The sequence below is a fragment of the Lepidothrix coronata genome, unplaced genomic scaffold (genome assembly GCF_001604755.1).
Source record: "Lepidothrix coronata isolate B3197 unplaced genomic scaffold, Lepidothrix_coronata-1.0 Scaffold63, whole genome shotgun sequence".
Taxonomy (NCBI): Eukaryota; Metazoa; Chordata; class Aves; order Passeriformes; family Pipridae; genus Lepidothrix; species Lepidothrix coronata.
The window spans coordinates 919,740-991,828 of record NW_016690243.1 but is presented as its reverse complement, the minus strand read 5'-3'; the positions used below and the strand labels follow the sequence as shown (position 1 = coordinate 991,828).

At 39.7% G+C, this 72,089-nt stretch overlaps 1 protein-coding gene across 2 annotated transcripts; it reads left to right on the top strand.

The window, feature by feature from the left end:
- The first annotated feature begins 17,614 nt into the window (after positions 1 to 17,614).
- On the top strand, positions 17,615 to 47,496 carry TES (testin LIM domain protein). 2 transcript variants are annotated; one of them, XM_017817919.1, is made up of 7 exons: positions 17,615 to 17,722; positions 29,660 to 29,745; positions 38,939 to 39,191; positions 40,339 to 40,674; positions 43,930 to 44,145; positions 44,654 to 44,812; positions 46,045 to 47,496. In XM_017817919.1, the coding sequence occupies exons 1-7, from the start codon at positions 17,696 to 17,698 to the stop codon at positions 46,234 to 46,236; spliced, it is 1,269 nt and encodes a 422-aa protein (XP_017673408.1). In that variant the 5' UTR covers positions 17,615 to 17,695; the 3' UTR covers positions 46,237 to 47,496. The 2 variants fall into 2 exon arrangements, with proteins under 2 accessions (XP_017673408.1, XP_017673409.1); XM_017817920.1 differs by lacking the exon at positions 17,615 to 17,722 and adding an exon at positions 18,274 to 18,315.
- The last annotated feature ends 24,593 nt before the right edge of the window (positions 47,497 to 72,089 follow it).

The following is a 72,089-nucleotide window of genomic DNA, read 5'->3' as shown; positions in this document are numbered from 1 at the left end:
TTTTACTTTCTGAGATACCTGCTGAGTTGAACCAATTACACTGTTTTCAAGTCACATATTAGACAAGACTGCTGTGATCCATCCTCACCAGTGTGGGTACAGAAATGGTGTATGAGTGCAGTTAAGAAGGAAGGGAACTGCTTTGTGAAAGTCAGTGGTAATTTAGATGTATCTCCAACTACAATCTGAGGATGCTGTTTTGACAGCTTCAGACTCTCTAAGGCAAAGGTGTCACACTTCCCTGTGGTCCCTCTGGTCACTTGCTTCCTCCCACCCCTTGATGTCAACCCTGGCAGAGTGAACTCATTGTAACAGGTAAACCAGCAGAATATTATCCTTGCCTAGGTTTCCTGCTGGCTTAGACAGTAATATTGCCATCACTAACTGATTAAAGCATTGAGAAAAACTGTTGGGGGGTGGGGTTAAACAGGATGATTTGGAGAAAAAAGAGGCAAAGAAACCAAAGTCATCCATGCAAGATGAAACCCACTGGCAAAAGTCCTTTGCATTATGCCACAGCTCGGTAAATCAAAATACTACTGACTGAGCATCCAGATTGTCTTTGGGTCCTATAAGTAATTTGGTTTAGCTATTTGGTTGGGTTTCTACAACCCAAAGGGGCTTTCAAGGTTACTCTCTTCTGAGGGTCTACAAATAGTCTTGCTTTTGATGAAAAACTTTAAGAGAAAATTGTATGCCTAATAACAGCTGAGATAGCCAAAGTGAGCAACATTTCTTGGAACCTTATTTAATGGTTAAACCCACTGGAGAGGCCCTCCTGCCACCTGTGCTTGGCTCCAACAGATGTCCAGAGACCCTTCCAAGCTCAGCTGTTCTGTGATTCTGTGAAAATGAGTTAAACTATTCTGGCCGCAAGGCTGTAAATACTCACCAAGCTAGAGGGGATCTGGCCAGAAGCAGTGTGATTAACTATGTATCAAAGATAAAAAGAAATTGCTGTCTCTAAAGGATGAATCACAACACCGTAAGACTGGTGTGTAAGTAAGCCAGATGAATTTTGCCACTGACCATAAAGGGAGCTCAGAGTGACTAGCTGTGACTCATGCATTTAACGCCTACACATCTAAAATTAAATGATGAAAAGCTCTTGCTTAATAATGAGAGAAAACTGTATCTGCCTTCAGAGGAAGTACAGGAAGTTGTAGACTACCCTACTATCTCCCTTTATACCTGAGAAATAATGATGACTGGACAGATTTCTACTGAGAATGATCTGTGGTAAAGCAGTATCTGTTACCAGCAGCAGCACTGCTGTTACACCACTCACACCTCCCATTGTAGCTCTTTTCTCACCAGTACTTGTATTTTGTTCTTTTATTTACCTATTCTATGTTTGATGCTTGTTCTGTTTATTATTTTTCTTCAGATTGCTGCTGCTTGTCAATTCCAGAAACATCCACAGTCTGTCTGACCAAGGCTTTTTTAGATTGGTTCAGAATTAAAAACTGCCTGCCTCTTTAGTCATTAGCTTCCTACTGATCAGAGAGCAACCTGCTGTTCATCCAAAGTGAGGCACATTGACTGCTGAATAGAAATGCAGTAAAGAGATTGGTAGTTAGTAGAGCAGGTAGTTTAGAGAGGCTTAAAAAAGCCTGCTCCAGGTTGTGTGGAACTGTGCAGTAATGTTGGTGATGTGCCATGGTACACAGTCTCTGCCACCAGCTGGAGGAAGCACATAGAAGACCTCAACCCTCATGGCAGTCTAGAGGGCAGGTGGACGCGTCGTGGCCAGGTGACAGGCTGAAGGGCATCTGGGATGGGTTTAATGGTGGCCTCACCTGTGGGAGGTGTACTCTGTTCAGGCTGACAGGTGAAGGGGTCATGAGGTGAGCTGACTGACTGCACACCATCATGGAGGAAGAAAACATCACTGGCTCTTCCCAAACACCTTATAGAGTTAAGAGCCTGAGCCACACAAAGAGTCAGCATGGCATGAGGCTATGCCTGAACCCATGGTGGATGGAGACTCCCACAGAGGGGAAAACTGGGAGTTTATGCCTTCTGGCACCAATAGAATGGGTCCTCTTCTGCCCTCAGATCTGAGCTTACAGTGCCCTGAGAGTCAACAAAGGGGCACAAGGTCCACTGAGGAGACTCTAGAGCTTAAAATATGCATTAGCACCAAGATGAAGTGGTAGGTGATAATAGTTGGAGACCCCCCTGTGTAGAGGATGGAGTTGCTGTCATAGGAGGTTTCCTGTTTGCTGTGATGATTCAGGACATTGTGGAGAAATTGCTGGGGTTCATAGTGCCCTCAGACTGATATTTCTCATTGCTTATCCAGAGAGGCACCAAGGGAGACCTGGAGCAAATCTAGGGGGTCTAGTTTGCTGAACGGGCAGAGGTGAAAGACATGGGAATCCAAGGCAAATTTTCCACAATCCTACAGGTGAAAGGGAAAGGCCTAGGAGGATTAAACATACTCTGATTTACCAGGTGGTTGCATGGGTGGTGTCATGACCTTTGGTTTTTATGACCATGTTGCAAATTCCTTTTTCTCTCATGGGGGAACAAGTCAGAGGAAAATGCAGGTCACAGTCAATATTTATTAGAGCATTTATTAATTAAGCTATTGTTATTAATAGAAGATAACTATTCACACAGTACATTTCCCTCACACAGTTCACTTAAACACAAATACACAGCTACTAGTAAAAGCCAACCTCGGCTGCTCACTCAGAAGCAGAGGGTTATATTGATGCATCAGTGGCTTGTACGTAGGTGTTGAGAATGGTCCCTCCAACAGTCCTTTGTTTTACCAGCTGTATGTGCAGTCCTGTAGCACTCATCTGCATACAGTAGCCTCTACTGCTTCTTGATGTCATCTGAGCTACACAACCCATTGTTGATTCTAGTACAAGCTAGTGGCCAAATACAGATTCAAAAAACTCGTGTCCCAGGTTTTTCAGTCATTGTGGATTCAAAAGGATCGCTAGACTGTGGAGATCCTAAAATATCTTCTTCACATGCTACTTCTAGTATGTACTTTTCCTCTCTTCAGATTGCTGTTTCCTGGCTATTATTTCTCCATCCACACTCACAAATACCTATAGAGCCCATCCACACAAATTCATACAGAAAGGGTTTTTATGACAAGCATGGGTTCCTGTATCAGGAATGGGGACTGCTGGCAAAGATCAGGCCCATTTCGAGATGGCGAACTTGGTGGCACCTCAGTAAAGTGGTGTAGGAGTTTGCAGCTAAGTGAGGAAACAGAGGTCAGTAATTGTTAGCCCAAGAGGCAAGGTGGTGGGAACAAGCAAGCCCTTGTGAAGGATTAAAGAGGGCAAGAGTTCCCACCTATACGCAACTGCACACAGCTTGGGGGAATAAGAAGGGCTGCGCATGCAGACACAGAATTATGGCATCACTGGAACAGTTGCTAACTGCTGGGACAACTCAAATGACAGGACATCACTGATGGATGGACACAAGATCTGTAGAAAAAACAGAAGAAAAGAGGAGAGGGCATTGCTGAATATGTGAAGGAGTAGTTTGAGTGTGTGGAGGTCTTTGGAATAAGCAAAGAGACTAGGTGAGGACTTATGAGTCAGGGTCAGAGAAGAGACCACTGAGGGTAGCACTGTAGTTAGGAAGTGAATGAACCTTTTTTAAGCAACTCAAATCAGACTCCGGTTCTTATGGGAGACTTTGTCTTTTCTGAAGGGGGCAACGCAGCGGGATCACAATCTAGGAGGCATCTGGAGGTTGTCAGGGACAACCTCTGACCACATATTTTAGGGGTACCAACCATGAACTTGAACAAGAAAAACTGCTTGGCAATGTGATAATCAATGGCAGCCTTGGTTGTAGGGACTGGGAAACAGTGGAGTTCAAAATCCCAAAGGAGGAGGAGAAAGGTGAATATACAGACCTCATCATCAGGAGATCAAATTTTGCCTTCTTCAAGGAACTGATACATGGGGTCCTGGGAGAGAAATCTCTGAAAGCAAAAAGGAGTTCAAGAGACCTGGCAGGTCATTAAGGGAAACCGCCAACTGCAAAACCGGTCTATCTTAATACTCAGGAAAATGATCAGATGTTTCAGGAGACCACTTTTCCTAAACAGGAAACACAGCTATGCTCCAGTGTAAAAAAGGTATTATACAGATTATACAGGAGGTAGAAGCAAGGGCAGGCTACTAAGGAGAATACAGAAACATTGCCTGGACATGAAAGGATGGTGAGCTATTCAATGCCACCTTTGCCTCAGTCTGCACCTGGCCAGGTGCTTCATGCTGGCCTCTGTGCTTAGAGCGAGGATTTAAGAAGAGAACCATCAACAGTGGAAAGGAATAGAGTCGAGTATCTTTAAGAAATATTTATTCATACAGATCCATGGGATCAGGTGATATGAATTTGATTGCCTGCCATCATCACTTTGTAAGGCTGCTTCACACTATTTTTGAAAGACTGTAGAAACCAGAAGAGGTCCTGACGACTGAAGAAAGGCTAATGTTGCATTCATCTTAAGATCTTGTTGATTGGAGGAACGGCAATCTGGTCAGACACAATTTGGTCCCTGGGAATATCACAGAACATGTCCTTTTGAAAGCTATTTCTGGTCACAATAAGGTAAAGAAGGTGATTGGGAATAGGCAGCATGGTTATAGCAAGAGTATACCATAGTTAACAAATCCAGTGCCAAATGCCTTTTACAATGAAAGAACATCTGTCAATGTGGAAAGGACAGTGGATGTCATCTGCCTTGTCTTTAGCAAGGCCTTGAGAAGATCTCCCACAGCATTCTTGTATCTATGAGATACAGTCTAGGTGTTTGACAGCTGTTTGACTACCCGATGTTTCTACTCCTCGGCTGGGATAGTCAGTTTTCTCCACGGTAGCTGGTATGGGGCTGTGTTTTGGATTTGCGCTGAAAACAGTGTTGGTAACACAGGGATGTTTTAGTTACTGCTGAGCAGTGCTTACACAAAGTCTTTTCTGCTCCTGACACATTTCCCCTTTCAGTGAGGAGGCTGGGGGTACACAAAAAGCTTGGAGGGAAGGCAGCCAGGACAGATGACCCCTACTGACCACAAAGATATTCCAGATCATATGATGTGCTCAGCAATAAAATTGGTGGGGCCTGGCTGAGCATCAGTCAATTGGTGGTGAGTAACTGTTTTCTTTTACATCATCAAGAAATAATTCTTGGATTTTATTTTCCTTTCTCTTTGTTTGGTTTCTTTCCTTACATTTTTTAAATTTGTTTTTAGGTATTATGTTGTCTTTATGTCACCCATAGGTTTTCTTCACTTTTACCTTCTGATTCTCTCCCCATAGCACTGATGGGGAGTGAGTCAGTGACTGCTTGGGGATAAGTTGCCACTTGGGGTTAAACCACAACAACTGGTTAAAAAAAAGTCTGTTTCTTCAAACTAACTCCATACTGGGTTGTGAAGATAAAAAAAAAATAGACTGCAGCCACTAAGTCAAGGGAAGTGATTCATCACCTCAACTTGGCACTCATTAAACTACTCTCAGTGTGGACCCCCACTGTGTAGGGCCCCACATTCAGTTTGGGACCTCTTAGCACATTAAAGACATTGACCAACTGGAGAGACTTCAGCAAAGAGCCACAAAGATTACAACTGTCTAGAGCATTTGCCTTGTGAAAAGAGGCTGAGGGACCTAAGCTTGCTCACCTTCTTCTGAAAAGGTAGCTTCAGGGCAACTTAGGGACCACCAAGAGGACAGAGCCAGGCTCTTTACTAAGTTGTGGTGGGAAAATGACAACCAGTGCCCATAAACTGAAAGATGGGATATCCTCACTCATACAAGGAAAACATTATAATTAAGCACTGGAGTGGGTTGCACAGAGGGGTTGCATGAACTCCATCCTTGGAGGTTTCCAAGACCCAAGAGGACAAAGCCTTGAGCAATACAGTCTGATTGTTGACCCTGATCTGATCAGGAGGCTGGAGTAGATGAGCATGAGCACCCTTTCAATCTGAATGATTCTGTGAAATATTCTTTTTCCCCTCCATCATTTGTATGCTGTGACAAATCATGGGTAACATGTGAATGAGAGTGAACATAACTGCGAATGGAGAGGGTCCCACTCCAATCCATGCAGCAGCAGTTCCAGAAATCTTATCTGGCTTTTCAAACTCAATTCTTACTTTCATTTACAGGTGGGAGCCTTAAAAATACTTACAAAAAATAAGCATTTTTAGAAAAGTGTCACTTTCCCTTCGCTGACACTCAAAGTATGCCAAGATTACAACCTGTGTAATTCTAAGATCTCACTGTAGTGGGATGATCTGCTTCTCACAAGGTTCACCTTCCTTTCAAAAGAGAAAAGAAAATCATTAATTTTCCCACAAAAAAAAAATAGTGATGGCAATCATGGTAAAATTTCATCCTTAGTTATACTAGAGTTTCAAAACAGAAGATATATTCCAGCTATACTATGCTTATATGGGGTTTATGGTTTAAATTGTAATTATCTCTGAAACCTAATTTAAAATCACTGGCATTTTATAATGATCGTCCAAAGACATGAAAGTCTGCAAAGCAACTGAAGCATTCTTAGGCTTTACAACAAGACTTCTTTTAATGTAATTATAGCAATTAAGATCCTACTATTAATAATTTTCTTTTCAGATTAACAAGCCACTTATGTAGTACAATATAAAGAGGCTTCTAATTACAGTGACAACATTGTGATTTTTGAAAACTGTTTAATAATGTGTGATAAACGACTGCCAACTTGCATTAAGATGTTTTAGGAATCCTGCATAGATCTGATGTTTGATAATCCTATTTTGAAGACATGATTTGAATTGCAAATTGAATTTAAAGGAAAATACAGCATTCTTCTGCCAAAAGGAATCTTTATTTGCAGTGCTGGGCAGACCTTTAAAAGCATAGCAGCAGTTGATTTAAAAAGTCTGTAATTTGTTGCTATTTGATTTATCTGGCCATGTGACACAAACCACACTGGTGACAGAAAAACTTCTCTTAATAATCTTAGTGTATCAAAATCTTAAGTGAACTATCTGGTTTAAACAAAGCATCCTCTCAATAGATAAGCTAATCCAGAAGAAATAAATAAATATAAGTTATTTGACTTAATTAACATCAGAAAATAACAAAATGTTGGAAATGAATCTCTATTTAATTGCTCCAGAGCAATGTATCTATTTTCGGTATTTATGAAATTACCTTGCTGCATATGAAACTCCTGGATTCTTGATTTTTTTTATTAATTTTTTTTCAAATGTCACATGGGTTTAAGGAAGAGTTATTCTTCAAATTTTAGACATGAATACTGAGATACAGAAAGGTCAGATTTTTCAAAAGAGTAAGGTTTAAAGAATGTTAGCTGACTCTTCTGAAATTTTTATCCCCAACGCATTATTCAGAGTCATGTAACCTTTTCAGGTTACTGAGCCTAGAGTGAATGGTTGCTGAACTACATGGTATAGACAGGCTTCAAACTGAGCTACCAAACTGAGAAGTTTTTGAGAACACAATTTTTCAGAAGCTTATATTACTATAAAATTATAATTAAATTCACATGAAAAGAAAAACTCGACTTACTTTCTGCAAAAATTCAAGTATTCATTGCACAGATTAGGAATATTAGAAAAAAAAAGAAAAAAGAAAAAGAAAAGAAAAAAAAAAAAGACCAGCCATTTTCAGAGGACATTTACAAAACAGAGGAAATTTACAATAAACAAGGGTATATTTTCTTCCCAGACCTTATCCACTAGTGAATAATAAAATTGCCAGGAATTATAAAAATTGCCCAGTTTATATATTCGAAGTGTGACTACACCCACAATTATCCCATATTAAATGGAATGGGTAATTATACATAAGCAGGAGTTACTCCTTCAGAGCAGGGTTTCTGCACAAAAAGGGATATATCAGAAAGAGAACGTTTCTTGTCAAAGCTGTTCTGTTCTATATTAAATATTGTAAGTACATACTTACAGTTGAAGACCCTAACCACAAGACTATCCAACAGGAGACCCCTATATCCACTTAGGTTGAAACACCTGAATTATCTGGCATTACCAATAAACCAACTTCTTTCTCTCCTCTACCATTCCACCTCCATCCAAAAAAAAAAAAAAAAAAACTCCTCTACCATTCCACCTCCATCAAAAAAAAAAAAAAAAAAGTAGTAACAATAAACAACTTTTAAAAGGAGAATTATGCTGCGTAGGATGTGAAGCAGCAAAGTTTTAATCTCAAATGGTTATAACAAGGTGAAAATAGACCCTGTACCAGGAATAGCCTTGGGTATTGTACTGTATTTTTGTCACATTTTTGTAGAGGAAAAACAAGCAAAGAAGTCAATGAAAAAAGCATTGAGAGGTAGGCGTGAACATGGGCACACTGAATGCTGGCTTTCTTTTCTTGTGTACCTTCTTGTATATACTCCCTTAGTAACTGACAAATACAAAATGCTATGAAGCTATATTAAAATATTTTTTTTGAGAATGGAAGGCAAAACATGGATGGGAAAAGTAAACTAAGACTTCAGTCACTCCATATAAGGGAGTGAGAAGAAGACAGAAACCAAATAACAGAGCAGCAAAGGGTAAGAAAAGGTACACGTAGAAAAGAAAAAGGAAAATGTATGAAAACATCTAATCTGATGAACTCTGTTGTTTATACTGTTTCTTTTTATTAATGTCTTATGAAACCTTTAGTCTTTACCAGTAAAGGAGTACAGTTGATGTATATATAAAACAGCTGTAAGAAATTGTGCCTTGGCCATATTGATCACCATAACTGGTCTACTCTGGCCTCAAATCGGGAGGCCTGGAGACACACCATCTATAACGCAGCTGTCTCCTTTGAGAACACACGCAGGATCACTCTCAAGGAGAAAAGGCAACGCAGAAAGAACCGTGTATTGCAGAATACACCATCTAAGGAGTCTTTCTGCTGTGCCTTTTGCAATCGGATATGTCTGTCTCGTATTGGCCTCATAAGTCACCAGCGTGCCTGTAACAAATGTGGATAGAGCCTTCCCAAATCTTCGTTCGCGAAGCCCAGCCATGATACATGAAGAAATTGTGTTGTAATATTTCATATCTAATACACACAGAAGACGTATATCATTCAGACAATGAAGAAGTAAAAAAAACACAAAATGAGATACAACTTCAACAGTTTCTGTTTTCTTCAGCACTCATGTATCATATTCTATCCAACAGCTTTTGAGACAGCAATATACCCATTGTTCATTAGATGTAGATACTTGACCAGTGAACAACAGGGTTTTCAGTATTTAGCTTACATACTGTAAAAATTTTACTGCTTTCTATTGAACAAGCAGAATCTAGACAGTACTGTATTTCAAGACATGCAAACATGCTGATAATTGTTGGGATTCATAGACTTCTTTCTTGGTCTGTACAACAAACAGCTTCCCAGTTATACAGTATAGAAGACATGAATTCTAGTGTCTCCTGAACAACCAGCCCTCCATGTTTGTCTCTGCCTATCCACCTTCAAGACCCAATCCCTAATCCCTTCTGGCATAATTTTGTTGTAAAGCTGTCTCACAGCTCTATTTAATAATCCTTCCAATTCTGCTTCTACAATGACTTCTCCTGTTATCTGGCTCCCTCACTTTGAAGTGCCATGAAAACTTCTCTGCTCCCAGCTACACCATCGTGCCCTTCTCCTTCTGCTCTCTCTGGTATTTGATTTCTTTCACAATAAGTTCAGCTCACTAAGCTGACAGAAAACTAAATAATCAAAAGATTAATACATTTTTTCTGGTTACAGAGTTGAACTGTCTACTCAAGGAATTGGAGAAGGACCAGAGATGGCACAAGGAAAGTCATAAGACTGGATAAAGAGCAGAAAGGAAGGAAGGAGCAAAAATCGGAACTGCTGCTTTAACCAAAAATGGCTGATAGTTAGGATCAGATGTCTTCTCTAAATGCTCCTCAGTCACATAACTACTGAATGATTTTTTTAGTCACATGGAAACTGACTATTTCTCCCCAAAACACACTTGTTAATGGTATGCAAGCCATCAAACCACTTGAAGTCAATGGCACTATCGTGGCTGTGTAAAGCTAAACACATAGACAAAGTACTTGTAGGACAAAGCCTAAGAAAGATCAAATGCAGTAAGCACATATAAGCATCTGCCTGTGGCTGAACTCATGCCTTTGTAGGCTCTTTGCCCCAGAAAACAAAAATCAAGTTTTCTGAAAGCCTTTGGAAAATCTTTTTTTTATTTGTTGAAAATGCAGTTTGCTTTACTTCTCGAGACAATGTCGCCTTTTTTGCAGTGAATACCACTCCTGCAGATCAGATCTGTTGAGCCACGCTTTTCATCTGTTTCAGAGCTAGCAAACCTCTACAACAAAGGCCTCTAAGTCAAACAGCAAAATGCAACAGCCAAAGTGAATTGCATGCCACAGATATAAATTACACCTTTTCATTTTAAATGAAAGCACAAATGTAGGGAAATTCTCTCTGTGGTTGATTTATTAATCTCAACTAGCATTCCCATCTGCTGGATTAGGGCCTAAACTTGTATTTCAATAGAGGCAGCAAGTTCTAGACTCATAGCAAGGCCATATTACTATATATGACATTATTATATGAAGAAAGATTAGAGTGCAGTAGAAAATCTTACAGGACTTAAAAAAACAGAAGTGGCAAGCCCAAGCAGGAAGTTTACTTATTGTAGTTTAGATAATTGTCCTAATTTTAATTTTTCTTCCTTAATACCATACATACCATCAGAAACTATAAAACATTCCCACTGAGACTAATCCTTTGACAAGATGTAAGTTACTGGGTAAGATCTCAAGTGGGTACCTTTTCAGCTGGGCTAAGAGTGGATTTGATCAGTGACAAAAAAAGGTGTTTGACCTATCAAAGTGACAAATTGGAGACCTATAACCCTAATGACAACCAAAATTCATTTAAGAGAAAAATTTGCGCTTGCAGAGTCAAGCCAGAATATTTTTTGATGGCTCTAAAAGGAGTTTGTTATGCAGAAAGGCTGATGATCAGTGCCTGTTTCCTAAGACTTAACAGGCTTGCTTTTCTCAGAAATGGGTGGCAAGTATCGCAAGATACTGTAATTACGAACAGACGTATAAAGAATTCAATTACCTATTAATGTTCCTTGGCATTTGTAGTCATAAAAGCATGATCTCATATACTGTAACTACTTTCTTTCAGCAGTGTTAGACATCATCTCTGCAAGCCTCAGCTGAAGTTATTAAATATACATTATAGCAAAAGAGTTGCTATGATTCTGTCCAGATGGTACTTAAGTTATCCCTCTCTAGACATATACAATCTTTATGTAAATTATTACTAATGGAAAATCTGAGAACCACAGAACCTTTGCTGGAGCTTTCTTGCATGGGAAAGAAGCCAAACAAGTGTTCACAACATTATATGGTCAGCAGAGCTCTATAGGAAATTAGTTCCCATCCCTTAATTTTTTGAGAGTATAAATAAAAAATTCTGTTGCTTTGCATTGGAACAAAACCAAGAATGTTCCAAGTGAGAAACCTGACAGAAACAGGCTTTGCCCTTTACTGAACTAAGTACTCCCACAGTGAAAGAATTCACCAAGGTTACATTCTTCTAGTCTGAGCCAGGCAGAGCAGGGTCTATGATTTTGTGATCAGATATTGGTCTTCTGCAACTCATGTAAATACCTTAATCCTAAGTGAGATGGAAATTATTTTCCTGTGTTCCCTACTGTGATAAGAAATTCCATTCCTAGTGTTTGAATTCCTGCAGAAAGTTTTGATTTCAAAGAACTGGTCTGTTCTCATGACAAAATACAAAACTGTTTGTCATAAAATTTCTAAATAATTCTAGTTTAAAAATTTTGCCTCTGGACATTGAGAGACCTCTGACGTAATTCACAACAATAAAAAATGGTTAAACTCATTGACTTAGATACCATGCTAATAGATAAACATCAAATTTTTGATCTCTCTCCAGATGGAAAATACAAGTATGTAGATAGCTGTTCCAAATCAAAGTAAAATATTCAAATCCAACTGAAATTATAATAAGGAAGAATGGCGGCAACAGAATTCCCTAAAATAAACCTGTATTTGCATTTTGCTATTTTTTCATATCTTTAGATAACATATATCTTTAGATGTCAAAAATCAAATCACAGAATATACAAAACCGTTGAGGTTGGCAACGACTTTTGGAGGTCATTGTCCAACCCCCTGCTCAAGCAGGGCCACCTACAGCACATTGCACAGGACCATGTCCAGCCAGCTTAAGAATATCTTTGGAGACTCCACAATCTCCCTGGACAACCTGTGCCAGTGCTCAGTCTCCCTAACAGAAAAAAAAAGTGTTTTCTGATCTTCAGATGGAGCCTTCTGTGTCTCATTTTGTGCTCATTGCCTCTGATCCTGCCTTTGGGCACCACTGAAAAGGGCTTAGCTCTGCCCTCGTTTCACTCTCCCTTCAAATATTTACAAACATTGAAGACTCCTCTGAATCTTCTCTAGGTTAAACACTCACAGCTCTCTCAGCCTTTCCTCATGTAAGAGATGCTCTAGTAATAATTCAGGAACCTTTTTCAGGGTGGCATGGTTGCAACCACTGATTTTGTGACTGGGACTGAAAAGCAGAGATGAAATAAAGAATTAGCTCCATTCTCTAGTACATAATTTCTGAGTTATATCCAATAAATTACTTAAAAGCCTAAAAGTTCATGGAGCAGTCCCATAATTCAGAAGAGACTCCAAGCCATGAAGCACACTGAGCAAAAAAGAAATTATAGTCAGCAAACAGCCGTCTCCCAACTTAATGGAATCTCTTATACTTGATAGAAAATATCTCTGCCTGTTGGGAAACACAACCTCCTCCTATCTCAGTTTTTTCAAAGAACAAAGAACAGCTTATTTTTTACTTTTAGAAGAAGTCTTCTTTTTATTGCTTTCTTCCCCTAATACTCTCCACAAGGTGGAAGATACAGGTTCAGGTTCCTCTTCTGATCGGAGGAAGCTTTGATTGTCCCAGCAAGTGCCATAATCATGAAGCTACAGTCCATTTTTCCACCATTTTGCTTTCCCACTATTTCAAGAACCAAAAAGTCACAGGGACAGTCAGGGCGAACAAGGAAGAGTATGACTGCAGCCTGTGCTAAACATTCTTTGGATAATAAGTCTCAGCTGTAAAACTGTAAGTTTATCCAAAATCTGGCCAATGTCGGTCTTGGGACTGCATAGCCACTTAGAAGACCTACACTGTCACTACTTCGGTGGAGCCTTTTTTCTCTTCTGTACAGTGGCACTACTTCAAAAGCATAGTTAACACATCTCATTTAACTATGTAGCCAAAGTCTAGTAGCTAGGCCACAGTCCTAACAGATGGAAGCTGTAGTTTGATTCCCCATCAGGCTGAGGAAAGTTTGCATCCTTGTAACCCGACTTGGGGGAAAGTTCACTATATACTTGGGCTTTATAGAAAAGCAGGGCAGCCTCTTCTCGCTATATTCTTTTTAAAAAGCAATAGCTGTTACCAAACTTCACAAGGTTCTTAAATCAGCCTTTATTTCATGCATGGTCTGAAACTTGCTAATACATTAGGCCTCTTTGAAGAGTGAAATACAATGAAGTTTAGTCTCTAGATCTTGAATAGGCCAAGCATGAAACAACTATCAAATTACTCTGTCGAAATTCACAGAATCTCAAATCTGAGACAGTAAAAATGGAGAACTAAGTATACACTTACCTGGGAAGCAGATAGTCAGCAATGCCCCAAAACTTACAACTTTTGATTTCTGCACCCAAGTTCCCTTCTGTTTTTTTATTGGACCTGCCACAAGGCATTCCACGTAACTTTCCCTTGTTTTATTCAAATAGATATAAAAAGGCAAATGTTATTGCTTTCTCAAACTGAAATGTTTTTTGAACACTCATATTTATATTACATTTCAGATTATACTTACAAAAAAAATCTTAAAAGCACTTCTGACATATGAAGCACTAAGTAAACAGCACAACTAGAAGAATTTAACTGGAAGCTAGTCTGAAATATTTGCTTCAAAAGTTTAAACAGAAGAACTGTTTGTTAAATAACAGCTTTTCTAGAAACAAATTTTCAGCACTGGTAAGTCATTATGACACTATCCTTTCTCTCATTCAAGGATGGACTTATAAATCATCTATATAACCTACATAACTAATGCTTGGAGAAATATAGTTACTCTAAATACATTTATCATAGTGGTATCTGAGTGCAAAGGAAATTGTAATACCAGGAAAATGATCCGACAAATCATCCACTCCCTATGTTCCCAGAAGTGTGCATTGTAGAAGTATTAGCCTTTTCCCATCTTCTGCCTGTTGTGTTCATTAACATTGTTGTGGAAAGTTAATGCTGGGATGCATCTTGCTCTTTCTTTAGAAAATACTAATATTTAAATCAGGTATTCAACAGTTATGAGAAATCCCAGCTCTGTGCCCTGGCACATGTCAATACTGTGTTCCTGGAAACTTCTGAACCTTAAGGAGAAGAGCCATACAGGATCACATTCACAGGACAGGAACTTATTTCTGCCAGACTAATTAAAGCCATAGAAAACACAAAAACTAGAATCTTAAAATGCACTCTTTATTGATCCAGGTCTCAGAGGAAGTGTGTTCCAACAGCAATCTGCTGGTTTGCAAAACAGAAGTCTTATATTACTGCCTGCATTTTCCATCATATATATGAATTTGTAGGCCTCATACAAAGTCATAGATAGGAAGCTTGTTAAAATTTACTGTATTTCAGTACCAAACGACACAACTGAAAAATGCACAAATCACAACCAGAGCATCTCCAACAAAGGAGGTTTAGGAAAAACAGCAGCAAAATTATTATTAACTAAGCAGTGTCATAGTTTACTAGAGAAAAAAAAAAGAAAAATGTCACAATCATTATTATGCTCTTATACTTAGGGAAATAAGAATAAGCAAAATACACTTAAATCATATAAGATTTTCTTTCACTTTTTAGCTTCCTAAAATGAAAATATGCACCTACATCCATTCTCATATGAAAAACATATAATGAGGACTATGATCGTTTCAATTCTCTGCTTACCACCGTCAAAGGTGCATAGCTAGTCTTTGTAATTGCTGGTGTTTTTCACTATTACATCATCTGACAGCACATTCACTGAAAAGGAATAATGTCCTGCTTAGTCCTTTGATCTTAGCCTGAGAAAGTTATGAGCATTGTTGATATTCAAACTATATGGTCCCAGGTACACCAACATTTCAGGCACCCTAACTTCCCCCGTCTTTTACCCCCAAAACCAGCAGGAAGTGACCACTAAACCAAACAAAACAGAATGAGAACAAGAAAAGAAAAACAAAATTTCAAAACCAACCAAACAAAATACATGCAACAGCTCTTATTATTCTCCTCTGTTCAGAACAGACCTATGCACTAAGCACGGCTGCATTACTTGATAGTCTATGTTCTCTCTTTTTTTCCAATGTTACAGCTTGAGCCCACCCTCTATTCATCGCAAACTGAACTTCTTGGCCAAGGTCTGCTACATAGACTCATCTGTAGGAGCAGCTGGCCCACAACATACACCTGTCCTAGCAAAAAGTCAGAGCTTTGCTTTTATCACTTAACAGACAACAAACAGACCTCTTCTCATTTTTGCTTTGTTGCCAACATCTTTCAAAAAGTGATGCCAGAAAAAAAAAATTAAACACTGAAAGATAAGCATATTTGGCCTCTGGGGAAGAAACAAGATGACCTAAGACCTACTTGAGAAAAGTTGGTATGTGTGGAGAGAATAGATTAGATTCTGCAGACGAATGACCAAATAATCTACCAGATTAATCACCACCAATGCCCAGGGTAGCTCTAAAATCTATATGAAGGTTTGTTACTTTTTCCAAAAATCAAAAGAAATATGAAGCATTAAAATATTTATGGAAGTATTCAGTCTTGCAAATACTTCATTTCTCTGTCATTTTACATTACACATACATTATATAGGTAAAATATATATTATCAGTGACATTCCAGGACCGAACACGTGCATATGAGTTTGAAGACTGGGATCAGAGCCTAAAATTTTTTCATAATATTCTCACAGTGCCAACAGGAGAAAAAAAACCCTGCTGTTCAGTTCAATGAAAAGAAAAAAAAAAATCTGTTACAAAATGTGTGGTAACATATGATGAGATCAGGTTTTGGAGTATCAAAACGTCTTGACTGGATTCAGGTGGAAGAAAATCCACTTTGGCAAAACCACTTAATTTCCTGCAGATGTAAGGGGGTGAGAGGGAGCAGAATTAGGCCACAGAACCTGCATCAAAGAGTAGTTCTATTGTAATCTCAGGTGACTGGGCTGGGCAGAAGGCTGGCAGGGTGGTCCTGTCCCAGTCACCACGTGCCCCAGCTGCCATACCTCTGCCAGGGCCACCACCTGCACACAGCCCCTCTGCAAATGGGCACAACCACTGCTCCTCCACGGCCTCGCTGAGAGCTCAGCCCCTGCAGGGTGACATTTTAACTGTGTTTCCAGAGATGTGCACAGCCTGTCCCCAGTGTAGCCCAAGCACCTGGCAGCCTCCTGGGCGCTGGCAGGCAGGTGGAGGCAGCCCTTGTGGACACGGCACTGCCCAGGAAGTCACTGTGATATTGGGACCAGTCTCAGCCAGGCGAGGCAAGGGCGTACCAGCTGCTGCCTCCCACTTCTCCTCATGTCAATAAACCACAGAGTAACAGAATCATTAGGGTTTGAAGGGATTCCTGGATCCTACTCCAACCCCCCCGCCAAGGCTGGGTCACCTAGAGCAGGTTACACAGGAACACATCCAGGTGGGTTTTGAATGTCTCCAGAGAGGGAAACTGCATGACCTCTCTGGGCAGCCTGTTCCAGTGCTCTGCCACTCTCAACATAAAGAAGTTCTTCCTCATGTTGAAGTAGAACTTCTTGTATTTTAGTTTATGGCCATTGCTCCTCACTCTGTCACTCAGCAGCATCGAAAGAGTCTGGCACCATCTTCTTGGCATCCACCTTTCAGGTATTCATATGCATTAATGAGATCCCCCCTCAGTCTTCTCCAGACTAAACAAGCCCAGTTCCCGCAGTCTCTCCTCACGGGAGAGATGCTCCAGACTCTTAATCACCTTTGTGGCCTCTGCCGTATCCCCTCCTGTAACTCCTTGTCTTTCTTGTTCTGAGGAGCCCAGAACCGGGCACAGCACTCCAGATATGGCCTCACTAGGGCCGAGTAGAGGGGCAGGATCACCTCCCTCGACCTGCTGGCCACATTCTTCCCGGTGCACCCCAGGATACCACTGGCCCTCCTGACGGCAAGGGCATACTCTCATTACAGCCTGAGATTTCCTCTCTTCTCATCCTTCGGGAGGCTTCGCGTTTCCAAGCGCCTGTACTGCAAGGCAAGCGGCTGCAGTAGCACTCACCTCGCCATGCCCTGCTCAGCCCGTCCCGCCGGGAATGACTCACGGCCGTGCCCGGGGGCGGGGCGGGGCGGGACCGGGCGGCGCGGATTGGCTGCGGGGCCGGCGCGGCCGGGCGCGGATTGGCTGCCACGCGGCCTTTGTTCGGCTGCAGCCACTACCCCGGGGCAGCGGAAGTTTGAGCGCTGCGGAGCGCGCGAGCCATCTCACCTCCGCGCCCCGCGGGAGCCGCCTCACGGCCGGACCGGCCGGCCCTGACATGGACCTGGAGAGCAAAGTGAAGAAGGTAAGGGAGGCTGCCCGCCGGGTCACTTGCCGCGCCGGCCGGCGTCTGCTCCGCGGGGAGCGGCGGACCCGCCTCGTTCCTGCCGCCCCCCGCGGGCGCTGCGGTGTGGTCGTTCCTTGGCCTCCGTGTCAGCCCTTCCCATTGCCCCGCCGCCCCGACTCAGGTGGGAGGCAGGGGAGCTGCCTGCTAGGTGACCTCCTGGTGCGGAGACGACTGAGCTGCCCCGCTGCTCCGACCGTAGGTAATCGCCGCAGTTTGTGTCCGAGGTGGTCATGTGGGGACGTACCATTATACGCGAGTAAAAACATGTATTCTCCCCTCCCGCCCCAGTAAACCTCTCAGAGCTGATAGTTGTCTTCAGGTTTTGCTCATTGTATGTAAGTATGAAACTTAAATTGCAAGCAGCCAAAGAGCTGTTTGTGGACAGGCTGAAGGTTAGTTTCTGACCGATGATGTGACTGGCTCCTTACAAGTGCATTGTCAGCGTTCCTGTAGATTAAGCTACCTGAGACAGAGACCTAGGATTGGTTTCTCTTTCTTTTTAAAGGCATATTGACTAGTTAGTTTGGAGTCAAACTGGCAAGAAGCATAAGGTAAGTAACAAAAACCAATAGGTAATCCAGTTGTATTAAATCTCTCTCTAAAACTCGCTGTTTAAGCTTTCTATATAAAACTGACTTTATGTGGGATGCACATATAAATCTTTGCGTCTGGTACTTTTGCAAATTAAATGCAGTGCTAAATCACTGACATTTTTCTTTATAGTAGCTGTTTCAACACTATTTGATAATGGCAGAAGGAGTTTTACATATTAACATGGGTTAAATCTGTGCATAATAATATCACTGATGTTTGAAAACTAGTCTTTTGAAATGCATGTTGTATGAACACTTGTAGGTTTTATTCCTGGATTTCTATATTTAAAGGTAGCAACTTGTTTTAAAATACACATATGCACTTTTGTATACTTCTGTGCTTTTCCGGCTTGCAGGTCAGAAACTGACAGGAGTATGGAAGTAGTTGGGCAGCATGGAAAGCTACTTGTCAAGGCTGAATCCTAGTGAAAAAGTTAGAGCTTGCTTCAAGCCATAATGTCACCTGGATGAGGATCGTGGTTTGGAGAAACTACATATATCAACCCCTTATCAGCATTAGGCTGTCAGTGTATAGATGGGTGTAGCTAAGCACTATCACTGTCTTTAGAAGATAGTTGTGTGCACAGGGTTGTTCCCCTCATATGACTCCTTGTATGTAATGCAAACAACCTTACTGAGTAGATTTGCTTATATTATCAAAGCACTATTTAAAACTTAAAATTGATGGCATCACAAGGCTTGTTAACTGATAGGTTTTTGAACTCCTGGAGGTGAGAGATGCATATTTGTGGAAGATAGAGCATTCCTACTCAGAATTTCTCCATCTAAAGAGAAAGTGAAATGACTGATAAAATTCTGCTGAATGTTGGTTTGAGTGAACTTGTAGTTGCTGAACATCTGCTTTAAATTACACTGTAATTATTGAGCAGTTGTGTGTGTTGTAAGTTTATTTGACTATTTTTGCCATCTTTTTCTTTAGTCATCTTTTACTCTTCTTCATCATCTTCAAAGTTTCCTGAAGACTTTTCTGAACCTGCTCAGACAGAGACAGAAGCTAGCAAAGCTCTGTTTGTAGAAAGTAATTTGTCTTTTTGTTCTGTTCAGCTTTAGTGTTAATACACAGAGATGTCTATGCTGGGAAAAACTTACATTTTCTTTGTGTCTACTATATGTATGTTCAGAAGACTACTTCTGTTCTTCCCCTATGTCCCCTCTCTTGTTCACATCTCCTCCTCATCTTCTTTCTCTTTGAAACTTGGGTGAAGCTCATTTCCAAGAGAACAGACAAGGATCAGTGACAAGTCACTGCAGGGAGAAGTGGGAAGCTTTGTTATGTACCAGTGCATTTGGTACCAAATCCTTTCCTTCTTTTATATCTACCAATATTTACTTAATCAAAACTTCCTAGATTTTGTGCGCTGGAAAGAAAGAGTGACAGCTCACATCAGCTCTGAAATAACTGTGTCTTCAATTCCCATCCTTTAATTCCAATTCTCAACAAACCTGTTTATCATCTTTTTGCTTCTCTCTCTTTATTTTTTTTTTTTTGCCAACTTCCCTCTTTCTTGAAAGATGGAAGAACATTCTGAGAAGTTTCCAGTCAAGTTTATCAAAACCAGTAAACTATTTGGCTTGAAACTTGTCCTGAGCTGGAGATGTCCGTGTCAGATTTTTTTAGTCCATCAGCAGCAATCAGTTACTTTACCATGTGTTGTAGTTCTCACATATCTTTTGCACCCTTGGGCAAAATAACTTGAGTCCTTTTACAAAATGTACTTGCAACCTCATGTAACATTTTATTTTGTAGTGACTTATGCCTATTTACTGCCTGGCAAATAGATGTAAACATTAGGTAGTGGCTGACCTGCCTGTTGGGTAGGAAGTTCCTAGAACACTGGGCAGAAGAAAGCAGGAATTGTCACACTGTCCAGAAATAAGCTGTCATTCCCTTGCTTTTCTGAACTCAAAGTCTGAATTTAGAAGTTGACTATTGGGTAGCTCCAGTGTTCAATGGAGCAGAGGGAAATTAATGCCTGGTGGAGCAGTGTTCAGTGTAGGCACTCAGCTGATACTGTAGAAAAATTTGTTTCCCTGCTCACAACTGCTAATGTATAACTGCACGGGATAATATACTGGGGTGTTTTCTGTTTCTGGAAAACTCAATAGATGAAGTTTTCAAGGTGACATTTCTAAGGTTTCTCTAAGTGTCAGTAAGCCATGAATCCATTCTTTAGTTGTAAACTGCTTCATTGTCTCTTTGGAAAACTGCTGCATACGTTTATATCTACAAGTCTAGGTTTGTACAAAGGAAAAAAGCACTCGGTAAAAGTCTGTTTTTATTGTTGATATCAGGTTTGGGGGGTTTTCCCCTCAAATTTAACAGTTCTAGCACAGTTCCTCTGACTGGAATTGCTTCCCTCTAGTACAAGTCCCCTAGGGCTCAAACAACATACTTGTCTTTCAGCAGGAAGAGTTACTGCCCCACCTGACACTATTTCTAACCCATCATTTAGCAGTGGATACCTTATATATTTGCTCTTACACAGTAGTCCTGTGTAACATACCCTTCTGTAGTGTTTATCTGTGAGGAATCTGAGGACACAATTACTTCAGCTCAGACTTTTAATTCAACTTCTGTTCGATTTCTTTTATGTGCTGTAAAACTCACCTTGCTGTCTTAACAAGTGGCTAGAGGAACCAATACTACCATGTAACCAGATGTCTCTCCTAGTCTGAATCCTGGGCTCTGGACAACCACAGTCTGCCAGAAACAGAAATTTCAGCATGAACTTTATGCACTGAGGAATATATATGCAGAACATATGCAAATATTTGGAATAGCATTTAATTTTTTTGTAATCAGTTCACCAATCTTCTTAGACACATGAGATGACTGGCAAATATCTAGGCAGTGAATACTGTCTTTTTGGCTGCTTTGTGAATAGTAAGCCTGATACCTTACTGTCTGTTATAATTTCCATTTAAAGGAGAAGGAGCGTTTAAGGATTACTGTACAGTTTTCTCCTTTTTCTCACAAGGAATTGGATTTGCTCTTGCATTTGAGGATCATGAAGATAGCGTTTTGTATAAAAAGAGATTGCACAGCAGAGCTGAAGGGTAAAAACAGTAGCTCCAGCTTGAGAAGTACTTGTGCAACAAACAGACCACTGTTTCTCCCAAACACAATATATGCGGTGTTCTCAAACCTTGCTTTGAGGGTATAGGGAAAACGAAGATTTAATGCTTTGTGTTGAAGACTCTAGCAGAACTTTGTTCTAACAGTCTGGATTCCTGCCCTGTCTGTCACCTCTGTGAACTTGGTAAAATGAATCAGCAGGTCACAGTCATGCTTTGCAGTCCTGCTGGTAGCATGGTCTCATGCTTCATTAGAGAAAATAAGAATCTGGCAGTGAGTCTGTTCTGTATAAGCTTTCACAGTATAATACTTGCTTTATAAAAAGAACTTTGATTGCGATGGAGAAGGGGTGGGGGAACTTGGGGGGAAGAGGTACAACTTCTCTAATGTGAAATTTCTGCGTGGTTCTTTTTTTATGGTGTGAGACTTAATTTGTTCTATTACAGGTGGAAAAGCAAACATGGAATGCTTTAGACGTTAAGTCAACAACTGTAATGATCTTTTATCTGATAAATGAATGGTGAATAAAGTATGTATAGGAGCAAAGTCAACTTTTTTGTGTTTTGCAAAGCATGATTTAGTAACCTGCTGGACTGCACTTCCTGTTGAGATCACTGTTTGTTTTGGTGTTACTGCCATGGGAACCCTTTATAGTAGAGCTTTTTTTTGCTGTTTCTTATATGTAGTAAGATCAAAGAAATGTAGTTTTATTCATGGGTGATTTTTGCCTGCAAGTAGAAGTATGAAAGTGTTGGTGGAGATATAAGAGGAACTACTTCAGTTTTGTTAACAAGGAAACTGAGTAACTGCTTCCTGCATATGCTGTGGTGTTTGGCTTGGGGTTTTTTTTCCCATCAAAATTTGAAAAAAATATATCATGTGAATAGTTTTCCTGAAACACCTACCTGAATCCACATCCCTAGTTGGTTTTTTTTTGTCCAGCATCCCTCCATATCAGCTTGGCAAATATGGCAAGGCTAAATTAAACTTTTTGAGTTTTTCTTTTTCCTCCTGTGGCAGAAGTATTCCCCAGGTGTCTGACCATAAAATATCATGAAATGCCTGAATAGCAAGTCAAAAAAACTCTTTGAATGCAGGACTATGTGGCTTCTAAGATCAAGTGAAACTTTCTTTGATATGGCATAATTATAAGCCAAGTACCTAACAGTGAGGTGGAAAATTAACTTACTTTGAGTTACAGTATTCTACCATTAAAATAACAAAGATCTACTTCTGAAATTGTTCCTGGAAAAAAAAAGAAATGTGTTTATTTCCCTCTAAGTAAGTAATAGTGAGTAGTGATTGTCAATAAAATTTTATTGGTAAAAGTTGCTTAAAACCACATTTATTTTTTTTACCTCAAGAATTTTACTCAACGTGTTATGCAAATTAATGGCTTCTTCTGAGCAGATACAGAGTTTACAGATGTAAAGGCATTGATGTAAATATCTATAATGTGTATTTTAAAATTGTTTTACAGTCTAACCTAAATAGATATGCATGTTTCATTTATATATATAACTAATATGTATGTGTATGGGATGTATGCATATATATATGTTTTATACAGGGGTTTATGAACAAAACTCTCTAATACATACTTTTTGCTAATGTGCAGAGTTGGTCAAGTTCTTTTAGGTGCTGGAGACCTGCAAGAAGAGTAGAGCTGTGAAGATGAAAGCTTGTCACACCTGTTTTCTAGAGTCTTAAACTTGGTTAAATGAACAGGGCGAGTGTCAAGGGAGTGAGGAGGCTTCTGTCATGGCATTCCAGATTACACAAGATCTAACTGTAGTCATGTACTGCTCTGTGTGTGTTTCTGTTTTCTTTCATTTTTAAAGTCTTGTTTAACACTTTTTCTTTATGCCTGGTTTTTAGTTTGAGAGCATGCACTCTCCTGCATGGCTAAAGATCGTAAAAAGTGAGTATGTAGGTTTCCAGGTCCACTTCTGAAAACCTAATGGTAAAAGATGCAACTGGGTAAGAGCGCTGATGTCAAAACAAATACACAGAATATTGTGAAAATGCCTCTGCAGCATTGGGTGATGGATAGAGTTGTATTGGGGGTTTATAGATAGTGTTAGATAGTGTGTATAGATAGTATGTCAGCTGCATTCAAACATAGCTAGTATGATGCTGGACTTTGTGAATAAACATTTGTTTTCTATCCAGCTGAGGTATTTTTATTACCTGTTAGTCTCTTGATGATACTCTGTGTAGCAGTGTCTTAAATATTTAGATCCTGAGCTATATGATATTTTGTTGAGAACATCATAATAAAATAAATTCTTAGTACTTGTGTACTATCATAGGCTACTGCAGCTCCTCGATTTATTCTTCTACTTGTCCTGCCCGGATCATCTTTCAAATATTTTTCTTGGATGCAATCACTTTTTGGCATCCTTCTTTCTGTGCAAAAGGGGCTTTCAAACCCAGTCTTCTTAATTCTGGTCAACTTTTCCCTAATTCAAAATGCGTATTTAAAAAAAAAAACAACAGGATCAAACTTACCATCAATTTTAATAGACATGTTAAATAATAACAAATATAGAGTGGTTCATGGGATGCTGCTCTTTGCTACAGATCTGAAATTTTTTCTTTCTTCTCAGTGTCTGTCACAGTTTTATAAGAGCATTGTCCAGATATGAACACGTCTTTTGTAGTGGTGTGGTTTTGTTTTTTTTTCATTCTGGAATCATAAGAAATATTATTTTTCTTTTGTTTCTAAAGTTTAAGTGCTGTAACCTATTTTAATCTTCAGTTTGTCTTCTCTACTAGAGAAGACATCTCATAGTACAGAATATAGTAGTACAAGATCAGGTCTCAGCAATTAAGCAGGCACAGCATATGAAATTCCTAATGTGTCTTGTTCTCATGGTCTCTTTTTTCCCCTCCTTTTTCATTCTTGCTTTACCTTCCCTTCTTTGAAAGTCCCTAAAGCACATTAGGATGTGCTAGAAATCTGTTGTGCTATGCAGGTGTTTTCCCATCTGTTCCTCAAATAGATCAATAGTTAGGTAACCTTCAAATCAGAAGATTCCTGGGATTTTATAGTAAATCCAAGAATAGCTTTAGCATGGATCTCTTTGCTTCTCCCCTTGGAGTAATGAAGAGCACAGGAGAAAGATCTGCAAAATGATATTGAAGATTTAATTTTTAAGGGTTTAATCTGAGGCTCACAGTTAATTGTTGCAGCCCATTAATAACAACATTCTCACTGTATAGCCACATCCTTTCAAATTCTGGAGATATCTTGAACATTTGAGGGGCCCTATCAATCTTCTGCAAAGGCTGAGTAACCAGTGTTGTGTCTTACTGTCTGTGGAAGGAGAAGGAGTAATGCAGTTCACCTGTCTGGTGGTTCAGAAGTCCCCTTTGGGGAAGGAAGGAAAAGCAGCTGAGACCTGAGTTATCTCTGGTCTCTTGGTGGGACTGAGGAGGTAAAAGAAATGTTGTGGGGGGGAAACATGGAAATGTCAAGTGGCGCTTCTACCTTTTGTTACAGGCTCCTCTTTTACCACATTGCTACCATTGCACCCAGGGGCTTCTTTGTAAAGGGCAGGGAGATCAGAGCAACTAACTTTATTTGAGGGATGTATTTGTGTTGGGTGTGATGACTATTGAATGGTAACTATTAAAATAACTAAAGACTTCCAAGGGGAACTCTGTCAAGATACTCCTTCTATTGTTTGTGCCCAGCTGCTTAGGAGAAAATAGACAAACAGAACCAGACTAGTCAATGTACAATGATAATATTGAAAGACAGTGGGCAGAAGCTGCAGTGTGACAAATACTAATTAAACAGAGATTTTTTTCATTCATCTGTGAGGTCCAGTGTTGTTGAACAAGGATGTTGTACCTACATCTGTACAAGACCCTGGGCAAATACAGTTTTGTGGCACCTGTTCTTTGTGAGCAACTGGGTGACCTCCAGACAGCTCTTTGAACTTAAAATAATCTATACGTATTAAAAGAAGTACAGGCAAGCTTTAAAAACTACTGCTCTGCCTTATGTTTTAATTAATCTAAGATTTTTTTAGGGCTTATCTCTGTTTGTCCTGTAACTGTCAGCAGTAATCTTTTCTGTGTCATTATACTGTTTAACTATTAAAAACTAATCCTTCGTTCATCAGAAAATTATTTTTTTTGCTGGCACTTGGAACTGTGGCACAGTTTATTCAATGTAGGAACAAACTTCTTAACAAACTTATCCGTGTTTTACCACATAAGAGAAACTGTAGCTGACAAAATGTAATTGCATCTGTTTTAGCCTGCAGACTAAACTGGCTATGTACCTCCACATGCATAACCCATTTGCATCCATGGTTTTTTTTTTCATAGAATCCCATGTGGGGAGGTATTTATTGTCTGATGGTCTCTGAAATATACTCAATTTGCAGGAATGCAAATTCTGAAATTGATATTCTAAAACTGCAACAAGGCAGGACTTCCACGTTTGCTGATAGGTTTCAGTTAATAGGAAGGGGAAAGTTGGACTTTGATTCTTGGTAGTGTTCAATAAACTTAGTTTAAACCTAACTTATTGTTATTGCATAGCAACTTCTCTGTTAACATATCTGAACAAACTATTAGATTCCTGAATATGATCATTCGGGGTTTTTAAGATGACAGTAAGCTAGCACATATGACTCCTTACTGTAAAGACAGCCTACTTTTGTCACTGGATTCCAATCTGAACTGAAACAGGATGGTCTCTCACTAATTCTCTCTTAGTGGTAACCATTTAAAATTCTTTGCCCTTGAGGTACTATTGAAAGCAGCATATAAAAGATGATCTCAATCATAGTTATATCATCTTCTGTACGCAGAGTATTTAAATCCGTATTGAGTATTTTAGTAATACCAGTTGGTTTGGGATAGCTTTTGCTGTTAAATGAAAATTAATGGTGGTAGACAGACAGGAAACTTCTTCTGGCAGTATTCCAACTGACGTATCTGCCATTTCTTCCATAGCTCCATTTATGGGGAAAATGGATTCCGTCCTGTTCTCAGGCATGCATTCCTGCTCCAGTGGGTGCTCAGCCAGCTCTGTATCTCTGGGTTCTCCAGAATGGAGCTGACCATGTCTTGCAGAAGACACGGGGATAGATGCAGGCAGCAGCAAAGCAGCAACACACTGCAGCTTTGGGCTTTCTGAATTTCCCAAACTACAGTAGAATTGGCTGCTGAAGAAGAAACAGTCACTTCAGAGGCTGATGCTTCTTTACAGCTGAAGGATGTCCCGTTACAGGACTCTGGAGGAACATGTGACATGCACTGACTTTTAGATAGCCAAACTCAAAAGCACTGTGCTGTTATTTTACATCCTTATTTTCAGCAAGCACCCACATAGTTTCTCTGTCAGAACAAAGGCTGAGGCTGTGTGTGCATCTGGAATCTCATCTAATTTAGTTTTCAGTGTGCCCCTTAGTTGTGAGCTCAACTTTTTCCATAAGGTGACCAGACATTGCGTATAGAAAGGTTGTCCCCTTTCTGTTTCACAGTAAAATGAAAAACCTATTTCAAAACAAATCAGTCTCATTTGCTAATTCAATTTATTTGTCTCAAGTTGCACAAGCATTTACTTAATAATGTTCTCTGTATTTCTAGCCAGGGAATATGGAATCCTGCATTTCTGAAGAAATGTGCATTTAGACTGCTGGTTGTGAAGGTGTAAGTAGGCTTGGCTGATGGCTGTCTCTGTAGTCTGCAGAGGGAGTATGTTCTGGGTGGAGCATTTAGACAGCACAGATTTCCTCTCCTTAATTTGTTTCTAAAGAGGTATTTTTAGCTTTTAAAAAACCTTAAATGTTAAGACACTTGAAAATATGTTAAAAATTTGAAAAAAAAAAATTATTTTCTTACTTGCATTTCAGATTCTGTTTTGGGAATTCTTGAAATGTCAAGGCTATTTCTCTGTGCACTGTAAAAAAAAAAAAGTGCACTCTAAACAAGTGATCCTAAGTTTCTAAGTCTTCTAATTACAACACTAAGAAGATTATTGTTATTTCTTCCCCTTCAAGTCTTTTTAAAGGAGGAGAGAGCCAAAGCATAAAGAAGTAATGCCAGTTTGTAGCTGAAGTAGTAGCATGAGAGAATGGGTTTAATGTTGCCTTTGGGGTTTTTTTGGGCGATGAGGGTTTTGTGGGTATTTTGGTTGTTTCTTAGGGTAGTGCAAGCATATTTTAAGTTTACCAGCTTTTTAGGGAGGATGATTTTAAAAACCAAACAAAAAACAACCTGTCCCTCCCAACAAAAAAGGCAGCTCTTTTGTGTTGCTTTAGCTTCCTCTTTCTCTTCAGAGAACATCCTGGCCAACATTTTGTTCTAGTTGAGTGTGACTGGACAAGAGTGTTTAGTTGTTTTGTGGTATGTGTATGTGTGTTCATGAGGTACAGTATTCTTATGGGGGAGCTCTGGATTCCAGATAAGACCCCTGTAAATGCCCATCTTCAGTGGACGCAAACTTTTATTAACCTGTTAGCTTAGACAAAGGTGTAGCTGATGGAGAACTTAATCTTTAAAGTTATGTTTATTTTGCATGTCTTCTGGTAGGCTTCAGGTTAGCACTTATAGCATGTGAACTTCTTGAGTCCTTAGGTTGATTATGATGTCACCAAGATCACAGTAGGCTTGTATTTGGTCTTGCAGATATGAAAGAAATAATTTTATGTCCCTCAGTCCATCCCTGCAGTTGCAACAGTAGCTCAATAGCTGCCGTATCGCTTTCCTCTAAATAGACCACGATCTGCAGGCAAGCTTTGTAATTCCTTAGGGATGTCTAATGACTGTAAAGACACTGATTCTTTAAATTATAAAATAACTGAAAATGTGGTATTCCCTGCACCTTAGCACATGTTCTTCATTAAATAAGTGGTATATGAATAATCTGTTCCTTCGTTTTGGACAGAAACAAGTTGAAAGTTGAGCTGTTTATATCCTTGTACATACAACAATAGTAGTACAATTTCTCAAATTAAATGGCAAACTTAATAATAAAACTGTATCACAACATCTAATCAACTTTGGCATTGTGCTATTGTTGCCAGAACTAAGATTTGTACCAGAAATTGTCAGCTTTAGCTCAGTTTCCATTTGTGGTAAAAGCTAAACTGTAGGTGAGCTGTCTCCTTCACAATGACCATCCCTCACACAGTGTCTACCCAGAAAGCTGGGAGCACTCCTCATGCTGCTGGAGCGATGGCTGGGAATGTCGGGATGGATTCCTCTCTGCGTGTTGGGCATGAGCCTGCATACCCTGCTGTGGCCACAATTCTGTGGTCCTTCATCTGTCTGATTTAAGAGCAATGTTTCCTAAAGGTTTAAAGAGCTGGAATAATACATTTTAAATTTACTGTGTTATATGAACGCATAAGTTATGGTGCTTCATGTCTGTTTTTCACCTCAAACTTCGAGTGGCTGTTACTCAGTTAAATTTGTTGATGTGTTGATATATTATGTGAATACCTGGCCTTCACTCTGCACTGGTTGTTTTTTTTATATTCTCTCGTATTTCCTCTGCATTAAGAATTGGTCATCTGTCCTTTTAATTTTTTCACCATGAAACCCTTTACTTATCACTTATGGTCATTGCTTTTGCTAACTGTGCTGTTTCCATTTCCCCCCAAAAATAAGCTGGTATGAGTCCACTATCAGAGTGCAGTCTCAAATATACTGAGAAATATTAGACTAAATGCTTAGTTCTTACCTTTATTCCTAAATAAATGTAAATGTGGAGTTTGTTTATTTCTTGATCACCTGTATTTTGCCAAGTCATATACTTTAAATCACTTGGTCCTGACAGCTGGATTAAATGTCCTTTGACTTAAAGTCTTCTGGCCTCACTCACTGTGGTTTCAGAGCTTCAAACATAAGGAAGGGATGCAAAGAATCTGCTTCTTCCCTTGTCTGATGCTTGTAGAGCAAGCTGGGCTGGGGAGACAAGTCACCAGAAAAATACTTGCTTTTGGCTAAAGCTAGCTCTGCCTGCTAGCTCAACTCTGTGAACAGGCTGGTGTGAACACTGTTAGTTATGTAGATACAATAGGAAGGTGAGTGGACCCCAAAATCCTGTCCTGATGTCAGCTTACTCAGGTGCTTAATCTTTTGCTTTAACTGTAGATTGCAGATTATAAAGGCAGCAGTAAGATCACTCATGCAGTATTATTCTTGAAGCTGACTATAGTTATCTTGCTCTGTACACAGATGGGCTTGGGCCACGAGGAAGGGTTTGGTGCCCCCTGCTTAAAATGCAAGGATAAGTGTGAAGGATTTGAGCTTCATTACTGGAGGTAAGTGACACCAGATGTATCCTCTACTGTGACTCAGCACTGTAGACCTAAGTACATGTATGCAAATGTCTAAGTGACTGCTTTTGTTCTCTCTTTTGGTTAAACTACTGAGATGCTTTTAAAAAGCTGACAAGGTTTAGGGCCAAAGCTTCTCAGATGCATTACAACAGAGTGTTTAAGTATCTAATCACTTGTGAACGTACATTTCATCTACACTGAAAAAAAAAGTGGTAGTACTTCTACTGAAGCATTTGCTTTAGCTGACTAAACATGTGAAGTAGGTTTGTAAAAACATGGCTATCCTTACTGTAAGAGAATTGACAGGGAAGAAGTGTGTTTTATCTCAGTGATAAAATGCATTCTCAACTCCTGACCAAATAGATAAGCTTTGATCTGAGACTCAAGGTAAAATTATTTTGAAAATATGTTGAAACTTTGTATACAGCTACAAATGACTTAAAAGGGGGAAGAGGTGGCACAATTCAAGTAACTTGGATAGTATTCAACCTTGGATAATGCACTGTTACTGTACCAGTGAGTTGATGATAGCAATAAATAGTCTGTGTTATAGTCTTTGCCATTTGGGCAGAAACTTTGTATGCCATTAAGACCTTTCTTGTTTTATTGGAACAACATCTATATATGTATATTAATGCATATATATGTAGCTGACCCAGTTCACTCATTGTACTGGGTATGCTTTAAGATGTAGCTTAGTGATTCTGATTTTTAAAAAAAGTCCTTCTGAAAGGGAAAACACCTGAAAAGGACATAAAACCAGATAATTGTTAGTAGCGCTAGCACATGCTAACAGTAAAAATTATTACATATTGTCAACGCTGTTTAGCTAGAACCATAACTGTATCTGCAGTAGAGTTTTATTTTGTGGGGTTTTTTGAAGGTAGGCTTTGTATCCCAGTCATGGTGGCATCAGGTGCTAATAAGGCCTAGGAGATTTTGTCTTTGCCTAAATATTTGACTGCTGATGAGACTCTGTTTAGAAAATAACCAGGCAAACAAAAACAAAACACAGCAAAAGCTTGCTATAAGTTGATAAGAATATAGCTTGTTGATTGTGTATCTGTGATATGTATAATAATAATGTCCAGTCTTCGCGAGCGAAGATTTGGGAAAGGTCATTAACCCTTCGAGCCTGCGCAGTGGATTTTTTAGGTGAGACACAGCGTGCGCTGAACTGAGCCCACCCTTTAATCCTGAGGTTCATCTGCCGGGGCCAAGCAAGCTTGGACAGTGGCAGTGAGGGTCTCAGGACGTAGGTTTGTTTAGAGTGACCTTCTCTTAGATGGATTGCCTTACAGGGCTAACGAGCTCCATCTGCCCGGGAGCTGGGAATTGAACCCGGGTCGCAGCGGTGAGAGTCCTGCACCCTAACCTCTAGACCACCAGGGGCCAATCGAACCCGGGTCGCAGCGGTGAGAGTCCTGCACCCTAACCTCTAGACCACCAGGGTCACTATACTGTGATATGTAGCTATAGAAATAACTTACAAATAATGATATGGAGCAAGAAGTGGTAATGCACTAATAAGTAAATGTGATCATCTAAAGATAAAAGACAATTTATGGAATGACTTTTTTAATATGCACTGAGTCACTGAAGGAATTTGCGTAGAAGTACGAGTAAAGTAAAACATAACACACTTAATGTGTGGAGGTAATGCAATAAAAGAGAATTAAAAAATGCAAGATTAAATAGTGTTTATCTATGGTTAGATGATAACTTTATTGCTTTCTACTTGAAAGCTCTTTGTTCACAGTCACCATGATAGATGGGGAAATCACAAGTGTGGGAGGAAAAAGATTAGTCCAGTGAACTTTTTTTCTCCCTTTTTTTTTTCTTTTTTTTGCTTAGCTCTCACTGTTAGACTTTGTAATTGCTAGCTTATTCTTTAAAAGGGAAGAATTTGGTGTAAAAAGAAATAAAATGGCTGAAGTGATTTAGTCACATATTAGTATGATTGCCAAGTTAGGAAGCGTCTGCTTTTCTTTATATGTGTTTCACTGTCTTCCTGTGGTTAGGCCTCATTGTGCCAGGTCCTAAATTCATAGCTCATCAGAACACTGCCTCTCCTAGAAAGGAAGAGCTTGTAGACAGCAGTGGACTAAAGAGCAGGTAAGGAAAAAGATGTAAAAACAGTGACAATTTAAGTAAGATTTCATTTGGAAATTGAATCTATATAGGATAGACCAGATAAATAAGGTGGCTGGAGGCGTTCTGAGAAGCTTCATCTATGAGTCAGACAAATGTGGCACATACCTCTGAAACAGCTGAGAAGTTAGCAATTGGGACAATTCAAGAATGGGTTAGAAAACAGCTGTTTCTCCAGCAGAGCTGCTACTGGGGACTGTATGTGTATGAATTTGAAGTCTTAATTCCGTTTTGTGTAAACAGTTTTCAAAGAAAAAAATATTAATATACTTTGCATGATGATATTTTGGGAGTCTACCACTTGAACAGAAAGATTCTTTTCACTTAGTCATTAGCCTTAAAATTTGAAACTGAAGTAGAAACAAACTGTAGCACAAGTGAACAGAATATTGTCTTTGTAGCATGAATGATCAAAATCAGTTCAAGTTTAATCACTAGTTTTACTGTTACTCATCTGTAAAAGACAAGTGTTGAAGTAAGAATTGTAGTTAGAGAATCTGTTACTCATTGGGGGAATAACTGGGGGAGGGATCGAGACCAGCCAGCAGCCAGCCACCCACACAGCTGCTTGCTCCCTGCCCTGTGTACACAGTGTGGGACCAAAAAGCAAGAACAAAAATGAGAACTCATGTGTTGAAGTCAAGTCAGTTTAATAGGTGAAATGGGGGGTGAGCAAGTGATGCAAAGGTAATCACCGGCCACCTCCCATCAGCAGACTGATGCCCAGCCAGTCTCCAAGCAGTGTCTACTCTAGAAGTCAGAAACCCTGCCTTCTTGACCCTTTACCTCTGTCATACTGCTGATCGTGACATTATATAGTATTCAGCATTTCTCTGGCCAATTTGAGTCGGCTGTGCCCCTTCCCAGCATCTTGACTTGCTGAGGTAGGGGCAGAGTGCAAAAACAAAGGAGCCTTGACTTTGTGCCAGAAGTGCTCAGCAATAGCGAGTGCTATCAAGGCTGTTTTAGCTACAAACACAAAGCACAGCCCCCTACAGGCATTAGGAAGACGGTGATCTCCGTACGAGCCTGACGCAGCGCGGTGAGGCAGCAGCGGCTGCGGGCGGTGTAAGGGTGACACTGCCCTCTCCTGGGAGGAGCCGCCTCACACAGCCCTTGGCCTGATCCGCTGAAACGGTGTTCCTCAAACAGCTACCAAGTAATTTCTTTCTGTATTTCCGTACAAAAGAGTCTCAGCTCTTCCTCTGGGGGGTCAGATTGGAAAGAGCACAAAAAAATCTAAGTACCTATCTAGTGGCAGAGTTTTACACGGAGTTGCTACACCCTTCTTCTCTGTACTGGGAGTGTTTGGAAAATATCTCTTCTGGGATGGCAAGTTTGTGCTGTAAATTTTGAGACACTATTGTGTGAAGGTTTTATAGGTGCAGAACTGTAAATTGAGGGTAGTATAAAAATGGTGGTAAACAAAACCTTTAGTAATTTTTTTTCCTGAATTTTGAAATTCTGATAGCCTCAGTGTTGTGAGCTGCACACAAAATGAATAAAATGAAAGACAGGGTCTACAATGTAGCTGAATGATTAAAAATTATCTGCTTTATCTTAGTGAGCTCATAACTTTTGCTTTCAAAATTGTCCTCAGAATCATACTTTTGTCCAAGTGTAGAAGCAGCATTAGGAAGGGTTTTCTTAATTTTGGTGTTATACTTAGTTCAGTCTGCAAAACAGCCTCCACACACATGTAGCAGGGCAGGCTGGATACAAGACTGCTACTCAGTTACATGTTGCTCTTTGGGAACATATTTCCCATTAGAGGGAAATATGGGACAGGAGTTAGAAGTTGTTAGAAGTGGGAGGGAAGGTTCTGATTTATCTTGGTTGTGTATATACCAGACAGTGATAATGGTCTCTGCTGTGGCTTGCCAAGATATGAAGAAGCTTCTGGGGATAAGAATCTTAAGCTTGGGAATGACCTTTTTCAGCGTCTGGCTTCTCTGCACAGATAAAATCCCTGGAAGGCAGGGAGAGCTTTAAGTTGACTTTAAGATTCTCTGATACTACCACTGACAGACAAGTATGAGATGCAGTTCAAAGCATTTGCAGTTACTATAGCTTCATAGATAGCAGGGAAACGTAACAGAAGGAATCATAGAATTACAGACCTGAATGAAGGGACAGACGCTTTCTCAACAGGTTCAGTGCCGACACAAAGCTGGAGGAGTGGATGATAACGAGGGTTCTGTGCAGCCCTTCAAAAGCACCTTGACACGTTGGAGAGATGGGCACAGAAGAACTGTCTGAAATTCAGCAAAGACAAATGCAGGGTCCTGTACCTGGGGAAGAATAACCTCAGGTACCAATACTGGCTGGGGCCGACCTGCTGAAAAGCAGCTCTGCGGAGAAGGACCTGTGGGTCCTGGTGGAGAACAAGCTGTCCATGAGCCAGCAGCGTGCCCTGGTGGCCAAGAAGGCCAATGGCATCCTGGGGTGCATCAGGAAGAACACTGCCAGCAGGTTGAGGGAGGTGATCCTGCCCAGCCCTGGTGAGGCCACATCAGGAATGCTGTGTCCAGCTCTGGGTTCCTCAGTACAGGAGACATGGAGCTCCTAGAGTGGTCCAGTGGAGGGCAACAAACATGATTAAAGGGACTGGAGCATCTCTCTTACGAGGAAAGGCTGAGGGAGCTGTGACTGTTTAGCCTCAAGAAGAGACAACTGAGAGGGGACCTCGTCAATGTCTATAAGTATCTGAAAGGAGGGTGACGAGAATGGAGTCAGGCTCTTCTCGGTGGTGCCAACAATGGGACTGGAGACAACAGACAGAAACTGATGCACAGGAAGTTCCACCTGAATATGAGGAAGAATTTCTTTACTGTGCCGGTGACCACGCACTGGAATAGATTGCCCAGAGAGGTTGTGGAGTCTCCCTTGCTGGAGATAGTCAAGAACCACCTGGATGCAGTCCTGTGCCATGTGCTCTACAATGGCCCTGCTTGAACAGGGAGGTTGGACCAGATAACTTGCTGTGGTCCCTTCCAGCCATACCCATTCTGTGATAGGAAGAGGTTAGTCTTTCCATGTGTAGGGCACAAGCCTCAGGACTTGCCAGGTATTTGTTGAGGGTTTCTCTGTGCTTGCATCTGCTGCCTCCTGTCCCTAGTAGCTAGCATAGGAAGGATCACGGTCAGAATGATTTTTCCTCTCCATGCACCAAAACATAGGAAAGCAGGAGGATGCAACCTTTGGTTGGATGCAACATTTGGTCTTGGAGAAGGGACTGGAATTGTTTGATCCTTGTAGTCAGTAGACTTCCAGGACAAAGGAATTTACCACTTGAGAGAGAGGATGGAATCTGTATACCTTTCTTGCTTCTCTGTAGTGACTCAAGACCTGGAGGCAAGGCGCTATCTACTAGATCTCTATTTTACAGATATGCAACTTTTAATTCCACAGATAGGGAGGAAACTTCACAGTCTTCCATGTTTTGAATGGGAAGACCTTCCCAAATTGTTGAGAATTGTGTGGAGGAACATTTCTGCTCTGAGGTCCAGAGAGCTGTGAACATGTAACTACGAGTCCGTAACATCTCCTTCAGTAGGGATCTTGCCGAATGCCCTCAAGTGGAGGGGAAATGTTTTCAACAGTACAGGTGGAGAGAACAAGAAATTTTCACTGCCTATTGTTGTGATAGAGTCAAAGGAGATAAAGTTGCCTATACATACATACGTGTTTATATATGTATATGTCTGTGTATGTATATAACAGCAACTGGGGTTTTTTTCTGGCACATTTGAGGTGTTAACATGTTAACGCCAAAGATGAAGCACCAATTATCAGACAGACTTGTGAAGTATAAGTTTGAGGTAATGGCATGGGGTTGCTTCAGTGAGAAAGCTGTATTGTAGCCAGAAACGTGTGCATAGCCAGAAACGTGTGCATAGCCAGAAATGTGTGCATAGCCAGAAATGACCAGTCTGTCTGTTCTAAAAAGAAGTAATTGGCCATATTCCTTCTGCAGAGGGGACTGACAATGAGCATGATTCTGATGTGACCCTAGTTGTCCACAAGTTCTAGTGCCAAGGCCACTACCCTTGTAATTTTGCAACATAGCCCCTGTACCAGCTTCTTCCAGACTCTATGTAGGCAAAGAGTCATTCACTTAACCATGAAAGAGGAAGGAGATGGCATTATACTGAAATGTACACACTCAGATTCTCGGTAGGTGCGGGGGCAAGGAAGACTAGTATCTCGTTATTTTCAGTGCAAGTACAAAGCACAGGAGTTCTATGCCAGTTTTCACAGTGGGTCCCAGGAAGGATCTGAGGACAAATTGTTTGCTTTCACTTCTTTGCAACCACCTATTTATGAGGAAAACAAAAAAATAAAATCTCTCACGGATACTGAAGTTAGTGAAACATATTAAGCCTTTAAGGTAGGACAGAGAATGATAACAGCAGTTATTGAGTCTAGGCATTCACATAGTTGAAAATAAAAACAGGATCTCTAAGCTGTTCTGCGTTCTGAAAGAATGTCATGACATTGCATATCTTTTCCTAGTAGCATAATGTGAGCAAAAATAAGGTACCCTTGTGGCTCTTCCAGCACATGTGAAAGTCTTGGGAAGAATTCCACCACAGCTTATAAGGGGTGGTCTGGTCTCTGCAGGCTGTCAGTGCTGCCTCTCTGTAGTGGGATGCTTTACAGATGGGGAGAGCTGCACAGCCTGTCACATTGCAGTTGTGACTGCACAGGCAATAAAACAATACAAACTGTTCTTATTGAGGTTTGTCCTACAAGCAGAGCAGTTCTGGACAGTGAGATTATACTTTACTTGCATGAGTCTGTGCAGGTTACTTGAGAATATCGGTTTGCTCACCAGTGTTATTAGATCACATTCTGTCAAGAGGTAAGAGTAAAACTGGGGCTTACTGTTGCTTAAAGGTTTAAGTTGAAAAAGTAAACAAAATATCTGGTAAGATGTTGTTCAGATGGACTAAATTCTTCAAGTCCAGTTGCATGTATGTGGTGAGGCACAAAGCTGCATTATGATCATGATATAATAATCACTAAATTTTTGAAAAACAAGGTCTGATTCTGTCACCTTGTATTAGATTTCAAAGAAGATACGATGAAGAGTTGGTAATAAGGTATAATCACATGCATGCCTTAAAAGATGAGCAAAGTGAGTATGAATTTCTTTATTAGTTTATTAAACAATCTCTAGGTATTAGCTATGTAAAGGGCTCATGTCGACTGATGCTGAAGATCTTGCAAAACTTTGTTTCGATTGCTTGAAATGCTCAGTACAGCTCTTATGCTTAATGGGCGATGCTAGTTCATGTTTGAACATTTTGGTAAGCTGGGAGATTCCAAAGTACTTAGTGTTTAGTAGCAATTCAGATAAGTATCAGCTTTGACATTGTACATCTTTCCTGTTGTGGAAATGAGTTGGAAGCTGTTGGACAGCCAATTATTGATCTCTTTAGATATTTCTGTTGCAAAGTGAAGTCCCTTCTGCTTAACAACCTTATTTTGCATGTTATTAGAGTGGAGTGGTTCATTTTTATTGCAGTTAGCTATTATTTTTATTTGTAGTTGACGTTATAGCTTATTACCATAATTTGTGGTTGCTGTATAACCACATGACCAGGGCAGCATCCACCACACACTGAACTGATAGTACCCCACATCATAAACTGGTGTACATATGGAGGGCATATGTTTGGGGCTGGCTGTGCATCACTTCACGTGACCAGTTAAACTCAGGTCCTCCTTCTTCCTTCCTTTCTTATCCCCTCAGAGGCCTGCTGGGGTCAGTGGCATGTTCTTGTCTTGTACCTGTGACATAGCTTATCTTAAGGCACCTAACTTGTTTTCAAGACTGTAGAAAGCAAGATGCAGAACAAGGTTAGAGTTCAATGGGTTTTGGCATGCAGGGTTGAGAAGCAATTTATAGGTAGTAGTTTATGCTGTTTGAAGGATAAATAATGGGGTAAAGGATAGATAATGGGGTAAAATATTGCTCATTCTTCTTCAAACTCCAGAGATCCAGAAGGTTGATCTGTTTTCTTAGTCTATAATAAGAACCTTTAGTTAACATCCAGCTTCACTAGTTTCTGTATACAGTGACTGACTACTTTGAACTGAAGTTCTGGGGAAGCCATGAATAAATAATAAACTAGCTTGTCTAATCCAAGGTTCTGCTCATTATATGTGAATTGTTTAATTATGCTTAAGGTAATAAATTGCTTTCTCATATCCATTAGCCAAAGCAGTTGAAGTGTCTTGTATATAAAAGAATACCATTTATATCTAAGTAAGTAGATATGCTTCTACCTTTTAAGGCTGTTATCCGTGAAAATTCTCTCTACAGCATGTGCCAGAGTACTTCTGACTTGGTTCAGAGCTGTTCGAAAGGCTTTGTCCATATAAGCCTTACACTTTTCTTTCATCTTCTCTTTAAACGCTATGCTTTGAACAGAACTTGGTGCAGTTACACTGTATATATGAATGTATGCACTTTTTTTCCTTTCTAAGAAATACTTGTTTCCACATGATGGCAACTCTGTGATAACCGAATATCATGCATACAGTGAAATGCATATGAACAAAATAGTACGGTGTATGTAACTCTGAGTGTATAAAGAGCAACTGAAAAACTAAAAGCCCAAATAAGCAATTGCTGCGGGAGTCATGTAGATGCATCAAGGCAACTTAAAATAAATCTGGTAGATGGCTGATAATGGACATGTATGTGTGTGACCAGTGTTGAGATGTAACTGAAGGAATGATATGGCATCATATTCAAAATGCATTAGTGTAGTTGACTGATATCTATCTGATAACAATATCTGTAAACAATGTAAATAATACAACAGGAGAAATAAAGAGGTGTTTAACATGTTATGGAATAACTTGTAAAAAGCTTCCTAATTTTTTAGGAAACGATGTTTCCTAATCAAAACACTGGAAACAAGAGGTTAGGTGATGTTACTACACACACAGCTGGTGTGAGATGTCATTTTGATTGAGATGGTAATTTTGTTGCTGTTTCCATGAATTTCAGAAAAATATGCCGCAACTGCAAATGTGGCCAGGAAGAGCATGATATCCTCTCAAGCAATGAGGAAGATCGGAAAGTGGGGAAACTCTTTGAAGATACAAAATACACGACCCTTATTGCAAAGCTGAAGAATGATGGCAATCCCGTGTATAAACGCAATGTAATGATACTGACCAATCCAGTGCCAGCCAAGAAGAACATATCCATCAATACTGTGACTTATGAGTGGGCTCCTCCTGTTCAGAATCAGACCCTTGTAAGTCCAGCTTACTTTTTTTTCACGTTCAAGGCAGGAGTTGATGGGAAATAAAGTAGTAGAGCTTACTGGAAGGATAATTTTACCACTTGTAGCCTTCTCTTCCTCTTCAAAACTGAAAATATGGTACCTTTTTAATGAGTCTTGCCTCTGTCATCTTGCTTCATGGATGCTTGTATGTGGAAGTTCTTAAAATCTGGGGAGATGAGATGGTTTTTAATAGCAGATAACTCTTAACTGTAAGTCCCTGGAGTCCTGATTTCTCTAACCTGCCTTTTTTTTAATAAACTTGAAAAATTTTCATGGAGTGTGGGCTTAAAGGAAAAAACAAACCGAAACAAAAAACAAATAAACAGAAAAAAAAAAAAAAGAAAAAACAACACCAAAACCAACCCCCCATCAATTTATGTCATTGTTTAAAGTTAAGGGGAACACAGTCTTGCTTATAGCTTTTACTGTATATGGTAAGAATAAGGTCAGTGTTGACATCTAAAAGAGCAGCTCTCTGCCAGTATATTTTCAGCTGAAGTAGATGAGATGGTAGATAGCCTTCTGAGGATTTTGCTTCACTTCTCAAACTCTGATTGTTAATTTATTGTACTGCAGATTATGTGATCCATGCCAGAATCACGTTATCTCTAACCTACCCCTTTTCAGTGAGTTAATCAAATTGACTGTTACTTAATGTTCAGTTAGTACTTTGATTTTTTTTTTTTTTTTAGGCTTGTCATTGCTTTATTAAAACTAGAGGGTTGGAGGGTTTTTACCTTTATTTAGCAGGAGTTATTTTTTCAATGGTCTATATCTCCCAGGCAGACTATTTCAGATTCTATTTTTCTAAGACTGTGCTGATGATCAGTAGTTATAGATAGAGACAAGGTGCTGTGTAAATGTTACTTACTCTGAGAACTAATAACTCTTTTCTGTATGTTATAAAAGGTTTAAAAGCAAACCTTTGTCTTATTCTGGGAAGAAGTGAATTAATGCATCTGCGTTACAGTGTTTCTGGAGTTTAATGTTTATGGAAAGAACTTTGTTTTTGACAAATTCAACTGTTGCTAACAACAGTAAAGATTATTTTAGTTGTGTATTTGCTTAAGAGAATGGGTCAGTAGTTGAAGTGCTATCTGATTCCTTCTTTATTCAGGCTAGACAGTACATGCAGATGCTACCAAAGGAGAAGCAGCCTGTTGCTGGCTCAGAAGGCGCACAGTACAGGAAGAAGCAGTTGGCTAAGCAGCTGCCTGCTCACGATCAAGATCCTTCAAAATGCCACGAGCTCTCCCCCAATGAAGTTAAGCAGATGGAACAATTTGTGAAGAAGTACAAAAACGAGGCACTTGGTGTAGGAGATGTCAAGCTCCCTGGTGATGTGGAAGCGAGAGCTGCTGATGAGAATAACCTGAAGGATGGCGACAGAGGCACCTCATCTGCTGTAGGAGCAATGGAGGAAAAGTCCTCAGATCAGAAAGCATCTCAGTATGTAAGTATAAGAAGGGAAAGATAAAGCAAGAAGGTATATTATCACCAGAGTGCTCTATTTGGTCATTTTAACCAATTAAATTGTTTGTTAACTTGGAATAGTGAAAATCTGGGGAGGGGAAGAAAGAAGGGGAACTGGAAAATGCTGTGAGTGTCTGCAGAGAGCCCTGGTTTCTGACAGTATTTAATGTGTTGCAGCAAATAACTTCCTAGGTGTCATTTTCATCCTTGATGAAAAAACATGTTAGCTTGGAGATAGTATAGCAGTGTGGCTTTTACAGAATAATAATAAAAAAAACTGGTGTAGTCTTAACGGACTAATTCCTACATTATTCTCCTGTTAAAGAGTTTAGTTTAATTTTAGAAGCCTGTTTTCTCTTCTTTCTTGGAAGAGCACCAAAATTACCCACTTGACAAATTGTGTTTAAAATTAAATGAAACTAAGAAATAATAAAGTAATGCCTCTCCATCCCATATCTAACAAGTCAAGCCATATAATGGCTGTTTTCACTAGCCCTCTTTTCATATTCAGATCCATTTTCTTATCTATTCTTTGGCATCTGATTTCTGCCTGGTAATAGTTCAGCAAAAATCAGTTACCCAGTTTTCACTGATATTTTGAAAACTGCAGCCTTAATCAAGTATTTCTGTCGTAACTTGCTGACTTCTGCTGTGCATGTCACAGCTACCAATTACAAATACAAAATAGGGGTAATGTTACTGAAGTAACATTAAATTAGTTTAGTGGAGGTAGACATTGATTTAGGAGTGTCAAAAGCTACTGTAACTTGATTTCTAGAAATGTTGCTATTATATGTATGAATCCCCAAAGTTATTTGTCTGCAAGTTACTTACAGAAAATGAATATACAAGTTCTAGGTAAAGAAGAAAGTTTGCTTGTTAATGTGGGTTGTAGAATATGGCTTTTGATGTTGTTGGGGAGTGCGGTATGCTTTTTTTGGTGTGGGTTTTTTTGTTGTTTTTTGTTTTTAAACTGACACAGTATATGACTTGTGGTGTGAAATACAAAATCAACACTTAAGTTTTAGCTTTGAACATGCACACTTACCCTAATCAGTCTTGTTCTGTGCCACTTGGCTACCTGTAGCTATTTTCTAAATTTTTTTTTTGCCATTGTCTTGTCCTGGGAAATCTAAGATACTAAAAAGTTATTTTATCGTGGCTTTATTAGGTTACTGTCATTTTGTTTTAAATCAGACTTTCCTACTGGCTTACTTTAGTTTCACCACAGCAATTCTTCACTTACCTCCTCGAGGGAGACCTACAGAAATACACACGTTACAGTGTTCCCTGTAGGCCAACTGCCTTGGACTACATTAAGTTAATGGCAGGAGGCACTCCGTCCTCTTGAGTAATTGTATCAAAAAGTGCTTTGTTTTTACATTACACCTATTTATCACTTCCAAACTTTCCTCACTCTAGCACCTGAGTATTCTTCCTACAATTTAAGCCAGGCATGTCTTATCACTGTGGGCAATGATTTAGAATAAGGCTTAGAAGTGTTAAATAGTGTAAGTGAATATTTGAGTTGCTTATCTGTTGTTAGGTACTGAGTTTATGCTGAGCTAAATAATCAGGATTCAGATATGTTATTTTTAAGTATTTGGGGGAGGGGTCTGATTTCTGCAGTGATACTTCATTTCAGCTGTATACTTTATCATTATCTTAACTTCTTTTTAACAATTCAAAATAATACACAGAAGAGCTCTTAAATCCTTAACAGAAGAAATGCCATCTTTGTCTATACTTTTTTCGATTGGTTCTGCATCTTTGGTCATCAAATTTTCTTCTGTGTTGTCTTTCAGACTGAGTCTGAAAGCACATGTTCCTGTAGCTGTGGAAAATTTATTTTCGCTACAGGAATAGATTGCTGTTCTTTGAAACCTAATAAAAAGCAAAAAATAACAGTAAACCACTAACAAACAGGTCTCCACTATTAATGTAAATATACCTATAGTAATTGTCTCTGTGTTTAAAAAAAAAAAAATCTTTCACCATGCCTGAAAGCTGAATAAAAGGAAAGTAGATATTCAGCATATTTTCATGTTGTAAAGAACCAAATCTTTATGTACCTTTTAACCACCTAGGCTGGAGATGTTGTAAATGGTAGGTTAATGAATCATGTTGCCTTCCTCTGGGTCTATGCAGCTACTTAACCTTCCAATTGACTTCTCTTGGAATATGAGGTCTAAAAGTAGAAAAAAAAGTTGCAAAGCTTTATATACATATATTTACACTTTCATTAGTTTCCCTACATATTCTGTTCCAAGTTGTTCTTCCTCCCCTTTTGGTGTCTTTCTGTGTATATTTTGAAACTGCCTCAGATCTGATCAATATGCCTTACAGCCAAGGCATTTCATATGTATTTTATTTTTTTATGCACACACAAAGCCTTTTGTGGCTGGGCTTGTTGTGATGTGGGTCATAGAGGAAAACCTTCCCAGGATGTTCCGGCCAGTCCGCAGACCAGTTGGAGTGCAGGAAATGCCAAACTGGTGATTAAACTGTAGATAAAAAAAAATTGGGGTTCAGTAACATAAATTACCTGCCTTTTTTGACTTGATGACAAAACCCTCTCTGTAACCAGGTATAGAGCAGAAGACTGACTACAAACTCTTTGGAACTATTTGTAGTGTAGATGTGTTCATGCGCTTTGTAGTCCCTTTTCCACAGTCACTCTCCCTGTCCTAAGATCATTAATCACAGACTGTTGGACAACAGCCATGAGTGACTAGCATCCCTAGAACACAGCTTTGTTTGAAATATTCACAGTTTTTTTTCTTCACCAGTGATGCAGGTAGGGCTTGATCTACTCATGATGTATAAGTACAGCGATTTTCCTGTCATGTGTGCTAGTCATGGTCTAGTTGGTTAACTTTGATGGAGGCTCATTATTCTCTCCTTCTTCTTGAATATGTAAGACTAATAGAGCATAACATGAATTTTAATTGCCTGTTGGTTTTTTTTAAACACCGGACTGTAATTGCAGGATATGAATATGGCAAAATACAATATCCTTTTAAGCAGCACTAATGCTATGCCAGTAAGCAATCTTGAATTGCTTAGTTAAACCTCAAATATGGCATCCTGTATCACTACTGTCTGATCGTGGGAGTAAAGTAATACTTTAATTTCAGTCTGGGAAGGTGGAGTTTATTAAATATATTGATAATATGTAATTTCTATAAATGTACATCTCAAAGACGTAATTAACTTGGTAATAACCTCTTTCCAGTTCTGCTATCACTGCAAACTGAACATGAAAGAAGGTGACCCAGCTGTCTATGCAGAACGTGCTGGATATGACAAATTGTGGCACCCAGCTTGTTTTGTCTGTTGCACCTGCAGTGAACTTCTAGTAGACATGATCTATTTCTGGAAGAATGGTAACCTGTACTGTGGAAGACATTACTGTGATAGTGAGAAACCCCGCTGTGCTGGATGTGATGAGGTAGGAAATATTCTGGTCTTTTCTTGTAGGGCACAAGTTTGTTCCCCTGGGAAGTGATTAATGTTTTTAGTAAAACATTTCAGTGCAGAGAGAGGATATCCCTTCACTAGCCTTAGCTGATAGTAGTTGCAAACAACCAAAACTGATACGAATACTGCACATTTAGGAAGATCCATAGTTTGCTTTGGATTTGGTGGGGATTTTGCACGGTCTACAGGGACAAAGGATGTGGAAATGTGAGGGGAAATGCTTCCAGCAAGTCCTATTGTGCAGTTCTTTGGTCATGAGGGGCACTAGAGGGCGAACCGACTCTGGGCAGCACACAGGCAACACTCCTCTTGGGCCTGCTAGCAGCTGCGGGCTCTTAGTGAACGGCATGGAGGCTTTTGGGAAACAAACAATGCTGGAACCACCGGGAGTTCCTTGAAAATTACAAAACATCCTGAGGCTAGGTATAGTAAAAGAGATCATGTTCAAATGAATGTATCTGTTTATATCTTCCTCATAGCTAATATTCAGCAATGAATATACTCAGGCAGAAGGTCAAAACTGGCATCTGAAACACTTCTGCTGTTTTGATTGCGATTGTGTTTTGGCTGGGGAAATCTATGTAGTGGTGAATGACAAGCCAGTCTGCAAATCCTGCTACGTGAAGAACCACGCTGAGGTAAGGTCCTTACTGACATCTTAGTGCTGAGAAGGAAGGGAACATATGTCTATGGAGCTTGAAATTCTTACTTTTTCCCAGTGTGGGAATATCTGAAGAGTATAAATTGAATGTATGTTTAGGCTTGAGTCAGTGATCTTTCTCAAAACCCTTTGTTTAAAAAACAATCAAACAAACAAAACCACAAAAAACACAACTTAAAATCAGGCAAGTATTTTGTCAACTTATAAACTTAAATAAAAGCCACTGCCAAGGGAAGAAGGTTGATTGAAAAATACCTTGATCTTAGCCAGTGGTGAAGCAGGACTTGATAACAGAAGGGGCAAGGTAGGTAAAGATAAGTGATGCTGCTAAATGTTTAGTCCTTGTCAACTGTAGTTTATTGAGACTGGTGGGAGTCAACTTCTGCTGATCTGGTAAAAGCCTGTAGTGGCAACTGCAATCTAGGTACTTTGTTTCTTTGTATTTCTGACAACATGAGGTATAAAGGAGAGTGAATGACAGGATAAAGCCAGAATTTTGGAACAAAATGGTGGTTCTTGATTCATGGTTATGATGGAAACTAATCTGAGATGAGGGTCCATTCATATCGTATCAGTTAACTAGGTGCTAGTTGAGAGTTTGACCTAATGTGCATCAGACTGTTTACATAGTGAATGGAGAGAAGAACTGTTATCTCTAGCTGGCAGTTAATAATCACCTGAGGGAGGTATGAGGAATTGTCTTTTGGAGAGGTTTCTTTTTTTTTCTTCTTAAAACATTAACTTCCTTGATCTGAGTGATAATTTGTGACCAAACAGATTTTAAGATAACATCCAAGACTTTCTAATAGCATTTAATTATTGGGCATTGCTGTACAGCTGTCAATGCATAGGAAGATTTGTAACTAATCTCTTCAGATGTATAGGTTAATATATAAAGATCTATGCTGTTTGACATAAAAGGTTTTTATGAATATTTGGATATTGGGAAATCCTAACCATCCTAACTATCCAAGTTTAGTCCCAACAGCAAATAATTTCTTATGTCCATTTTATTATTTTGTGTCCTCAACTGAATTCTAATCAGAATGCTGCTTTAAAAATAAGGAAAAAACCAAAAACTGGTTTAAAGCTTTAAAAGGCTTCTTTCAACACCTCTCTTTTCCAAAAACATTTAAGAATTCCAGCCTTTATTGGACTTGAAGAGAGCATGTGTATGCTTCATTTAAGTGTTGTTTTATTTCTAAGCAGATCTGCCAAGGCTGTCATAATGCTATAGATCCAGAAGTTCAGCGTGTGACATACAACAACTTCAACTGGCATGCTACTCAGGAATGCTTCCTGTGTTCCTGTTGCAGCAAGTGTCTAATTGACCAGAAGTTCATACCTGTGGAAGGGATGGTTTTTTGCTCAGTGGAATGTAAGAAAAAGATGGTGTCCTAACACATGCACAGAACCAACCAAGCATTGCTGTGTTCCAAAGGCTCTTGCATTTCTACTGTAATATATATAGTATCAGGGCATTTGAAGTTATTGAAAGTATTAAATAGCAATTCCCAAAGATTTTTTTTTTTTATTACTAAAACTTCCTATGTAATCTTCATTTCTCAGCTATAATAATACTTTCTTTTTTGGAATACTGTTCCTGAGTTTTATTTCAAATTACTTCACATCCCAGAAATATAAGAAAAAATGCGTTAGGAACTACATACACTTTAAAGGAGCTCTTCACTGTGAAGGATTTTTTTGCTGCATCTTGTCTAATGGAAGAAAGAAATTGTGAAAATGCTCCAGTTTGTCCTGGTTTGTATGATAAATGTAACTCTTACACCTCTGGTTTCACTAATTTATCATTTTTATAGTTTCCCTGCTTTCATCAAGCACTTTAGACAAAATGATCAGTTTTACTGGCACGTACAGCTTTGTTCACCTGACCTCAAGTATGCAGGGAGAATGACACTTGAAAAAAAGTTTGCCTGTAATCATTTGCTTGTTTTTGGCACATGGGTTCTTGAGGGGTAGTGACTACTCTTGCATCTAGTTTTGAAAGGAACTCCACCAGTAGAAAACTCTGTTGGCTCATATTTCTCTCTTACAATTGTTCATGCTTGGAAAAGTTTTAATTTTATGAATACTGAAGTTAGGTTATGGACTGGGGGGAGAGTGTTGGTGTTAGAAAATAAGAGCAGGTCTTACCTAGATTTTAAAAAAAAATCCACTAGGAGTAGTGTGTCACTCTTAGCCTTTCTGAACTGGCTTCTGTTTTATTCCATGAATGTTCTTTTCCTAAATTGTGCCTTCTGTCAGAGGGATGTGGCACACAATACTGTATGCATTTCCAAGAATGTATTTCTGCAAAAGGATCCTGCTTAGCCTTTTGATTTTTAAGTTCTTAACCAAAGCACAAAGAAACCTTTCCCAAAAGACTTCAGTATTTGAGTAAAAAAATTCACAGCTGTGTATTACCTTTGCTTAGTAGATAAACCAAATGTGGGCTATTTCTTTTTCTTAAGAATTACAGATCTACAGTGAAGCGTTTTAGTTATCTTTGTGCCAAACACTGAATGGGGAGTCTTTGGCCTAAAAACATAATAAAATAGCTAATTTTTAAAAAAAGCCGTGCAAGTCTTATGTTCAGCTCTTTTATGTTTTACGGCAACTGTATTGTAACATTTACAAATAAAATTAGTGTTGTTCACTTAAGTTGTCTCCTAATTCTGTTCTTATTGAATCCCCTTCAGGGGAGGCAAAGAGGAGGGGAAATGTTTCCATACTTTACTTTGATTTGGATGTTATTTTCAAATAACTTAAGGCCTGTGTTACTGTACAGTGCTTACTGTCTTGTGTAACATTGTTGATGTGCTTATAGGTCTTGTTCCAACAAATACACAACTCAGAACTCAGTGTTAATTTATTCTTTGTTCACATAAACTATTTTGAGACATTGTATGGGAAATTTTTAATTCACACAGGTGAGTTAATGTGCTGAGAAAGTAAAGTGCATTGTGATCCTTTGGGTACTGCAAAAATGAGAAAGTGGTGTGAGATACATACTTAATATGTTGCCTAAGTTAAGAATCAAGTTTTATGTCCATGTTCTGGAAGCCTGTACAGCTTTTCTCAGGGTTCCTCAGAGTGTCCAAAAATGTATATGTATTTCAGCTCATACCAACAGGACTGTATTCTTGCCAGTTTTGCAGTTTTAAACCCAGGAAAACCAGGAAGTCTCAGTAAGAGAAGGTTTTCCATTTAAGTGCTACTTAACCTGTAACAGGTTGTATACCTTAACCTGTACAGGACATGCTGTGAGAATGCCATTTGGGGGGTGAGATAAGGTCTTCTTTAATTATTATATATAAGGATGGATTAATAGTGACTGGGGTTTATGTGTCTTGAGTACATCTGTCCTCACCCACTCACTAACATCTATTCTTGAAGATGAAGCTGACCTTTATAAAGAACTCCAAAAAGCTGTTGTGCACCTTTCCCCACCCCTCCCTCGCCACCTCATGTAACAGCTTTCTCCTTAACATGATTGCTTGCACTGATGGCAGTCTTTTCAATTTAAATCTTGTTTTCTTTATTAAACGTTATTATTGTGTAACCTTGATTTAAAAGGGTGAGCAGGAGCTACCTCAGGGCTCACTCATTCCATCAAGATAGAATTGCTAACGAAACTGATGTCAAACGAAACATCTTCATAGTCCATCAGCTTCTGGGACTGACTTTTTCCATGCCCCTCCTGAAGCATGTTGGCTTGCTGGCTTTATCTGGCTCTCTCCTTGAGAATCCTGCTTGCTTGATCCCTTCTGGCTCTCCTCCCTGGAACCTGATGCATGTAGGTGTTTCTGCTGTGGGATAGCCAAAGTTTAATTTCTGTTCATGCAGTAATTGGAAAGGATCATGTCATAGGAAGGTCAAGTGTAATGTGCAGATGATATGGAGAGGAGACAAAGATACTGCTGTGTGACTACACAATAGATCAGGAGATGATTAGGAGAGCAAAACTGTTTTTATAATGAGCTTGGAAGGAATTTATGTTCCTGCAGATAACACTTTTTGTGTTAGCTGAAAGATCTGTCAACATACTGGAGCTTGAAAACAAGCATTAAGGAGATTTCATTCTGTCACTGTCATAATAAAAAAAAAATGGCAGTTAAGTGTTGAGTTTGTTTCTCTTGTATTTTTTGGCTATTTCATTAGAGGTCCCTTTGGATCTATTTATCTTAGTGAGCTAAGAATAGAAGCTGGAAGCTTTTACATAGTTCGGTAATAAAAATACATACTTTGCAGATGAAATTTTGAACTCTATGAACATTGAAGTTATTTGCTTAAGAGTAGAATTTTGTTGGTAAGAAAATCTTATAAGAACTCATTTTAACAACAAAAATCTCTTTATTTAAAAAATAGTTATCCTGTGGGTCTGGAAAAAATGAGACTGGTAAAAGCTTTGCAAAAACTTGGAAAAAAACCAAAGCTAAATCAATGCATCTTTGAATTAGTAACAGATATTTATATATGGTGGGCATAACTTGTAACACTTACTGAGTTTTGGATTGCATCTCAGGTTATACATATGCTAGAAATAAAAGAAAAACATACTTTAAGCAACATTTATATATATATTTTATACCTCTGGAAGTCTGAGGTTTGTGTCTTTTAAAATACATGCTAAAGAGCAATGAGCTGACCAACTTATCCTTTGCTTGCAGAATCCTAGGTTTTGAGTTTTATAGAACACAGTTAATGGTATCAAGCAAAATTATCTGGCTTTGAAGTAATGACCAGTAGCACACTTGAGGCTCTTGGACAATCTAGACCATCTGTTCCCAGAAGAACAGGTGAGGTGGGAGTGGCAGAATGTTACCATTTTGCTCAACAGCCTCTGCCAAATTTAGCATGGGTTTGGAATATTAGGGCTAGAAATGGGTGGCAAAGAGGTGGTTGGCAGTCCAGGAAAGGGTCAACATTTCAACAAGCAGCAAACTCTCTAAGGGCTGTACTAAGAGGACAAGAGGAAGGGAGCTTATATGAGTGTGAAGCAGTTCAAAGGCAGAAATTCATAATTTGTGCAGGGTGTCCTCAGCTCTTGGGCATGCTATGCCACCAGAGTAGCGTCCCATACCTTGTGACATCTCAGTGGAAAGCCATCTTAAAAATCACCTCTGCAAGAGCAGACCTGTGAGCCAATGTGGTCTCCTTTCCCAGCCCAAGGAAAACACTGTCAGGGAAGATTACATATTCACATCAATATGTAGGAATCCTTTTGTGAGGTGAAAAAGGGTGTGAGAGGCAATAGAAAATATTTTTCTGGGTCTCCACAGTTCTTCACGTGTCAGGATTGTGGAGTGCCCTGTTTTATCCTACAATAGACAGGAACCCAGTCCAACTGCTCCCCAACTACCCTCCAAGCTCCACTGAGCATAAATGTTATTTTCATTATAGTTTTTGGTGTGAAACACAGGGGGGTTTATTCACCTTCTTTTGTATCTCTGGATGAGTGAAGTATTTGCTTCCTGAAGTGGGAAGTCTGGATTCAGGGCTCTCCTCAAGCATTTCAGCTCTAAATTCTGCCTCACACCTTCAGGGAGAATGTCCCAGCCATCAAGCTGTGGTGTCAACTCCAGGTAAGCACCCTTCATGTCATCTGTTGTATGTAAACTGTAGCTACACATATGCAACTAATGATTTTTAATGTTGGCTGAAATGCGCCATTAAAATTGTATTCCTGTGCCATCAGCAGTCAGCAGCAAGTAGGATCACACAGAAGTAGATTTGGTGATTTTTGTCTTGCAAGTTGCTGCTTGCTAATGGTATAAAGTTGGAGCCTCTCTACACTTAAAAAGGTTGTAACTGATCACCCACGTTCATGTATTGGCATCCACTACTCTGTTGCTTCAAAGTGCTAAGGCTCTAAAAAGTCTATAGCCCAGGGCCTTCTGACTGTGCCTTTGCTCAATCCTTCACTAAATAACTAAATTGAGTTTATTAATTAAGCACAAGGCCAAAGCATAGCACTTAATAAAGGTGAGTGCACTACTAGAAGTAGGTGTTAAATAGAAAGCATGTCATCTATATATCATCAAGTACTGAAAATAACATGTTCATTTTTTCCGCATCTTTATTAACAAAATGATGGGTAAAGGAGCTTTAGGGAATAACAGTCCAAAACCGTATGAGCCAGGCTAGGCTCAGATTGTAGATGTGTTCACTGTTCACTCAGATGTGTTCACTGCCTAACTCACAAAAACTGACCCAGGTAGATTTTACGTCTGGTAAGCACCCAGGGAGTACCTGATTGACTGTACCGCCACCAGAGCAACGGTGTTGAGTTAGGTGTTTGCTATGAACAATCACAACAAAATGTAACTGATCAGTTTTCCCCATTGCCTTCCCCATGAACAAGTGAAAATAGAACCAAAGGAGAGGATGTTTCTGCTACAAATTAAGCCCAGCATTGTTGTAAAAAACCTTTGCACCCAGTTTATGAGAAACTAGTCAAGCTTCATGTATTAACTTTTCATTTGTTAAAAATAAATTAGTGTGACAGTAAAGCATCGAGAGTATGTATTGGTTGCCCTGGATGAGTTGTTTACATGAATAAAGACTTGGTTTTTTATATTGGTAGTAATTGTACTATTGGAAGCAGTCACATGATGTTCCTCGATTCCCCAGCAGATGCCGTCTGTGCTGCACTCAGCACATGGTCTGCCTCATCCACAGGACAGGGTCTGGAGAAACAGCAGGAAAATAAGTTTTGGACTGAAAGAGAAGAGATTTTCTGAAGGCTTTAGGAAAGGAGCAAGCTGAGGACGGGGCCATAAGTTCAGGTCACAGTGCAGAAGTGGAAAACAGCGTGATCAGGAATTTGGATAAGAGGAGGAGGCACAAGAGAAGTATTTTTAGAATGAACATGAGTAGAGTAAGAAAATAGAGGGGGGGGAAAGTGCAATAATCCAGGTGGGATAATGCTGAATCATGGAGACACTCTGAAATAATTTTGACTTACTATAAAAGGTAGAAAACATAGAGTTCAATTACTCTAAAAAAGAAAAGGTTGATTGCTATGGTTAGAAATCAGAACATGAGGTAGGAAACAGGCTGCAATAACCAAGGTTGTGAGATAAGGAGAAGAGGATGTCCAGGGGACAGATGGTGAGGAAAAGTTGTTCTTCAGGCCTTGTGAGGCCACATCAGGAGTTCTGTGTCCAGTTCTGGGCTCCTTGATACAAGAGACGTGGAGCTCCTGGAGTGGGTCCAGTGGAGGGCAACAAACATAATTAGGAGACTGGAGCATTTCTCTTACAAGGAAAGGCTGAGCGAGCTGGGGCTATTCAGCCTCAAGAAGAGATGACTGAGAAGGGACCTCATAATTGTCTGTCTGAAGGAAGGGTGACAATAGGATGAAGCCAGGCTCTTTTGGGTGGTGCCAACAATGGGACTGGAGACAGAAACTGAGGCACAGGAAGTTCCACCTGAATATGAGGAAGAATTTCTTTACTGTGCAGGTGACCACACACTGGAATAGATTGCCCAGAGAGGTTGTGGAGTCTCCCTTGCTGGAGATAGTCAAGAACCACCTGGATGCAGTCCTGTGCCATGTGCTTTACAATGGCCCTGCTTGAGCAGGGAGGTTGGACCAGATAACTTGCTGTGGCCCCTTCCAACCTTATCAATCCTGTGATTCAGCAGTAATCCATGCTTCTAATGCTGTACGCTTATGATATATCTAAAATGTCATCCGTTACACTTGTATGGTGATTAATAGATGTGCCTCACCTAAATAGAAAAAGCAAAATGTTTTTTGTGTGATAATGGTCTTATGCACTATGCTGAAGTCTGCTGTCTGAGGTTAACTTTGTGACACTTCCTAATAAGCAGATCTGATTTGGAAGAATTTCACTTCTGATTCTGAGAAATCAAATCAGAAATGAAATGCAGGGATAGATCCAGGCCAGATGTTCATGCCCTGGTAACAGTTCAGCAACACAAAAGCAAAATCAATTACCCATCTTTTAACTATGAAATCAGTATTTGAGGGTTCATAGGATCACAGAAAGATTTAAACTGAAGAGACCTCTAGGGGTCATCTAGTTTGATCCTCTGCTGAAAGCAGGATAAAATTTGTGGGTACATCAAGTTACTCAGAGCCTTGTCCAGCCAAGTCGTTATCACCAACCTGCTTATTCCAACAACAGATGTAATTTAGTTCTTTGTACCCCATAGCCTGTTCTGGTTTTCACTGTCACACATCACTGAAAAAGTACCCACCAGGTGCCCTTTCTCCCTCTACCTGAGATCATTGCTCCATAGTGTCTTCTTTACTTAAGTCTAAAGCCCCCAGTACAGAGATGCAGCTGGATCCTGGGACTTGAGCCAAAGCAGCTTAGCTCCCAGAGATTTTATGATTAATTGACAATCTAATTGTATTATATTAAGCTGCAACAGTTTATCCATTACAGACTTCAGAGAATCTAAGTGAGAAACTATATTCAAAAATGTATTTATGGCTTCTATCATCATCTAGAATTTCTAGGCAGCAGAGAATCCATACAGGCAAAAACTGCAGTCTGAGATTTTTCTGCTGCTTAATACATAAACTCTGACTAAAGCATTTCCCATGGTTAGAGAATTCATTAGATCTCATTTGCCCATGTGAAATTTCTCTTGCCTTTTAGAGGCTGAGGCTCAGCAGAAGTTCAGCATTAATAGACAAAACTTGTTTTGCAAGTTTTTCAGACCTTTTAGGAACTTAATATTAGATCTTCATCCCTCTGCCAAGTTTGGCTGTGGTTCCAGGAGAAGAGACTGCTCTGTCTCTCTCACACACACAGACCGCCTACACGGAAAACACATCCACACATGACTCACTCTGAAGAGTCTTTCCAAAAGAACCTTGACTAGCATTTCAGTGTGGTCTGCACCCATTTCTATGACACTAGTAAACTTCAGAACAGGCAGAAAAATCCATGTTCAGCATTTGGAGCATTTCCTACTGGTGTGTTTTGGTGGGGTGACTGTTTAACATGTTGGTATTTTGGGACTAGTCTTTACCACGTTTCAAATTCTGGACCCAAAAGTTACAGATTCTGACAGCTAAGTTTTAGGTACTGGCATAATTTTGTTAGATTGTGTAGAAATTTGACTCACTGGAAGCTATTGAGGCTTGTCTTGTCTCAGTTGGACACATATTCATCAAAAAAAAAAAAATGGAAAAAAGCCAACATCATAGCTTAAATTTCCAGCTGAAACAAGCTGGGAGGCATTTTTATTGAATAAATTTGGTAGTGTATTTAGGAGAAAAATCAGGAATAATCAGTAAGAACAAAATCAGTAAACAGTTCGTCAGTTCTTAGAAAACATTTTAATGACCTTCCAGAATAGGAAGCCAGAACATTGTGGGCAGAATGCAAACAGCATCTCTCTCATTCCATGAATTCAATGCACTTTTTTTGCTTTAAAACTCTCTGTATGATGGGCATTCAGAAGCTTTTCAGCTGCTTTTGTGGAATTTCATCTATTTCATTGCTTCTTTTTTTTTTATTTTTTTAATATGTTGGGGAAATTATCTCTAAAATGAATATTCCTCCACAAATTTCTTAATAGTACCAAACAAGCAGACTCTTAGCCCCCTCTAATTTAATCAAAATGCATGGAGAGTATCAATATAAGTTGTTTAGAATCCTTTTTATGTAATACTTTCTTCCTGTCTAAAAGCATAAGGAATCGGCATAGTTTAGGGTACTGCAGACTGACTGCAAAGCAGAAACATCTGATGTCTAATTCCAGTCTTCTGCTGAATGCAGTGGGACATTGTCTAAATTCCTTGGTAAGTCTGTTCCTCAGCTAACGTCCTATGTGAGATGAGTGTAATAGCAACGTCACAGTGATATTTTGAGCCTTAGTTCACAGTGCAGTTTATACAAATGGTCTTAATAGTCTTTTCTGAAATAATTTTTATCTTCATTTTGGCATTCCCATATGAAACTGCCAAGCAGAATCTGGGCTTTATATTTATCAAGCCTGTAATTGTTCCATGAAGTTTAAGAAATCTGGCAGTGATCTGGAAAACTTAGGAGGCAATAAAAGGTTACTAGGAGGAATGCAGAGCTGCCTTGTATGGTAATGGAGAGTAGAACCAGTACATATTTTGATAATACAGCACAGCTCTTGTCTTTGGGGTGGGCCTTGGTTGTATAGCTCTGCCTGCATCTGAAATGCATGTCAGTGTAAACATTCTTCTAATAACACAGAGGTTCTCTTAAACATTTGTAAATAGTCCAGCAATTTTGAGAAACTGGGTGGGGCCTGGAGATGGCTAAAGAAAGAAACATTATTCTAGTGCTTCTTGAACTTACTGTCCCAAGCCCAGTTCTGATCCTAATGTAAACCACTGCCACTTGCCTTCGGGCACAGTTGTACAACGTGCATCTGAACAGACTTGGAAAGCACACACTGTTCCAGAGAGGGATGGCTCTGTGCTGCATCCAAACCTGACCCAAATTTGATACCCTAAGCTGAGGATTTGTTTCTACATAGCAAGAAAAGGTGCATTATTGGGTATATTGTAGGTGATTTGGAGGAAATACAACTTTTTTTACTAGGAACTAGTTATAGTGGAAAATGTAGAGGGAAAAAGAATATTGTAGGATCTAATTCAGTAACATTTTTGCCAGCTTTGATTATGTACAAAAGCAATTTTGTAATATAAAGTGTGAACTCTATAGAGGATAGGAAAGTCTTAATTTCAGCCATGCTTAGGTTAGTTAACCAGTTCATTAATTAATTAGTTTCATTAGAATTACAGTAATGCACTTCTGGGGAAAGATAACAATACCACCCTGACTTCCAATAATAGTTTCAAAATCAGTAGTGTTCATGCAGGACCAGGACTCCTCTTCAGTTTGAGGCTGATTTTTCTTCTTTTCATTGCTAACCGCTCATAGAAAGCCACTACCTTCTCTAATTCTGTGCTCTCCTTTTTTAAATGAGGATGGCAAGAAATTGTCTCTGGGATCTTCTGGAGCCAATTAATAACTTTAAAACAATTTGAAGATGAAAGGTGATAAATGTTTACTCCAGGTGACTGCCTATGTTTTCAGCATTGCAGTTTCACTGAACTCAGTATAGAAGTTTTCTTGGCCAGCAATACCTGGCCATTACACATGGGCCTTGAGGCCATTGTGTGCTACCACTCAGCTCCTCTGCTCTGAATCTTGGCTCAAGGTGCAGTATCTTGTATTTCAGAAATACTCTCATGCTGTTACTGCAGGTAACTTCTGCTGCTTAGTTCAGCCAACTGAACTCATATATTGAGTTAACTGCAGCTATTTATTTACTTGCCAGAAGACAACATTTTAAAGAAATAAAAAATCAAATAAAATCAAATTTTAACATTCTTTAATCCGAAATAATCCCAAATAGTCCATTAAGCTTGCCTGATTCTAAGTATTGTTTGCTATAGCAACACTATTACTATTACTCTCATTAGTGCAGGAAAAAGTTGCATCTTTCAAATTGATAAGAACAGGTTCCTACTGACAGAAGTCTGCGGGAAGGGAATAGGATGTGGAATTTTAGACTCCCACCTTAAAGGAGCCTGCCAGCATTCATCATTCATGGTGGTATACAGGTCTCAGTCCCATTAGCAGAGGTAATAGGAAGACAGAGCTCTTTGGGAGTGGTCTCTAGGGACTCCTGAAACAGGACAGGAATTAGAAGCCTCTGAGGAATGTCAAAGTCCCACCCAATTAGCTGGCCCTTATCCTTCACTTTACTTCGTAGTGATAGGCTGAGATCCACAAATGAAGCAACAGTAGATCTGAGTCATCTAATCTAACAAATTATTTTCACAGGATTCTCCACATAAAATGGACAAGAAATATGAAGATATAAGTTTTGTTCAAGCACAGTTCTTTTACACCAAGCCAGTGCCATCACCTCTTCTATTGCTAATAGACCCTTACAAGAAAACTAGAGAGGTACAAAAGTGAGACTGGCCAGCTGCATGCACGTACCAGTCTGAAGCCAATTCAACTGATCAATAGAATCATAGAATCATCAAGATTGGAAGAGACCTTTAAGATCCTCGAGTCCCACCACCAACCCAGCACTACCTCTGTAACCTCTAAATCACATCACCCAGCACCAGCTCCAGACACCTCTTAAACACCTTCAGGGATGGTGACCATCATCTTCCTGGGAAACCTATTTCAAAGCCTGACCACTCTAACAGTGAAAAATTTTCTTCTAATGTCTAATCTGAATCTCCCATGTATTGGCTTAGGACCATTTCCTCTAGTCTTCTCACTGCAATCACAGTAGAAGAGATTGGTCCCCATCTCACTACAACATTCTCTCAGGTAGTTTTAGAGAGCAGTGAGATTCCCCTCGCGCCTCCTCTTCTTGAGACTAAACAAATCCAGCTCCCTCAGACGTTCCTCATAAGACACGTTTTCTAAACCTGTCATGAGCCTTGTTGCTGTTGCCTAAAGAAAATGCAGGGAGAAAAAAAAACTCCAAGGCAATTAGTTTTGGAGATGAGATAAGAAAAGGGTTTAATTTGTGCCTGGGCATAAAGATCACAAGACATGCGCGCCTTCCGTGCCTGAGATGTTACAATTTATAATACTGCCCGACCAATCCAAGTTTTGTCCATCCCGTAGCTTTTACCCTGGTCCACCCCCTGGCCCACCCCCTGGGAATTGGGTCTGGGGGCTTTTCTTCATCATCTTTATCTTCTTCAGAGCACAAAGGGTACACGGTCACCTAGTTTCTGACCATGTTCTGTGGTTCAGGCAAAGATATGAGTGTTCTCTAAAGAGCATAGGCCTTGCCTTGACAAAAGACTAAACATTTTCTACTGGAATTCAGGGGTAGGACTGATATGGGGAACATAGAATGGGGTAAGAGGGTTGAGGAATGTGTAAACTACTGTACTAAAGGGTGAGGAATAAGGGCTGCTGCTTCTAAAACTTACTTTAACTACTTATAAAGCTTATAAAATTAGGAAAATAAGAAAAAAAACAGATGGACCTTAAGGCATCATTGCCATTCTTTGGACACGCTCCGGTATCTCCATGTCCTTTTCAAAATGAGCGGCCCAGAACTGAATGCAGTACTCGAGGTGCGGCCTCACTGATGCCGAGTACAAGGGGGAAAGGTCTCAGGTTTAGGAAGCACTCAAGCCCCATGCAGCCACTCTCTCACTGCCCCACCAGCAGGATCAGGGAGAGAAATCAGAAGGGTAAAGGTTGGAAAACTCTTGGGTTGAGATAGAGACAGTTTAATAGGGAAATCAAAAGCCACACACACAGGCAAAGCGAAACAAGGAATTAATTCACTGCTTCCCAAGGACAGACAGCTGTTCAGCCATCTCCAGGAAAGCAGAGCCCTATCTTGTATAACAGTGACTTGGGAAGACAAACACCATCACTTCAAATGCCCCGTCCTTCCTTCTTCTTCCCCTAGCTTTGTATGTTGAGTATGAAGGCATATGGTCTGGAATATCCTTTTCGTCATTTGGGGTCACCTGTTCTACCTGTGTCTCTTCTCAACTTCCCATGCACCCTCAGTCTTCTCACCAGCATGGCAGTAGGAAAAGCATAAAAGGCCTTGGCTCTGTATAAGCACTGCTCAGCAATAACAAAAACATCTCTATTTTATCAACACTGTTTTCAGCATAAGTCCAAAACACAGCCCAATACCATCCACTGAGACAAAAACTAGCTCTACCTCAGCCCAATGGGCTTAAGTCAGAAAATGTCACGTGGGAAGAATTTGCTTTACTGAGGACAAAAGGCCAAAAAGCCTCTTGTCCAGAATATCTGCTTATGACTGACAGTTTCCTCTATGTTAAAACAAAGCTTGCTAGGTAGTCATATAATCAGCAGATTACTTCAAGCACAACATTGAGGCTATATGCACTCTACAGCTGGAAAAGTAACATGGGACAATTTATAGATAAGCAATGATGCAAAGTCTGGAGAATAATAATAGAAAACTGTATTGGGAAGAAGCCAAAAGAGATTTCCCTTGGAAAATGTTGTTTTCAGGTCCTCAAACTGCCTCTTTAGTCCACCACGCTGCACTAGGTGTTGACTTAGAAGAAGCTATTAGAAGATGGCCAAAACAGAGCGAGAAAAAAACTCTTGAACATTGTGGATGTGCTGTACTTTGGTCTTTTTTATTTAGCAGCCTAGGGATGATCTGTCATTAGATTACTTTACAGCTTCTCAGCAAAGCCAGCACAATCACATACATATGATGGGCTACTGAAGAGGAACTCTCTGAACTTTTCTTCAAGTTGCTGAGGTCATACTTTATATCCTTCGTTCTGATATGTAGGCATGGAAGTGAACATCTAAATATGTGATTCACTGTGATTCAAAGGCTCAGCTTTATGGAATGCTGGTGTCTGATGGCTCTGGTGTCAGAAGGGGTGTGAAGATCCAAACCACTGAATTCCAGTTTTGAGCCTGGACTCCTTCTACTACAGCAAAAACTTCTGTGTCTTGTGCCTCTTCAAGGCCAGACCTGTATGCTGGGCTCATTAGAAAGAGTGTACCACAAACAGGTCCTCTTTGACATGTCCTTTATTATGTTTTTGCTACCAATACCATACTGGAGATGGTGGAAGGGTCCTGCAGATAACTGCAGCAAGTCTTCTTTACTTCCACTCTTTCATTCGGAATGGTGGAGGTGGCTGTTTGTGAGATATCTGTTTGATTTCAGACCTCAGCTCTCAAGCTGGCAAGTCTGAGAGTTATCAGAAATACTGACATCCACACTTTTTACCTGAATAAGCATATAAGGATAAGGTAACTTCTTTAAACTAATAGACAATGCTTCACATCAAAATATAGATGGAGGTAGTAATTTCTCTTCCCCTTTGTGTAAGTGTGATGCGGGTGCAGGGCCCCCCTGCCCACCGGAACCTCCGACACAGGCACGGGGGCGGGGACACCCCCTTCTCCGGCGCCCCAGGCGCTGAAAGGAGTGAGAGAGGGGAGCCTTGTCAGCGTGGACTGTGCCCTTGTGGGAGATGAGAAAGGGAGTCTCAGAGCACACAAAGGAGAAGGACAACTCTAAACTCGGGCAGATGGAGCTCGTTTTAGCCCCGTAAGGCCATCCATCTAAGAGAAGATCACTCTTAATTAAACCTACGTCCTGAGGACCTCGCTGCCACCGTCCAAGCTTGCTCAACCCTGGCAGATGAACCTTAGGATTAAAGGGTGTGGTGGGGGAAAAATAGTACAGTGGGTTCAGTTCCACGCATACTGTGTCTCACCTAAAAAAATCCACTGCGCAAGCTTGAAGGTCTTACCCACATTTGCAAAGCCGGGCGAGGGTCAAAACGGCCATCTTCTACAAATGCAGTCACACAAAGATCAAAAGCAAAGCCATATACATCTGCCTCCAAAGGTGCACCCAAATTAACTCTAGCATGCTGGAACATCAGAACCATGCTCAATTCGGTGGATAGTGGACGTCCTGAACGTCATTCTGCCCTAATTGCCCATGAACTGTCACGTCTCAGCATTGACATTGCTGCTCTCAGTGAAGTTCACCTTCACAAGGAAGGCAGCCTTAGAGAACATGGTGCCAGTTACACACTCTTTTGGTCAGGTAAGCCCAGAACCGAAAAGCATCTCTCAGGAGTTGGCTTCATGATCAAAACTCTATTGTTCCTAAACTTGAAAATCTGCTGACAGTCATTCTGACCGCATTATCTCCCTACGCCTTCCATTTTTTCCCAAATCTTCGTTCGTGAAGCCTAGCCGTGAATGAATGTGTAAGTGGAGAAATTGGTCCATCCCTCATTAAATTTCTATTTTGCTGGAGCACATCTCGAGCACGCTGACCAGTCAATATTTGCCAGCTTAAGCAGATATTTCACTACCCACCATGAGTGGGAGAGTGAAGATTTAGGCCGCTGTCTTAGACAAGACTTTTCTGAGAGTGAAGCTATTTGCAGTTGAACCTCACAAAAAATGTGAGTCATCTTGATTGAGCAGCACTGACAAACACCTATTTTGCAACTGGAGTCAGAGAAGCAAATACAGAGTCCTATTTTATATAAGCTGCAAATAAGTCAATATGTAAGAGTCTTCAAAATCTGAAATGTTTTCTTTCCTTTGTTTTGACTAGATTTGTAATAAGTCAAACAGTATAATGAAAGTCAGAGCAGAGCTACTAAAGCAAATCTCCTCTTTGGCCTAAAAAAACAGTAATGTAGGCAAGAGAAGTATTTTACTCTTTCAGGTCATTTTGGAAACTAAATTGGGTGGCTAAGTGAGTAAAAATTTAATTTTCTGAATATTTGTCACAGGATGATAACCTGCTATATTCACCCTGTTCAAAGTCAATGTATAACATTGTTCAGATGCTTCTATTTTATCATGGTGACATGTACACCAATAGAGTTTAGCCTTCCATACTCAAACTGCAACACAGTTTATGCAGGTCACGTATCTAGATTGCTGTGAAATAGTACTGTAAAATATGGTAAATACTGTGTGAAAAACGTTTTTGTGTTGCTTCGACACTGGACATCAGTGAAAGCAGGGTTTTCTTGCTAATTTACAGGGAAGTTAAATGGGCTCAAAAAGATGCTCTGTGTTCCTGCAATATCTTATTTTTCCATGTGTACTTTATACCTTGCCAGGAAACAACCAGGCACTAATGTTGCAATTAAATAGCAAAATGGGTAACACTGAAGATTGCAGGAGCTAATGCTGATTTTCCCGTTGGCACTTTGAGTGTCTCTCCTGTGGGTTTTAAAGGAAATCTGGATTCCTAAACTTGCATTTTCTTAATTGAATCTAAGATAGATGCCTAAAGTAAGCTTAGTATATCACTAAGTAAATTTAATAATATTATGTTAAATCTATTCCCACTTCAGTGTCTCCTTGTGCTTCTCCTTTTTCCTGACTGTTCAAGATCACGAAAGAAAATAACTTTCAGATGCACGGTATTCAGATGTGAGATGTGCAAGCTCTTTTTTCTACACCTTCCCTTCGGTAAAGTCAGATTCATGGACAAGTGATAAACAAAGCCTTTCAAATCTGGCCCTCACATTTTGAAGCTGTAACTGCACATTAGAGCAATGGTATTGATAGGAATTTCAAGTGCTAAACACCACTAGACGTACAGTATTTAATCCTGCAAACTAATGAGCACTTGACCTGATCCAGCAATACACTTAGAAAGATTTATGGCACTTATCTTCCATTTAAGTATAGTGTTGCTATTAAATACTTTGCTGTATTAGATGAAAATGCATAATGGCAAGATGAGGTTTGTGCCACCTAATTTTAGCCATTTAACAGTAAGATGTCAAACTGAAGCTGATCGTTAAAGCTCAGCCTGTTACTTAAGAGAGGAGGTAAAAGCATCTCCAGAGGGTGATGCTATTTTAGACATTTATTTCTGGTCACAGCCATCACTGCTTCATGAAAAGAAAGTCCTGCTTATCAAACCTGATTTCCTTTTATGACAAGGTAGCCCACCTAGCTGATCAAGGGAAGCCAGTTGATGTGATCTTTTGGATTTCAGTAAAGCTTTTGATGCTTTCTCTCACAGGATCCTATTAGACACAGCTGGATAAACAAATCATGCAGTGGGTGAGCAATTTGGTTCACAGGTCAAGCACAGAGAATAATAGTGAATGGGTTAGCATCAGACTGTGACCTGTCACTAGTGGGGTTCCACAGGGCTCTGTCTTGGGCCTTGTGCTCTTCAACATCTTCATAAATGACTTGGACATAGGACTAGAAGACATACTGAGCAAGTTTGCAGACAACACAAAACTGGGAAGAGCTGTTGACTCCCTTGAAGGAAGAGAGACCCTGCAGAGAGACCTGGACAAATTAGAGGACTGGGCAATCACCAACCATATGAAATTCAACAAGGGAAAATGCTGGATTGTGCATCCATGACAGGGCAACCCCGGATGTATGTAAAGGCTGTGGAATGAGATGCTGGAAAGCAGTGCCTCAGAAAGGGACCTGGGGGTCCTGGTTGATGGCAACTTGAAGATGAGTCAGCAGTACCCTGGCAGCCAGGAGGGCCGACCGTGTCCTGAGGGGCATCAGGCAAAACATCGCCAGTCAGTCGAGGGAGGGGATTGTCCTGCTCTGCTCTGCACTTGTGAGGCCTCACCTTGAATATTGTGTGCAGTTTTGAGCACCACAATATAAGAAAAACAATAAGCTAGTGGAGAGTGTCCAAAGGAGGGCAACGAAGATGGTGAAAGGCCTTGAGGGGAAGCCGTATGAGGAGTGGCTCAGGTCACTAGGTCTGTTCAGCCTGGAGAAGAGGAGACTGAGAGACCTCGTTGCAGTCTACAACTTCCTTGTGAGGGGAAGAAGGGGGGTAGACACTGATCTCTTCTCTGTGATGATCAATGACACAACCAAGGGAATGGCCTGAAGTTGTGTCAGGGGAGCTTTAGGTTAGATATTAGAAGGAGGTTCTTCACCAGAGTGTGTTTGGGCACTGGAACAGGCTCCCTAGGGAAGTGGTCACAGCACCAAGCCTGACAGAGTTTAAAAAGCATTTGGATGATACTCTCAGGCACATGATGTGACTCTTGCGGATGGTCCTGTGCAGCTAAGAGTTGGATTCGATGATACTTGTGGGTCCCTTCCAACTCAACATATTCTGTGATTCTGTGATTCTGTGATTCTCTCAATTGTACCTGCTCATTCCTCTCTCATTTTCTCTTGATGGTAGCCTTTTAGCTTAGACTACATGTCTGACTTTCAGAGAGTCGAAGTAATTCAGGTTAATTACCTATTCATTTCTTCAGAATTTGCACCAATTTCACATTTAAGCTATGTATTTTACAGACCATATTTAAAACAGTAAGTCTTATCAGCTCAAAACGTTGATATAATTTAAGTGCAAAATTAAGGCCTGCATCCCTCAGTTATCACAAGTAAGCAGAAAGAGAAAATAAAAGCAATCAGCCTCTTGAACTCTTTTTTTTTTTTTAATATTATACAAGAGGTGAAATCACTTGGCCACAAAATTGTCAGAGAGGAATAATTTCTTCTTATCTGTTACTGGATCTGAAGATTGCTGTCACACCCATGGTGATAAATTTATACCTAGTTCTCTTATGGAAAGAATTCAGGGAGTGAGAGAGAGGTGAATGTTAGGAGTGGAGCTCTTATCTAGATGTGGAGTATCAGCTAAAACTGAATTAATAACTTGTTGAAACAGAAAAGCACAGCACTTCAGTTCTTATATATCAGAGCATTTTCTGGAGCAGTGAGTCACAACTGAAGCTAAAGATTCTCAAAAAAAGCACACACAGAGCATTGTGGAACACTGTAGTTGACCTCTGAGATTAGCTCAGTTGGTTGGAGCCTGGTACTGGTAGCACCAAGGTTGTGGGTTTGATCCCTCGGGGGGCCATTCACTTAAGGGTTGGACTTTATGATCTTTGTGGGTCCCTTCCAACACAGAATATTCTGTGGTTTGCCAAAGACCCTCTTGTGTGGTCTTGAGATCCTCTGAATACAAAATGAAAAAATGTGATAATATGTAACATCTTTTTCTCTGGAAGTACACTTGGTGCTGAAAGGAAGATGTGGAAATTTTGATTATAAAAAACAAGGTTGAATGGATAAAAGTAAAATTTTGCATGGTACCTGGCCATATTTTTAATATACACGTAGTATCAATAAAACAAAACTTTTATCACAACCTTGACACAATATGTGTTTTAATGTGGTGAAGTACTGCATAAAGCATTTTAACGATATGTTCCCACAAGCTCAAGTTAGCACATCTTAATTGCCTGTCAGTCAAATGGCAGTGACTGGTTGTGGGCATGGTCCTAGCCCATTGCAAACAGGCAGCTTATCCAATCTTCATGGGTGACTACTTACAGACCCATTTTACTTAGCGTTTGCAACACTCTAGCAGTGTGCTTGAAGCAGTCAGTCACTGCCAGGTCTTTGAAAGCCAGTAATGTCTTGCAGTCAAGAGAGCAAATGGAATTAGAAATGGGAACCTGAAGAACTACTGATTCTCTCAACAGTGGATTTTGGGGGGAAATGGTAAGATTTTCCAGTTTACTACATTTCTCTTTTTTTAGTTGGCAAATAATTATATTACAGTGTAAGTCTGAGCCGCAGTTTGATTAAATTTTTTAAATCCACAAGTCAGCCTGCTGGAGGAATAATTGACACATGGTTAGTCACTAGGAAGAGTAACTCTTACCTGAGTAAAAGGCTTCAGGAGAGCAATTTATTTGCATCTTCCAGCTTTATTTTTTTAACCGTAGACTCCCCTCTGTTGAATCAAGGTGGAAAATTAAAGTGTCACCTACCTTTTCTTTCTTCTGTTTCCCCCAAACATGGCAATATTTGAAATAACATTTTAATTTTTTTCATTTAAAATGCTTTGTATGTTTCAACATTCCTGGATGCTATATTTTAATTAAATTTTCTCATTAGGAGAAGTAACAAAATTGAAGTATACCCATCAAAAAAACAATCTATACTAATTCTAAAAGGTAATGCACTGCCCTGTAGTGCGGTTAGCCTGTATGGATGCAGACAGACCACTAGGGTTCCTTGTGAATGCAGGAGTCAGTGTGGGATGTAGGGCTGGGGCGGAAGTATCTGTTTGCTTTACCTAGGAGATGGATTTGAAATATTCCTGGGAGGGCATTCAGGCTCTACCCAGATGAATGTGTTCCATCTTCAAGATGGATTACACTGATAACACACAGATGTTATTTATTTGTAGAAACCCATTTCTTAGATTTTAGAAATGTCAGGGGTATACTGGGAAAAAAAAAGATTTCCAGTGTGGTGCAGCCTACACCTATTAACAAAGCATTTGACCTCTTCCATACGCTGCAATTCAAACGAGTGACACAGAGAGTCTAAAGCAGCTAAAACCATGCAGAATTGCTTTATTTGTAGGGCCAAGAGATTCTGGGAAAAGGCATCTCTGGAAACTACTTAATAGCCACAAAACCCACATAGCATCTAAGAAAACTTCCAACAGCTGATGTGTTAGATCTTCAGCTGCTGTCAGTACATGTCACTCACAACTTTGTAGCCTTGGGACAGTTGTAGGTAGGTCATAACAAAACCCCATTTACACCAACATCCTGTCTCCAGCAGCAACCACAAGTCAATGTCTAAGGAAGAGAGTGAGAACAAGAAAAACAGAAGAAACATCACTGAAATGTATTCTCACCCTTGAGTCATTTTCAAATGAAAGTAAATTAGCTTCCCCGAGATCAATATGGATGAGTTGTTTGGTTCAGTTTGGTTTTATTTGGTAATATTTACTGATTTCTTACCCATGGCCTTGCCCAGTTTTGCTGTAATGCTGTGCAAACTTTTAGAATTCACAGCATCCTGTGTCAAACAGTTCCCAAAGTGAACTATTTCATGAAGAGTAATAATTGTGCTCTTTTGTTTCACATCTATGTCCTTTAACCTAGACAAGAGCAGTACAGTTTGGCAGTCCATTGAGATTTTTCACAATGACACTCATTAAGAAAGCACTAAGCTTTGCAGCTGGTTTTGCACTGTTGAGCACTCGTTCATTTACACCTGATGCCACTTGTGTCTCCTCCCAAGGAGTAGGTGAGGTCAGTTCCATCCCTCCTGCAGGCTGCCTCTGCAATCTCTTGGGCACTGACCTTATCTGTATAATCAAGTGTTGAAAATGTTGGCAGTTTAATCTCCTGATGCTTAATTTCCACATTCTTAACAATAGTTTGCTTCCCCCACCCTTTGCTTATCTTATATATGTAGACAGAATTATTTGTCTGAAAGAGTTTTTGTAACTTTTCTTCCTAACATACTCTTCCTCAACTGAGGATCTTAGTAAAACAGCGCATTTATCACCTTCACAGTATGGCAGTACAGAAATGCAGTGAGGACAAGAAGCCACCACCTCATGGGTGCAATGTTCAGAGCCCCACAAACAGCAGGGATGTCAGTATTCCCTTCATATTGGTGCATCCCAAATGCTGCCAGCCTATGCTGCAGAGCCCATGCTGCAGAGCCCCAGTGCACCTTCTCTCAGCACCATGTTTTTCATGGCATTTGTAACCTTTTGCTAGCTAAACACAGAAGGAAAAAACATTTAGAAATAGCCGGCTTAGAAAACTATGTAACAAATGCAGCTGCAGTGAGGAATAATGTTTGTTGGCATTCCCTGAACATATTGCAGATCATTTACAGGTCTCAGCAAAATTCCTACAGAGCGCCAGGCCTAGGGAGTGAATTAGTGTGCTTCATGCTAGTGAAGCCTTTTTCTTTAAACAAAATGCAAAGTTTAGGAACTGCATGAACTTTCCAAATAGCATTTTCTCCTTATCTGGATAAGAAGCAGTAATCAATTAATCATTTCTGGTTAGGTATTCTTAGCTTTTTCTAATTTCTTTCAGCTCCACTGTCATTGAGCAACCTCTAAATGTATTTTACGTCTGTTACCCAGATTGCTGTCCTTGAGTTGTGTACCACAGTCCCTGCCTGCCATCTGATTTTTTTCTTGTAATTTGCATGAGATATGTCTGTAATCTGGCAGGAGGATGTTCTCTGTCCAATAGTCAAGCATGTTGCAAAAGCCTCCTACTATTTTTTTCCAGCTTAGCGAAGTTATTCAAGGAACTTTCAATGCCTTAATGTTAAATGGTTATCTAGGTATCTGTTGAAAGGGAACAATGTTTCCTGACTGACTCTAAAGCATATGGATTCTACTTTATTTGTCATAAATAGCTTATTTCTGCTAATGTAAAAGAGTTCCTCAGACCAACTGGAATAATAATGTGGCATGCAGCTACAGTCCAAGCAGCCAGCCAACCACAGCATGATCCTTTATCACAGCTTTGCATTGTTCTGCTAACTACATGATGCCAAAAAATAATAATAATAAAGAGAAATCCTTTGTTCCCTTCCACTAACCTAGAAGGTCACAAAACAGACAGTTCCTTCTTGATTACACTAAATAAATAAAAGTCTGATTCACAGAGGGAAAACAATCATCTGCCAACTGCCAAACCCTATAAAGGGTAAATCTGTTTTCACTTTGTGAGCCAGATTGATGAGTCACCGAGGCTATGACTAATACCAGCAAGAATTAAAATGTACCCAACAATATAACCTCCCTTTGTACTACACAACAGTGCCTCAACAGCAGTTCCCGCTCCAACAGGTTCTAGTGAGGAGCAGCAACCACCCAGCATCTCCTCCCCAGAACCACTGGCCCTCTCTGTCACAGCTACTGACATATATTTGCTGTGTTCATAGGCATAAACTCAGCATGGGAGATAAATAATTAGGTTCTTCATTTGGGAAAATAGCCACTATGGAAATAAACACCCACCTCTTCTCCCTCCCCCCCTTCCCTGGGTAAGCCACCTTCAGAATATGCCATAACCAGAGGTTCCACCCAGAGCACCAGTGCCATGCACTTGAATGGAGACAGCAGGGTTTCCAATAGGAAAACCCAAGCAGGCAGGTTCAGAGAAAGACAGAGGTTTTTAAGGTAAAGATCAGGGTTTAATTGGGGTCTTCTTGGGAAACGTAAAGTCCAAGATGCTCAAGAAAACTGGATGAATTGGTCCAGTCACTTACTATTTTGAAAATTATGTAAGAAAAATGTTACAATGATGGTAACAACAACAACAACAAAAAGGGTTTGTTCATTCATTTCATTTCTTTACATCGGTGAATTTGCAAGTCCAATGCAGTGACTAACAAAATTCCTGTTGATTGTAACTGGGCCAGGATTTCACCAACGCTGCTTATCCCCCCAATGCATGTCTTAGTAGTTCATCAGAACTATCTAATGCTGTAAGCTCTTACCACTGAGACACATCAAAACCCAACAGAAACTGTCTTCAAAGCAATAAAAAAATCTTTACTTAATACAACAATACTACTTCTGATTTGAGAATTAACTCTCCTGCATACTCAGTCATGCTCAGGGGCCATGGATAACACCTAGAAATTGCACAGAAGAGTTACCTAAAGTGAACTAAAATGAAATGAGGAAAAAAAAAAGGTTGCCTATGGATGAAAGTATTTGTCAATCTGTAGATAAGCATCTATATTGACAGCCTGGCATTTGGGACTCTCTGCAGGAAGACCTAGCATGGAGCTGAGCCCCTAAATTTGGGGGTTGTTGATTAAAAATAGAAACTAGAATATCATCATCTATTAACTCCCCAGTCATCGGGTTAGAAATAATTTTGGCGAGGATGTGTCAATGAGAATGAGAGAATGACACTGTACTCAAACACTTACTCATGAACAGGAAATAATGTGAATACCTGCACACTTTTTTAGGCCCTACATGAATCTAAAAAGCAGAAGAGCTTCAACCTATTCCAGACTGAAACAGCTGCAATTAATACTGCTGATTAGAGAAGGTACTTTTATGTTCTCTATTGCACTGTAATTGAAAAGTTACCGCTGGTGAACTGGAAAACAGTACCCTACTTTTTACTGAATTTTATTTGGTTTTATTTAAAATGCTATAAATTATTCATTTTTCCAATCCAGCAAAGTGCTTACTTTTATTCAAATATTTAGAATTAGTTTTATTTTTATTACCATTTAATACATGAATATGCTAAAGATAATGGGGTTTTGTCATTAAATTTTGTAAGTCAGCCTCTGAACAAAAGAAAGGACTATTTACACAGCTCCATACTTTTGCTAAGTTTAGCTTGAGTCACTTTTCTAGAGAACCCAGAAACTCTCTATTAAAGCTACTTTATTTTTTTTTAACGCTTTGATCTTCAGTGGAATGGAGTTAAAAAGTAGGCTTTTCCACTTTTTTACTACAATTGCAACCTTTCATATTCAGTTATTGTAGCAATGATGACAGTTGGATATGTAATGAAATAAAAAGAAATATGCAAAGGACAGTCAGATATTTGACCTGTACTGTCACAAAAAGGTAGAGGAAGCTCAGATACCAAAACCACCTGTCTTTCCAGCATTAGTTTGGATATAAATACCTACTTTTTTTTCCTGGTGGTTCCATCAGAACAAATTAGTGTATGTCCCGTAGGAGAGAAGAGTTATAAACTGCAGTCATAATCCTGTCTATGAAACCTCTGAATAATACATATAATTTGTGACTCATATGCCAAAAATCCCAATTCAGTGTATCTATCAGCAGTATTAAATGTTCTAACATTTTTTAATAAATTAATGAAATGCTATTAATCAGTCATTTAACAGTTATAAAACTCTCAGAAGCACAAAAGCACATACATACATACATACATATATATAAACCTGTACAAATGGAGAAGTCATTGAATTGGAGCTGAGTCTGTTTAAAAATCCTTCTTTGACCTTGTGCAAGTGGCTAATTTCTCTGCACCTCAGTTTTCCAGTCACAGTAAGCTCGTATAATTCTCTGCCTTGGAGAAGTGTTGTGATGACAAACCATAATTATTTGAGAGGTTTACATATACAATTGTGAAGGGAGCCATAAAAATAAGTAGGGAGATAGAAGTGATTCACTGGCTGAAATAAAATGTTGCTCGTTAAATTCATTTCAAATTTCATCTTCTTGACTGTATATAGAGACCTATGGCACAGGAAATAAACCATAGGTTCACTGCTGAGGACCTGACCTGAAGAGAAATTGAAAGTCTTGAAATTGAAAAGTTGAAGTCTTTTTCTGGTTTTTAGTATTTTTTTCTTCTTTGTTTCTAGATCTCAACTGCTTGACTTAATTTTTCCATATCTCTTTGGAAATTTCAAAATTGTTTCCACCCTATCTCCTTCTCCCAGTCTAAATATCTGGACAGATGTGTGGGCACGGGCTGCTCATGAGAGCTGGTTGACAGAGCAGGATGAAGCACAACAAGGCCATGAGTCTTTGAAGAAACAGGGCCATGCCCCAATCTGTTTGCAGAGGCAAGATGACAGACATATTGAGCAATTTGACTTGAATTTAGAGAATATCTAGAGAATATCTAGAAGAGATAGAACCCAAAATACCAGCAACAGAGAATGTTGTGTCCAGTCTTAGAACTTTGTGTGAATGGTGACATACTTCTACGTTATCTAGAGTGAAATAAAGTGTGTGTGTGTATATAATCGAGTATAGGGTTTAGAATTTTTTAGGCTACTATTCATTTCAGCTATCATAGGCCTCTAAAGACCTGCACTGTAAATCCATATAATACACAAGGATAGAAGGCTTCAAGCTGTATGCATGAATTTGGCCCCTGAATACTATTGGGTTTCTGTGCATCCACGGAGAAGCAAGCAGAAAGCAATGCATACAACTGGTGTCTAACTGAGAAGAGCATGACAGTAGGATCCAGGGAAGCTGAAGAATGAGCTCCGTATATAAGGCTGACTAAAAGCTAATACAAGCAGCCTAATGATTTCTTTCCAGCAAGCTTAAGAAGGTTACTGCAATAGCTAGAAAAGAAAAAAGAAAAACAAACAAACGGAAACAAACAAAACAAACAAAACCCCAATCAAAACAAACAAAACAAAAAACTCCTCTCTGAAATTATGCCAAGCAAAAATTTAGCTAGAATAGAGCCTTCTGTCTGGAGAACTATAAACTGCACCTCTGCGCATGTGATGTAGCAAGAAACCTTAATAAAACCCAGTGATGAAAGAGGAGAGTTTGTAGTAACATTCACAAGTGGTAACAGTATAAAATCTACTAGCAGTGAATTGATTGACTGCTTGATAGCACATGGTTTTCTCCAAGTCAAGAGTGGTTTTAAAGGGGACAAGCTTTTAAGATCTTTAACCTTTGTGCAGTAGTGGTATAGTGACTTTGAGAACTTTCTTCAGGACATGCCTTTTAAGAGAGAGCAAGGTGCAGGGAGGCAGCAACAGTACTGCTGTTGTGGATATAACAGCCTAAGCTGATGAGTAAAGTGCTATGTTAGCATTCTGTGACTATCTACCGTGAAGTTACCAGCTCTTCCTACAGTCTGGCCTCACTTAGGAGAAGGATAAAGCCTTGAAGTTTCTTTCTCTTGGTGCTTTTGTTTCTCCCTTGCCTTTGAGCAGTATGTCAAGACAAGATGGTTCTTTTGGGATGCTTGACAAATGAAAATGGGGCAGGGAGGGGAAAATACATTGCAGTATATAAAATTCCTGGCTTTAGCAAATGAAATGGAAACAGGGTAACGTTAGCTTTCTGAATTGCTCTATATCATGAAGTCGTGAAACTACAATGGAAATGAAAAGAAAGGTAACAAAATAAAGTGTTGTCACACCTTAGCTGCAGCCTCTAGCAGGAGGGAAAAGCACATCCTTAATGTG

Bases quoted from the DNA above. Each gene is read 5' to 3' on its own strand.
- TES (XM_017817919.1), top strand. From the start codon at position 17,696: ATGGACCTGGAGAGCAAAGTGAAGAAG. The intron at 44,146-44,653 runs GTAGGAAATATT...TCTTCCTCATAG, and splicing joins GCTGTGCTGGATGTGATGAG to CTAATATTCAGCAATGAATA. The intron at 44,813-46,044 runs GTAAGGTCCTTA...ATTTCTAAGCAG, and splicing joins ACGTGAAGAACCACGCTGAG to ATCTGCCAAGGCTGTCATAA.